At 44.8% G+C, this 72,089-nt stretch overlaps 1 protein-coding gene, 2 long non-coding RNA genes and 1 pseudogene across 12 annotated transcripts; 3 read left to right on the top strand and 1 right to left on the bottom strand.

The window, feature by feature from the left end:
* The first annotated feature begins 13,231 nt into the window (after positions 1-13,231).
* On the top strand, positions 13,232-13,530 carry LOC123780259 (U6 snRNA-associated Sm-like protein LSm3 pseudogene; annotated as a pseudogene).
* An 11,697-nt stretch (positions 13,531-25,227) lies between these two features.
* MGAT1 (alpha-1,3-mannosyl-glycoprotein 2-beta-N-acetylglucosaminyltransferase) lies at positions 25,228-44,272 on the bottom strand. 7 transcript variants are annotated; one of them, XM_045779009.2, is made up of 3 exons: positions 44,160-44,272; positions 42,668-43,099; positions 25,228-27,915 (listed from the first exon to the last, which is right to left on the bottom strand). In XM_045779009.2, the coding sequence occupies exon 3, from the start codon at positions 27,790-27,792 to the stop codon at positions 26,449-26,451; it is 1,344 nt and encodes a 447-aa protein (XP_045634965.1). In that variant the 5' UTR covers positions 27,793-27,915; positions 42,668-43,099; positions 44,160-44,272; the 3' UTR covers positions 25,228-26,448. The 7 variants fall into 7 exon arrangements, with proteins under 7 accessions (XP_045634965.1, XP_045634962.1, XP_045634964.1 ...); XM_045779006.2 differs by having other exon boundaries at positions 44,154-44,249; XM_045779008.2 differs by having other exon boundaries at positions 44,141-44,245.
* On the top strand, positions 36,759-40,208 carry LOC123780220 (uncharacterized). The gene is made up of 4 exons (XR_006776364.2): positions 36,759-36,873; positions 37,662-37,895; positions 38,173-38,231; positions 39,359-40,208. It is a non-coding gene; the product is annotated as an uncharacterized LOC123780220 (long non-coding RNA).
* An 82-nt stretch (positions 44,273-44,354) lies between the features above and the next one.
* On the top strand, positions 44,355-55,770 carry LOC148110166 (uncharacterized). 4 transcript variants are annotated; one of them, XR_015724634.1, is made up of 2 exons: positions 44,355-44,687; positions 53,421-55,770. It is a non-coding gene; the product is annotated as an uncharacterized LOC148110166 (long non-coding RNA). The 4 variants fall into 4 exon arrangements; XR_015724636.1 differs by having other exon boundaries at positions 44,366-44,687; positions 47,892-55,770; XR_015724633.1 differs by having other exon boundaries at positions 44,366-44,687; positions 47,372-55,770.
* The last annotated feature ends 16,319 nt before the right edge of the window (positions 55,771-72,089 follow it).

Genomic DNA, 72,089 nt, shown 5'->3' with positions numbered 1-72,089 from the left:
CCCCAATGCCCATTAGTGTCACGTCACCTGCAGAAGCAGGACAGCCCTAGCTTTGGGATTTGTAGGAAGGAGACAACCACAGGGAAAACTGAAATTACCTGATTCCTAGATAACAACAGATGAGGGACACCTGGATGCCAAACTTTTCTATGTGAATGATCATTTTCCTAGATAACGTTTCTGGTGAGTTGTATGGTCTCAGTACCCATCAATAAACCAAAAACTACCAAAAACCTTACCTTCAAATGAATAGTACACCATGTCAGATTGCCCAATGTATCTCCAAGGGTTCAGGAACTCATTGGCAGAGGGAGGCAAAGATGGCAGAGGAGTAGAGGACCCCATTTCAACTCGCCCCCTGAATTTAGTTGGATATCTATCGAATCATTTTCAACACCCACTAAGTCAGCCTGAGATGTAAGAATATATATCTGGATCTCTACAAGCAGAAAAGCAACTGCTTTTTGCAAAGTAGGACATGTGGAGTCATGAATCTGAGGGGAGATATCAGAAGATAAACAGAAAGGGGAGGGAGCCTCCATAAGCTTGTTCCTGGAAAGTGATATAACACTGGAGCACAAATTTGGAACCCTTAGTAATCTGCTCTAGTGAGGGATATCCCTCTGAAAGGGGCTCCTGCAATGAAAAGGCAGAATTCTAGGTGGGGCATTGTGGAATCAGGATCCAAGGAGTCACAGAGCGAATGAGGGTGCCTGAACCTGTAGAGTGCCCAAGCAGTGGAGCCAGGAAGCAGGTTATGGTCACTGAGCCCAGGAAGGGACTCTCAGCTCAGGTCGCCATAAACTTCGAGCAGGGCCAGTTGTTAATCACTCTTTTCCTGAGCATCCTGAAAAAGACTGGAATGTGGGGGCCATTTACCATCCCCTGGGAGGGGTGAAACAGCTGTGCCCATGATTGGGCAAAAGCTCCCAGGGCAGTGACGGTCTGGAAAGGACATTAGGGAAACACCCAAACACTATCCAGGAGCTTTGGGTGTGCCTGCAAGCCCTCAGCCACTTACAGTTTTAGAGTCACAAAGGGCAGTGGCACTCCTGGGTCCCTGGGACTACCTCTGAGAGAGTTGCAGTGGGCATGCACCATGGGAGGCTATGCTTTTGGCAAATACAGAAGTGGAGACTTTTTGTCCCAGAGGGTTTATTAAGGAGGGAAGACTGTGATCTTTCTGCTCTGGGCCAGAGGTTTGGGGATGGCCATTTTTGTTCTGATCTTCTAAAGAGGCATGGAAAGCTTCCAGGGAACAAAAGCCACACAGAGGACAGTTTGCACTGAGCCCATCTCTCTGATCAGTTTGCACTGAGCCCATCCCCCTGGGACAACTCCGCCCAGGCAGGGATACCTGAGAAACAGTGCAACAGGCCCCTCCCCCAGAAGACAGACTGGAAGAACAGGTGGATGAGAAGCCTATGGATCCCACAAGACTGTAAAATTCCAACGCCAGGGGAAAATAGTATATTGAGTTCCAGGTGTTGCCTCATGACTCATTTCAGATAAAATTCCTTTTTTCTTTTTTCTTTTTCTTATGCTTTTTCTCTTTTTCTTTCTTTTACCTTTTTCCCATTCCAACTAGATGCTTATTATACCAACTTATATTTCATAGTCGCTTTTTAACTTATATTTTTTCACATCTACATTTTATAGATATATGCTTCATTTTACTCCTTTTTACACTCTATTCAATTATATATATGTTTTGCTTTCCTTGCAATTTTGGGATGTAGTGTCTTCTAACACACAGACCAAAATTCACTCAGGAACAAGTAGATCACTGTGCTTTGTCCACACTGCAAGATTACAGTCTCTCTTCCCCTCTCCTTCTTCTTTTCAGTTTTTTCCTGTGTATCTTTGGCTTTGTTTGTTTTTCTGTGGTGGCTTCCAACCACTCCAGATTTTTCTAGGGTGCATCTTGTTTGCGTCCTATTGATATTTTGGACTCTGTTCATTCATCCACCCATTGTCCTCTGGGCAGAAACACTAGGAGGAGGAACTCACACAAAAAAAGAACCAGAGGCAGTGTTCTCTGCCACAGAGTTAATCGATATGAATAGAAGATGTCAGAGAGAAAATTCAGGATAGCAATCATAAAGTTAATAGCTAGGCATGAAAAAAATGTAAGAGACAATATAGAATCTCTAAGGGCAGAAATAAGATCTAGTCAGGCCACTCTTAAAAATGCTATGAATGAGATGCAGTCTAAACTGAATACTCTAACATATAGGGTCAACAAGGCAGAAGAGAGAATAGTGATCTATAGGATAGGCTGATGGAAAGGAAGGACTTTGTGGAAAACAGAATTAGTCAACTAATAGCTCACTAAAAAGGCTTGGAGTGATTAACAATGCCATGAAAGGTTCCAGTGTCAGAATTATTGGAATCCCTGAGGAGGTGGAGAGAGAGAGAGGACTAGAAGGTATATTTGAGCAAATCATGGCTGACAACTTCCCTAATCTGGGGAAGGAAATAAGCATTCATGTCCAAGAGGCAGAGAGGACCCCTCCCAAAATCAATAAAAATAGGCTGACACCCCAGCATATAATAGTGACGCTTGCAAATCTTAGAGCCAAGGAAGCTATCCTGAGAGTGGCTGGGGAAGAGATTTCTTACGTACAGAGGGAGGAACATCAGAATAATATCAGACCTGTCCACAGAGATCTACAGGAAAACGCTGGCAAGACATATTCAGGGTACTAAATGAGAAGAACATGCAGACAAGAATACTTTATCCAGCAAGGCTGTCATTCTGAATTGATGGAGAGATAAAGAGCTTCCAGGACAGGCAGAAACTGAAAGAATATGTGACCACTAACCCAGCCATGCAAGGAATATTAAGGGGGATTCTGTAAGTGAAGAAAGACCTCAAGAGTAATATAGACCAGAAAGCAACAGAGACAATCTACAGAAACAGGGACTTTACAGGCAATAGAATGGTACTAAATTCATATCTTTCAATAGTTACTCTAAATGTAAATGGGCTGATGCTCCCAGGACCCATCCATATGCTGTCTAAAAGAGACTCATTTTGAGCCAGTTTTCCGAAAGAATTAATAAGATCAATAAACCTCTGGCAAGACGTATCCCAAAGAACAGAGAAAAGACCCAAATTAATATGCAAATGACACTACAGATAAAAGACTGGAAGGGGCGCCTGGGTGGCACAGCGGTTAAGCATCTGCCTTCGGCTCAGGGCGTGATCCTGGCGTTGTGGGATCGAGCCCCACATCAGGCTCCTCCGCTATGAGCCTGCTTCTTCCTCTCCCACTCCCCCTGCTTGTGTGTTCCCTCTCTCGCTGGCTGTCTCTATCTCTGTCAAATAAATAAATAAAATCTTTAAAAAAAAAAAAAAAAAAAAAAAAAAAAAAAAAAAGACTGGCATCCAAAATCTACAAAGAACTTCTCAAACTCATACACGAAAAACAAATAATCAAATCAAAAAATAGGCAGAAGATATGAACAGACACTTTTCCAATGAAGACATACAAATGGCTAACAGACACATGAAAAAATGTTCAAAATCGTTAGCCATCAGGGAAATTCAAATCGAAAACACATTGAGATACCACCTTATGCCAGTTAGAATGGCAAAAATGGACAAGGCAGGAAACAACAAATGTTGGAGAGGATGTGGAGAAAGGGGATCCCTCTTACTCTGTTGGTGGGAATGCAAGTTGGTACAGCCACTCTGGAAAACAGTGTGGAGGTCCCTTAGAAAGTTAAAAATTGGGAGGAGTTAAGATGGCGGAGGAGTAGGAGACACCTTTTTCAGGCAGTCCCCCGAGTCGAGCTGAAAAGGTACTAGACCAGCCTAAACAACCACGGAACCAGCCTGAGACGCAGGAAGATGCATCTGGATCTCTACAAATGAACATCTCCAGCGCTGAGTATTGAGGTACGAAGCGGGGAGCCATGAAACCGTGCACAGATATCGGAAGATAAACGGAAGGGGGAGGGAGCCGCCGCGTTTGGGCGCCGGGATGCGGTAGCCACTTACACGGGAGGGCGGGCGGGGCTCGCGGACGGCACCCGCAAAACAGCAGACTGAGACCATGAGCCGGGTGCGCGTGCCACCAGGCATCTCGCGGAACACCGGAATCCCGGTGCGCTCACTGGATCCAGACTGAGACTGGGAGCTTCCGGAGCTCACGCGGGGCGGCTGGTGGCTGGCGGCATTAGAAACACAAAGGACAGAGATGCACCGGCCCTGGAAGTGAGGGCTGGGACGCTGGGTGTGGGGCACACATCCCCCGGACACTGCAGGGTTGAGCAGCACCAACAGAAACAGAGTTAAAGTGCCCAGAACATTAGTAGAGAACAGGCCGCAATTCCTCTGTTCCGTGACAGAGGCTGAAATTCGGCCGCTGCTGCTCTAACTCTCAGAAGAGGCACAGCAGACCGCCAGGGAAAGCCACCAGAACAAAAGCCTGGAAATACCGGCTCAGAGAGTGCCCATCCCCATCCCCCCTCGCAGGGGACGCGGAGACTCTACCCAAACAGGGTTGCCTGAGTATTGGCGCGGCAGGCCCCGACCCCAGAACACAGAAGGCAGGCTGAAAAATCAAGAAGCCCACAACCCGGGCGCATGGGTGGCGCAGTCATTGAGCACCTGACTTCCGCTTAGGGTGTGATCCTGGCGTTCCAGAAGGGAGTCCCTCATCGGGCTCCTCCCTGGGAGCCTGCTTCTTCCTCTCCCACTCCTCTGCTTCTGTTCCCTCTCTCGCTGGTTGGCTGTCACATAAATTATTAAATAAAATCTTTAAAGAAGAAGCCCACATCCCTAAGATCCCTATAAAACAAGGGGCACGGCCTGGGACCCAGTCAATAATTTGGGCTCTGGACAACACCGCAACCTCTCCTCATCAGAATGACAAGAAGGAGAAGCCACCCCCGCCAGCAAAGAAAAGACATTGAGTCTGTGGCCTCTGCCACAGAAATAATGGATATGGATGTAACCAAAGTATCAGAAATGGAATTCAGAGTAACGATGGTCAAAATGATGAGTAGAATTGAAAAAAATATTAACGAAAAGGTTACTGAGAATATAGAATCCCTAAGGACAGAAATGAGAGCAAATCTGACAGAAATTAAAAATTCTAAGAGCCAAATGCAGGCAAAACTAGAGGCTCTGACGGCCAGGGTCACAGAAGCAGAGGAAAGGGTTAGTGAATTGGAGGATGGGTTAATAGAGGAAAAAACCAAAATAGAAGCTGCTCTTAAAAAAATCCAAGCCCACGAATGTAGGTTACGGGAGATTACTGACTCAATGAAACGATCCAATGTTAGAATCATCGGCATCCCCGAGGGGGTGGAGAAAAACACAGGTCTAGAAGAGATATTTGAACAAATTGTAGCTGAAAACTTCCCTAATCTAGCGAGGGAAACAAACATTCATGTCCAAGAAGCAGAGAGGACCCCTCCCAAGCTCAACCACGACAAACCTACGCCATGTCACGTCATAGTGCATTTCGCAAATATTAGATCCAAGGATACAGTATTGAAAGCGGCCAGGGCAAAGAAATTTCTCACGTACCAAGGCAAAAGCATCAGAATTACATCAGACCTGTCTACACAGACCTGGAATGAGAGAAAGGGTTGGGGGAGCATATTTAAAGCTCTTTCAGAGAAAAACATGCAGCCAAGGATCCTTTATCCAGCAAGGCTGTCATTCAGAATTGATGGAGAAATGAAGACATTTCAGAATCACCAGTCACTAACGAATTTCGTAACCACGAAACCAGCCCTACAGGAGATATTACGGGGGGTTCTATACAAGTAAAAAGGCTCCAAGAGTGATACAGAACAGAAAGTCACAGCCAATACAAACAAAGACTTTACTGGCAACATGGCATCATTAAAATCATATCTCTCAGTACTCAGTCTTAACATTAATGGTTTAAATTCTTGCTCAAAACGCCACAGGGTTGCAGATTGGATAAAAAGAAATGACCCATCCATTTGCTGTCTACAAGAGACTCATTTCGAACCCAAAGATGCATTCAGACTGAGAGTAAGGGGATGGAGTACCATCTTTCACGCAAATGGACCTCAAAAGAAAGCTGGGGTAGCAATTCTCATATCAGATAAATTGGATTTTAAACGACAGATTATAGTTAGAGACGCAGAAGGGCACTATATTATTCTTAAAGGAAGTATTCAACAAGTGGATATGACAATTATAAATATATATGCCCCCAACAGGGGAGCAGCAAGATACACAAGCCAACTCTTAACCAGAATAAAGAGACATATAAATAAAAATACATTAATAATAGGGGACCTCAACACTCCACTCTCAGAAATAGACAGAACATCCCGGCAAAAACTAAGCAAAGAATCAAAGGCTTTGAATGCCATACTCGACGAGTTGGACCTCATAGATATATATAGAACACTACACCCCAGAACCAAAGAATACTCATTCTATTCTAATGCCCATGGAACATTCTCAAGAATAGACCATGTTCTGGGAAACAAAACAGGTCTCAGCCGATACCAAAAGATTGAAATTATCCCCTGCATATTCTCAGACCAAAACGCTCTGAAATTGGAACTCAACCACAAGGAAAAATTTGGAAGAAACTCAAACACTTGGAGACTAAGAACCATCCTGCTCAGGAATGACTCAATAAACCAGGAAATCAAAAATCAAATTAAACAATTTATGGAGACCAATGAGAATGAAAATACAACAGTCCAAAACCTATGGGATACTGCAAAGGCAGTCCTAAGGGGGAAATACATAGCCATCCAAGCCTCACTCAAAACAATAGAAAAATCTAAAATGCAGTTTTTATATTCTCACCTCAAGAAGCTGGAACAGCAACAGAGGGACAGGCCTAATTCACTCACGAGGAAGCAGTTGACCAAAATTAGAGCTGAAATCAATCAAACAGAAACCAGAAGTACAGTAGAGCAGATCAACAGGACTAGAAGCTGGTTCTTTGAGAGAATCAATAAAATTGACAGACCACTGGCAAGACTTATCCAAAAGAAAAGAGAAAGGACCCAGATTATTAAAATTATGAATGAAAAAGGAGAGGTCACGACGAACACCATTGAAATTGGAAGGATTATTAGAAATTTTTATCAACAGCTATATGCCAATAAACTAAGCAATCTGGAAGAGATGGAATCCTTCCTGGAAACCTATAAACCACCAAGATTGAAACCAGAAGAAATTGATTTCTTAAACAGGCCAATTAATTATGAAGAAATTGAGTCAGTGATAAACAACCTTCCAAATAACAAAACTCCAGGCCCGGATGGTTTTCCTGGGGAATTCTACCAAACATTCAAAGAAGAAATAATACCTATTCTCCTAAAGCTATTTCAAAAAATAGAAACAGAAGGAAAGCTACCAAACTCATTCTATGAGGCCAATATTACCTTGATCCCCAAACCAGGCAAAGACCCCCTCAAAAAGGAGAATTACAGACCGATTTCCCTAATGAATATGGATGCCAAAATCCTCAAAAGATACTTGCTAATAGAATCCAACAGTACATTAAAAGGATTATCCATCACAATCAAGTGGGATTCATACCTGGGATGCAAGCGTGGTTCAATATTCGCAAATCAATCAGCATGATACATCATATCAACAAGAAAAGACTCAGGAACCATATGATCCTCTCAATTGATGCCGAAAAAGCATTTGACAAAATACAGCATCCTTTCCTGATTAAAACACTTCAGAGTGTAGGAATAGAGGGTACATTTCTCAATCTCATAAAAGCCATCTATGAAAAGCATACTGCAAATATTATTCTCAATGGGGAAAAGCTGGAAGCCTTTCCCTTAAGATCAGGAACACGACAAGGATGCCCACTCTCACCACTATTATTCAACATAGTACTAGAAGTCCTTGCAACAGCAATCAGACGACAAGAAGGGATCAAAGGTATTCAAATTGGCAAAGAAGAAGTCAAAATGTCTCTCTTCACAGATGACATGATACTCTATATGGAAAACCCAAGAGAATCCACTTCCAAACTATTAGAAGTTATAGAGCAATTCAGTAACGTGGCGGGATACTAAATCAATGCTCAGAAATCAGTTGCATTTCTATACACGAATAACGAGACCAAAGAAAGAGAAATTAGGGAATCCATCCCATTTACAATAGCACCAAAAACCATACGTTACCTTGGAATTAACTTAACCAGAGACATAAAGGGTCTATATTCTAGAAGCTATAAATCACTCTTGAAAGACATTGAGGAAGACATAAAAAGATGGAAAGATATTCCATGCTCATGGATCGGAAGAATTAACATAGTTAAAATGTCCATGCTACCCAGAGCAATCTACACTTTCAATGCTATCCCGATCAAAATACCGAGGACACTTTTCAAAGAACTGGAACAAATAGTCCTTAAATTTGTATGGAACCAGAAAAGGCCCCGAATCTCCAAGGAACTGTTGAAAAGGAAAAACAAAGCTGGGGGCATCACAATGCCGGATTTCGAGCTGTACTACAAAGCTGCGATCACAAAGACAGCATGGTACTGGCACAAAAACAGACACATAGACCAATAGAACAGAATAGAGAGCCCAGAAATGGACCCTCGGCTCTTTGGGCAACTAATATTTGATAAAGCAGGAAAAAACATCCAGTGGAAAAAAGACAGTCTCTTCAATATATGGTGCTGGGAAAATTGGACAGCTACATGCCAAAGAATGAAACTTGACCACTCTCTCACATCATACACAAAAATAAACTCCAAATGTATGAAAGACCTCGATGTGAGACAGGAATCCATCAAAATTCTAGAGGAGAACATAGGCAGCAACCTCTACGACATCGGCCAAAGCAGTCTTTTTCATGACATATCCCCAAAGGCAAGAGAAACAAAAGATAAAATGAATTTATGGGACTTCATCAAGATTAAAAGTTTCTGCACAGCCAAGGAAACAGTCAACAAAACTAAGAGGCAGCCCACGGAATGGGAGAAGATATTTGCAAATGACACTACAGATAAAGGACTGGTATCCAAGATCTACAAAGAACTTCTCAAACTCAATACACGAGAAACAAATAAACAAATCAAAAAATGGGCAGAAGATATGAAGACACTTTTCCAATGAAGACATACAAATGGCTAACAGACACATGAAAAAATGTTCAAAATTATTAACCATCAAGGAAATTCAAATCAAAACCACACTGAGATACCACCTTACGCCAGTTAGAATGGCAAAAATAGACAAGGCAAGAGACAACAATTGTTGGAGAGGATGTGGAGAAAGGGGATCCCTCCTCCATTGTTGGTGGGAATGCAAGTTGGTACAGCCACTCTGGAAAACAGTGTGGAGGTCCCTTTAAAAGTTAAAAATTGAGCCCCCCTATGATCCAGCCATTGCACTACTGGGTGTTTACCCCAAAGATACAGACGTAGTGAAGAGAAGGGCCATATGCACCCCAATGTTCATAGCAGCAATGTCCACAATAGCTAAATTGTGGAAGGAACCGAGATGCCCTTCAACAGATGACTGGATTAAGAAGTTGTGGTCCATATATACAATGGAATATTACTCAGCTATCAGAAAGAACGAGTTCTCAACACTTGCTGCAACATGGACGGCACCGGAGGAGATAATGCTAAGTGAAATAAGTCAAGCAGAGAAAGACAACTATCATATGATTTCTCTCATCTATGGAACATAAGAACTAGGATGATCAGTAGGGGAAGAAAGGGATAAAGAAAGGGGGGGTAATCAGAAGGGGGAATGAAACATGAGAGACTATGGACTATGAGAAACAAACTGAGGGCCTCAGAGGGGAGAGGGGTGGGGAAATGGGATAGGCTGGTGATGGGTAGTAAGGAGGGCACGTATTGCATGGTGCTCTGGGTGTTATACACAACTAATGAATCATCGAACCTTACATCCGAAACCAGGGATGTACTGTATGGTGACTAACATAATAAGAAATCATTAAAAAAAAAGTTAAAAATTGAGCTACCCTATGATCCAGCCATTGTACTACTGGGTATTTACTCCAAAGATACAGACATAGTGAAGAGAAGGGCCATATGCACCCCAATGTTCATAGCAGCATTGTCCACAATAGCTAAATCATGGAAGGAGCCGAGAAGCCCTTCAACAGATGACTGGATTAAGAAGATGTGGTCCATATATACAATGGAATATTACTCAGCCATCAGAAAGAACGATTACACAACATTTGCAGCAACATGGATGGGACTGGAGGAGATTATGCTAAACGAAATAAGTCAAGCAGAGAAAGACATTTATCATATGGTTTCACTCATTTATGGAACATAAGAAATAGCAGGAAGATCGGTAGGAGAAGGAAGGGAAGAATGAAAGGGGGGTGAACAGAAGGGAGAATGAACCATGAGAGACTGTGGACTCTGGGAACAAACTGAGGGCTTCAGAGGGAGGGGGGGATTGGGATAGGCTGGTGATGGGTATTAAGGAGGGCATATATTCGCAGTGCACTGGGTGGTACATGCAAATAATGACACATGGAACACTACATCAGAAACAAAGATATACTGTATGGTGACTAACATAACATAATAAAAAATTATTATTAAAAAATAAAAATAAAATCATGAATGAAAGGGGACAGATCATGACCAACACCAAGGAAATAGAGACAATTGTTAGAAATTATTACCAGCAGCTCTATGCCAACAAACTAAGAATTCTGGAAGACATGGATTCATTTCTGGAAACTTATAAACTACCATGACCAAAACAGGAAGAATAGACAATCTGAACAGATCAATAACCAGCAAGGAAATTGAAGCAGTCATCAAAAACCTTCCAAAAAACAAGAAGAGTCTGGGCCCAGATGGCTTCCCAGGGGAATTCTACCAAAGATTTAAAGAAGAAATCATACCTACTCTACTGAATCTGTTTCAAAAAATAGAAATGGAAAAAAAACTTCCAAACTCATTCTATGAGGCCAGAATTACCCTGATCCCAAAACCAGACAACGATCTCATCAAAAAGGAGAATTACAGACCAATATCTGATGAACATGGATGCCAAATATTCACCAAGATACTAACCAATAGGATTCAACAGTACATTAAAAGAATTATTCACCATGACCTGGTGGGATTTATTCCTGGGAGGCAAGGGTAGTTCAACATTCACAAATCAATCAACACGATAGAGCACATTAATGAAAGAAGAGACAAGAACCATATGATCCTCTCAATAGATGCAGAAAAAGCATTTGAGAAAATATAGCATTCTTTCCTGATTATAACTCTTCAAAACATACAGATAGAGGGAAAATACATCAAGATCATAAAAGTCATCTACAAAAAGCCCACAGCGAATAGCATTCTCAATGGAGAAAAGCTGAGATCTTTTCTCTTAAAGTCAGGAACACAACAGGGATGCCCACTCTCACCATTATTGTTCAACAAAGTACTAGATGTCCTAGCCTCAGCAATTGGACAATAAAAAGAAATAAAAGGCATTCAAATTGGCAAAGAAGAAGTCAAACTCTTTCTCTTTGCGATGACATGATACTTTATGTGAAAAATCCAAAAGACTCCACCCCCAAATTACTGGAACTCAAATAGCAATCCAGCAACACGGCAGGATAAAAAAAATCAATGCACAGGTATCAGTTGCATTTCTATACACTAGCAATGTGATGGAAGAAAGAGCAACTAAGGGATCAATTCCATTTACAATAGCACCAAAAACCATAAAATACATAGGAAGAAACCAAACCAAAGAGGAAAGTATCTGTATTCTAGAAACTACAGAACACTTATGAAAGAAATTGAGGAAGACAGAAAGAGATGGAAAAACATTCCATGCTCATGGACTGGAAGAACAAACATTGTTAAAATATCTATGCTGCCCAGGGCAATCTACACATTCAATGCAATCCATATCAAAATACCATCAACATTTTTCAAAGAGCTGGAACAAACAATCCTAATATTAGTATGGAACCATAGAAGACCCCAAATAGTCAAAGTAATGTGGAAAAAGAAAACCAAAGCTGGTGGCATCACAATGTCAGACTTCAAGCTCTATTACAAAGCTGTAATCATCAGGACAGTAGGATACTGGTACAAAAACAGACACATAGGTCAATGGAACAGAATAGAGAACCCAGAAATGGACCCTCAACTCTATGGTCAACTAATCTTCGACAATCAGGAAAGAATATTCAATGGAAAAAAGACAGCCCTTTCAATAAATGATGTTGGGAAAGTCGGACAGCCACATGCAGAAGAGTCAAACTGGACCATTCTCTTACACCATACACAAAGATAAACTCAAAATGGATGAAAGACCTCAATGTGAGACAGGAATCATCAAAATCCTAGAGGAGAACACAGACAGTAACATCTTTGATCTTGGCTACAGCAACTTCTTGCAAGACACAACTTTAAAGGCAAGAAAAACAAAAGCAAAAATGAATTATTGGGACATCATAAAGATAAAAAGCTTCTGCACAGGAAAGCAGTCAACAAAACTAAAAGGCAACCCACGGAATGGGAAAAGATATTTGCAAATGACATTACAGATAAAGGGCTGGTATCAAAGATCTATAAGGAACTTCTCAAACTCAACACCCAAAAAAACAAAGAATCCAGTTAAGAAATGGGCAGAAGACATGAACGGACACTTCTCCAAAGATGACATACAAATGGCCAACAGACACATGAAAAAATATTCCACATCACTTGGCATCAGGGAAATACAAATCAAAACTACAATGAGATACCACCTTACACCAGTTTGAATGGTTAAACTAACAAGACAGGAAATACCCAATGTTGGTGAGGATGTGGAGAAAGGGGAACCCTCTTCTACTGTTGGCGGGAATGCAAGCTGGTATAGCCACTCTGCAAAACATGACGGAGTTTCCTCAAGACATTAAACAAAGAGCTACACTACAACTCAGCAATTGCACTACTAGGTATTTACCCCCAAAGATACAGGTGGGTAACAACTTCTTTGACTTTCACTGGAGCAACTTCTTACTAGACACATCTCCAGAGGCAAGGGGAAGAAAAGCAAAAATATACTATTGGGACTTCATCAAGATAAAAAGCTTCTGCACAGTGAAGGAAACTATCAACAAAACTTAAAGGCAGATAATGGAATTGGAGAAAATATTTGCAAATGACATATCTGATAAAGGGTTAACAACCAAAATCTGTAAAGAACTTATCAAATTCAATACCAGGGGAAAGGACGCAGGGTTTGAAACATGGTGGATGACATGGACCAGCAACAAACTACTAACACTGCAGAAGAGTCCCTGGATCTCATCAGGCTCAGCATGGATGAGCGAATTTATGTGAAAATGAGAAATGACAGAGAGCTTCAAAGCAGATTACGTGTTTATGATCAGCATTTAAATATGATGTGGAGGAAACGGTGACCACTATAGAAATTGATGAGAAAACATGTGAAGCAATATATAAATCAACAAAATGCAATATTCTGATGCTTTTTGTCTGGGGAGATGGTGTTGTACTAGTTGTCCCAACATTAAGAGTTGACTGAAACAAGGAATTTATCATGTATGGAATATAGAAGACTTTGTATGACCGCCTCTTTAAAAGTAGAAGACATTCAAAATAGAAACCTGTGTAAATTTTGATATAAGAAATGACCAAGGATTCTTCCACTACTGAAATGCCTTAATTTGCAGATAACTCAAAAATTCTTAATCTGAAGGGCATTTCAATTTTTTTCCAACTGTTTAAATAAATGTGATCACCAAGACACAGAACTCTTTTTTCAAGAATTAATTGGCTCTGCTGTTTTCTCAGACAATTTCTTATTTTTTTCCTTTAAATTTGATGTTTCCTTTTTTGAAACAAAACAAAACAAAACTCAACACTCAGAAAACAAAGAATCCAGTTAAGAAATGGGCAGAAGACATGAATAGACATTTTTCAAAGAAGACATCCAGATGGCTAACAGACACAGGAAACGATGCTCAACATCACTCATCATCAGGGAAATACAAATTAAAAACCATGATGAGATACCATCTCACGCCTGTCAGAATGACTAAAATCAACAACATGGGAAGCAACAGGTGTTGGCGAGGATGCTGAGAAAGGGGAACCCTCTCGTACTGTTGGTGGGAATGTAAGCTGGTGTAGCTACTCCGGAAAACAGTATGGAGGTTCCTCAAAAAGTTAAAAATAGAGCTACCTACAACCCAGCAATTGCACTACTAAGTATTTATCTGAAGGATGCAAACAGTGATTTTAAGGGGCACATGCACCCCGATGTTTATAGCAGCATTATCAATAATAGCCAAATTATGGAAAGAGTTCAGATGTCCATCGATGGATGAATGGATAAAGAAAATGTGGTAGATATATGCAATGGAATATTACTCAGCCGTTAGAAGAAATGAAATCTTTCCATTTTCAATGACATGGATGGAGCTAGAGAGTTTTATGCTAAGTAAAATAAGTCAGTCAGAGAAAGACAAATACCACATGATTTCACTCATATGTGGAATTTAAGAAAGAAAACAGATGAATATATGGGAAAGGGGAAAAATAAAAAAAAAGAAAAAAGAGAGGAAAACAAACCATAAGTGACTCTCAACAATAGAGAACAATCTGAGGGTTGATGGACAAGGTGGGTGAGGGTTGGGCTAGATGGGCTAGGGGGGCACTTGTGATGAGCAATGGGTGTTGTATGTAAGTGAAGAATCACTGAATTCTACTCCTGAAACCAATATTATACTATATGTTACCTTCCTAGATTTTAAATAAAAACTCAAAGAGAAAAAAAAAAGAACATTTGTTTATCAAAAAACACCACTGAGAGAATAAAAAGGAAGGCACAGATTGAGAAAATATATGTGCAGTAGATATAAACAAAAAGATGTTATAACCAGAATTATGTTTTTTAAAGATTTACAAATCAAAAGACAAACACCCCATTTTTTAAAATGGGCAAATACTTGAGAACAATTTCCAAAAGAGGATATCCAAATGGCCAATCATTGTATGAGAAAGCTTGCCTTCATCCATGTCTGAGTTCCAAACGTTGCAACCACAACCCACCTCTCCTGGTTTTGACCTATAAATTTATTTTTCCATCCTAGACCTGTCCTCTGAGATCTTGACCCACAGATTAGACTGCTCACTGGATGTCATGCGGGCAACTCAGAATAAAATGCTCAAAGGTGAATTCATTATCCTCACACTCACAATTCATTTCTCAAATTTTTTCTGTAACTCTAAATGGTACCTCCTTCTGTTTAGTTACACCTGCAAGAAATCCAAGAGTCACCTGCTGGTTCACCTTCTATATCCATTCTCCTCTTCATCTTTAATAATAGAATCCCAAAACTGAGGGTTTTAGAGGGGTGGGGGGTGGGGGATGGGTTAGCCCATTGATGGGTAGTAAGGAGGGCACATATTGCATGGAGCACTGGGTGTTATACGCAAATAATGAATCATGGAACACTACATCAAAAACTAAGGATGTACTGTATGGTGACTAACATAATAAAAAATTAAATAAAAAATTAAATTATCAAAAAACACAATAGAATCCCACATCATGTTTTATTTATGTGTGAATTAGTTTATGTATTTATAATATAATGAACACTCTAACACAAGAACTACATATATCTAATAATTTATATCTCTCGACTGCACCCTGACCCTCTTTTCTGCATCATCCTGTCCCCACACGTCCCCACTGGTGGTAAGTGCTATTCTGCATTTTTATTTTTAATCCCCTTGCATCATGGATAAGTAGGGAGGGAGGTTCACAGAGATTATGCCTAACCAACATTGTTCAGTTTTGTTTGTATATAGTCCTTCTACAAATGGTATTATACTGTACATTTTTTTCTAGGACTTGTTTTTTTCACTCACCATTGTTACAAAGACTTAGCAAGGTTGCCACCATTAATTGTGGGGCACTTCCTTTCCCTGGCACTACCATTTCATGGTGTGGCTACACCATAATTTATGTTATCTGCTCCCACAAATGGGCATCTTAATGTTTTCAATTTTTTGCTACAATGAACAATGTTGATATGGACATCCTTGCACATGTCTCCTGAGGCTCGTGTGCAAGAATTTTCCAGGCTCTGTTCATAGGGGTTAAAGTGTGCAAATATTCAACCAACCAAAGTCATCTCAAGTTGTTTTCCCAGTAGTTGCTCTAAATTACACTCGCTTAACCCCCAACAATGGATCCACTTCTATGTTTGGTAATGTCAAATATCTTAATTTTGATCAATGAAGTGGCTATAAAATTCTCATAATGTGGTTTTCATTTTCCCGATTAATAGAAATTAGGGATTGCTTCATATATTTATTTATAGGCTAAAAGCTTTTCCTCTTTTCAGAATTGCATATCATGTCTTTTGTCCTTTTTCTACTGAATAAAAATGTTTATATTTTCTGGGTCTGTAAAAGTTCTTTATCCTTTGTTCTAATCCCTTGTCAATTATATATATATTACAATGATTATTTCACAGCTCGTGACTTTTTTCACTTTCTTAAAGGCATATTTGAATGACAACATTTAATTTTAATGACGGATCTGAGACCTGTCTAGATGGAGCTCATTTTCATTTCCACGTGTTTGGCCTGGGTCAGGGCAGTTGTCTGAGACCCACTGAAAATTGGTCTGACATCATGGGCAGTGGCAAAGGTCAGGTATTTAAGAAGGCTCGCCACCTGCTAGTGGGGGGAAGGTGAGAGCAGATCCCGGTTAGCTTAAGTGAAGAGCACTGTATGAGACATCTCTTCTAGATATTACATCAGTTCTCTGGATGGCTGATAGAGCAAAGGGTTTGGGACAGTTTCACATTCCATAGCATGGCTCTGGAGCCCCTTGGGAAGGAGCTGTCTGAAGAAGAAACAATGAGGCAAAGGGGGGAGTATGGGCCAAAATGTCTGAGAGTGATGTAGTCCTACCCCTCTGTTGGACTTCTGCCCACTCTATATTGACGCTTTCAGTTTTTGAGATCTTCAAATGCCTCTCCCTCCCTCCTTCACTCTACTCACCACACTCTTATCACAAAGCCAAACTAGCCCTTGAATTCCCCCTGGTGGAAAGAGTATGACAGTAAACCTTGAAATTTTTTAATTACTTTATTCGTTTACCTTAACTGTAAAATCACTTCAGTTCCTAACATGGGATGAAGGCAGACGAAAAGGTGATTAAATGTGAGCTCAATGTGATGGCTCTTTGGAACAATGTTTATAGCAGTAAAGTCCGCAATAGCCAAACTATGCAAAGAGCCCAGATGTTCATCGAGAGCTGAATGAATAAAAAATATGTGGTTTGCGTCCACAGTGGAATATTACTTAGCCATCAAAAAGAACGAAATCTTGCCATTTGCAACAACATGGATGGAGCTAGAGGGTATGATGCTAAGTGAAATATGTCAGTCAGAGAGAGACAAATACCATATGATTTCACTCATACGTGGAATTTAAGAACAAAACAGGAACATAGGGGAAGGGAAGGAAAAATACAGTAATATAATAACAGAGAAGGAGGCAAACCATAAGAGACTCTTAACTATAGGGAACAAACTGAGGGTAGCTGGAGGGGAGAGGGGTGAAGGGATGGGGCAACTGGGGGATGGGCATTAAGGAGGGCATTTGATGGAATGAGCACTGGGTGTTATATGCAACCGAGGAATCACTAAATTCTACCTCTGAAACCAACAACACACTAAATGTTAACTAAATTGAATTTAAATAATTTTTTTTAAAGAAGCAGGCAGAACACTAAGGGGCAGGGGTTAGATACGGAGAGGTGATATTCTTTTTATAAATCTTATAGAAACCTTGTTATATAAATGTGAATACTTGAATATGCTAATTGTCAATGAGGCATAAGTTGGTGGAAAAAAGAAGAAAAGTGAAATGAATTGACGCCAGTGGCCCCAGAAGGTGGGAAATGTAAACAAGACGTATTTGGAGAAAAAGGGATGAGGAGGATAAACCAAAGGAAGAAACAGAAAAAGAATCTAAGAAAAATCAGGGTCATTAGTTCCGTGGGGGAAGACAGGTGTTCGGAGCCACACATACGGGTCCTCCTGGGGTGGAGCACTGCCAGGCCCGGATTGGAGCCCGTGTCCACCATTCACAGGGGCAACATAGCCAGATCAGGAAGGTCAGACCAGCTGTTTGAGGTCAGGCCTCGCCCAAGACCCTGGGAAAATCCCCAGGCTGGGGTCCATAAGGATCTGCTCTGTGGTTTCAAAAACTCAACTTTTTTTTTTAATCAAAATTAACAATTTATTGCCTATTACTAATTTTTTAAAAATATTTTTATTATATTATGTTAGTCACCATATAGTACATCCCTGGTTTTTGATGTAAAGTTCGATGATTCATTAGTTGCGTATAACACCCAGTGCTCCATGCAATACGTGCCCTCCTTACTACCCATCACCAGCCTATCCCATTCCCCCACCCCCTTCCCTCTGAAGCCCTCAGTTTGTTTTTCAGAGTCCGTAGTCTCTCATGCTTCATTCCCCCTTCTGATTACTACCCCCTTCTTTATCAAAAATCACTTTCTTGATTCATCCCTGAATAAGGAATCTGGGGATTCAATTCAAGCAAAAACCCACACGAGACTAGGTAAATGAAAATCCCACTATTTGACAATTCACCCCGCTGTCAGTAGAGGGCACCCCGCCCAAGGAAGACGGAATTCAGATGCGCAACTTGTTCCCCAAACCAAGGAATCAAGTCAGTTGGGTTATGGGGTAAACTGTTTTCTTTCCTTTTTTCTTTCTCTTTTTCAGATCTAGAAGAGTTTATTTTGGAGAAGGACTGTTTTATTTTCTATTTATCTTTGTACATTTTACAAGAGCTGTACTATGAACATATATTACTTTGATCAGGAAAAAAAGGTTATTTGAAAATAAAATTCGTTCAACTTTCTAGTCAAATAGTACAGAAAATTATAGGTATTTGCCATATGGAAAATATTAATTGTTGTATCATCTCAGTAGAAGAAATATGAGTCTTCTTGGCACTAGTCTTTCAGCTTCTCTGTGCATTTGACACTGTGTAATAAAACTTGGGGGAGTATCTTGAATATAAAATTGAGAAAAGTTCTGGGAGGAAAAAAAGAAAAAATCTATAAATTCAAGGACCACATCTACCTAAATATTAGAACCAGTCTCTCAGATACCCTTACTCTTAGGTGTTGATGAGTAAATGTTGAAAAATTCTTATTCTTGAAGTATTTGTTCAAACATTCCCTTCTGATTACATAAAATCTTCTAACATTTCCATGACAGAACACAGAATACCAGGTACTATTGTCACTTACCAAATTACCCCAAAACGTAGCATCATACAACAACCGTTTCAGTTTGCTCACGGTTTGGGGGTCATAAATTCAGGAAGGGCTCACCTGGGCAGTTGTCACTTGGGATGTCCCATGCAGTTGCACTCAGATGTCGGCCGGCTCGATATGCAAGATGGCTCACTCACATGGCTGCAGCCTCTCCAGCAAGACGGTCTCAGGGTCGTTAGACTTCTCACATGGCAGCTCTGCACAGCTCCAGGCTCCCAGCTTGAGCAGCCCAGCAAACCAGGCAGAAGCTGGGTCCCTTTTCATGATCTAACCCCAGTCCCGCTGCATGGCTTCATGCAGGCTGAGCTGGCTGGTCCCACAGTGTGTTGCTCCAGTTGTCTTCGTCCGGGGGGGCATTGAGGACTCTGCTGAGGCCTGATCTCCACTCACCTACCCCATGTGGGGCTGAGGGGCTTCTCCCTTTCCCTAAACAGAAACTTTAAAAATAATAAGCAGACGCTATCTTCAAGGAGAGGTTTCTGACAGGTTCTGCCATATTGCCTGTACCCCGAGAAGGCTGACCCACAGGGTGGGAGAAGTTTTAGCTGAACACAGAGCTGCTGCTCCATTTCCTCAGTCTCCCCTGAAAGCTGGGGAGCAAGAACAAATTCTTGTGAGTGGAGGTGAGGGAAGGTCTTCTGTACAAATTCTGGGTTTCGTTCTAAAACAGAAGAGGCTTGTCCTCTCCTCTTTTCCTCCTTCCTGACTGGAGCCAGGACACCATCTTTGACTGGGGGCTGGGATCCGTGTGTTGAAGATATCAGGATGACACGTGAAAGACTGGGTCCCTGGTGGGTGTGGATGTGCTGGCCCAGAAACACCACCCACTTGGATCTTTGAGCAAGTGAGAAACAGACCATCTTATTTAGGCCAGGATCATGTTGGGTCTCTATTCCAGCTGCCAGACTGACACCCCGTTAGATAAAGGTCCTCTGCTTTTTAATACAGGTGTGCGGGGCATTTCCTGGGAAAAGGCAAACATATCCTTGGGTATGTGCCTTAGGCAATGGTCACAAGAATGAGTCCCTTCTCCTTCCCTTAGAAAGAAAGAACACTAGGAATAACATCAAAAAAAAAAAGAAGAAGAAGAAGGAAAAATAACATCAAATGGGTATCAGTCAGACGGTGCCAGGCCCTGACTTTTCCTGGAGGGTCTCCCACAACAATGCACCAGCAGGCAGAGAGTCTAGGAAGGACGTGGGGTAATCACTGTCAAAAACAGTGGGTGCCTGGGTGGCTCAGTTGGTCAGGCAGCTGACTCTTGGTTTCAGCTCAGGTCATGATCTCAGGGTCCTGGGATGGAGCCCTAACTAGGTCTCCGTGCTCAGTGGGGGGATATGCTTGTGGATTCTCTCACTCTGTCCCTCCCCGCCCCCCGCTGTTTGTGCTCTCCCTCTCTGTCTCTCTCTCAAATAAATAAATCTTTTCTTAAAAAAACACTTACAGAAAAATAATCTGCTCCCTTGTCAATAAGCATTTCTGGGGTTAAGTGGCCTTTAAGAATTTCAGTTGTTACGTGTGACTCTGGGAAAGCCTCGCCCCCGTAAGCACATTGGCCATGCTTCTCACAGGGTCCACTAGGATTAGGGCCAGAGGAGGCTTAAACTCTGCCCCTCTCCAGGTTAGGGTTCCTAATGCACTCCTCAAAATCTCCCCACCATCCTGCCCTCTCAAATCCTCTCCGTCACTGTCACAAGTTCAGTCTCCCCGGCCCAGAGTGGGCCAGAGGTCCTGGAACCTCCCACACAATCACTGCCTTCTTCCTTAGCCAGAGGAATCATGATCTGCTTCTGCGGAACGGTTACTTTTTCAGCAGACTGGTATGTCTGTGTGACCCGGTTCTGGCCAGGGAGCTATAATCAGGCTGTTTGCCGGCTTCCAGGAAGGGAGCAGTGGCAGCAGGAATTCACCTTTTGCCCTTCTTCCTTTCTCTTTGTTCCTGCCTCAAATGTAAGCAGTATGGCCAGAGCTCCCACAGCCAAACAGTAACATCTAGGACAGAAGCTTCCTGCTAAGGAGTTAGACAGAGAGACAGAAGACGCAGGAGTTGTCCTGGAGCCCTGTACCACCTAGCTCTCACTTACATAAGACACTGTGACGAGAGCTTTCTGCTGTATGCAGCTGAATCTAATTCAACATCCTGTCTTACCATTTTGGTATAAAGAGCCAGATTTCAAGTAAGCTGAAGGGACAGTGGGACAGAGAGTAACAGCCTCAGGACCACCCACCCAGGCCCCTTTCTCTCAACGGCTATGCTTGTACCCACTCTGCTTCCTCCCACCGTAAGGTGGGATCAAAAATGAAACCGGGACAAAGAGAGCACCAAAAACAGGGATTTCTCGAGGACTTGGATGGTTGCCTTCACAACCACCCCAAAGGGAGGCACTATTGTCCCTGCCTCACATGAAGAGGCTCTGGCAGGACAAATGGCAGGTCCAGTGTCCGACATAAAGGCAGTGAGAGAGCTGGGTCCAGAGTAGGTCCTTCACATGACAGGCCTGGTCTCTGTGCCTCAGAACAAAAGAGGTGGGGCTCCCCCCTCCCCTCCCCTCTGCTCCAAGTATAAACTCTGACTTGCCCAGGTTAGACAGAGGGTGGATGGGACAACGGATGGAGGTTCAAGGGCCCCACTGGATACAAACCACTGATCTCTACAGAAATCCTGTCAGGAAGCCTGAAACCCAGCATTTGTTGAAGATTATGAAGAAAGAGGGTAAATGAGGAAAATCAGGGTGAAGGTAAATATTTGACATGCTTATGAAACAATGTGTAGAGTTTTAAGTGTTCAACTCATATAAAGCCAAATAAATATTTCTGTAACTTCATGCATTTTATTGACGAATAAATGTTTTATTTATTTATGCAAGAAAGAAACCTGGTAGGTATAAACAGAGATGAGGGACATGTGGAAGTGTGAATGTTTTTATTATTATCTGCTTCCTGATTTTCTAAAGTGAACATGTATTGCTTTTGTAATAAGAAAAAAGTAAATTATACTTTTCATGGTTTTTTATTATTTTTTTAAGATTTTATTTACTTGACACAAAGAGAAAGGGAGGGAGAGAGCACAAGCAGGGGGAGCTGCAGGCAAGGGAGAAGCAGGCTCCCTGCTAAGCAAGGAGCCCAATGTGGGGCTCGATCCCAGGACCCTGGGATCATGACCTGAGCCAAAGGCAGCCACCCAACCGACTGAGCCACCCAGGTGCCCCTACTTTTCATTTTAAAAGGGCGTTGTATCTAACATTAAACACAGACCCCTCCAGCCCAGCCAAGGCCCCAGTCTCAGCCCCTGCTCCCACCCTCGGTCCCCTACTGTACCCTGGTCCCCATGTCCCCCTCCTAGCCCTTGCCCCTCAGCCCTGACAGGATTCCTAGCTCACCCAGGTGGGTCAGCTCGGGGAGAGCATGGTCAAGGACTCCACCCATTTGTCCACACCAAAGGTGACTCACCTCACAAGTGAGACTCCACCAGGGTGATCCAGAAAAGAGAGAAGACTGTGAAAAAGAAATAATAGATCCAAAATGGAGTCACTTGGGCTAAACCCATGGGACCAAACAGGGTTTCATACCTAACTGGATTGCAGTTTCAATCTCCCCCAGGAATGTAGTTTCAACCAGTTTGGAATTTCCTAGTCAGCACTGATGAGGTAATCCACCTAAGACCCCTTTGTTCCCCAAAGGGAGGTGACCTTATCCAAAATAACAATTTTTTTTTTTTCTGTTTATGACTTCCTTGTCCTGCCTTTAAAAACCTTCCCTTTCTGTAGCCCTTTAGAACTCCTTTCTACTTCTTAGACAGGATGCTGCCTGATCATGAACCGTTCAATAAGGCCAATTAGATCTTTAAAATTTACTTGAATATTTGTTATTTAACAACAGCAAAGGCCAAGAGACTGGTGGAGGGAAGACTCATGGAGGGAAGGCGGAAACAATGGTTCTCGGGAACCAGGAGCAGGAAGTGGAGGAAGGGCTGCAGGACAAGGCAGAGGCAGAAGTGCCAAGGCCAAGCCAGAGAAGTGGTGTCCTGGTGTGAGCAGCAGCTGTTCCCACAAGCACACTGCCTCCCTGCAGGGCCTGCATTCGGTATTTCTACAAGCTTTGCATCCCGGGAGGATCATGGCTCTTCAAGGAGAGCAGCCACGTACACATGAACCACAATAGCAGATGATTTGACCGGGCAAACCTGGCCTGAGGACCTACATCAGAAGGAGGAGAAACAGGACACAGAGACCCCTGAAAGTTCTCTTTGCTTCAGGAGAAACCGGAGAAATCAGCCAGTATCTTCGAAGAGCAGCACCTCCTCTGAAATCTCTCTGGGCGGGCGGCGGAGGGGGGGGGGGAGTTCTTCCCCCGCCCAGCCCACCACCTCAGGCAGACCTTGCTGCTGCTTGGCCAGGAAGTCCGGCCCCATCCACCACCCTGGGGCTTGATGGAGGGGAGACCAGAGTACAGAGGAGACTGAGGAGGCATCCCTGAGGAAGCAGTAAAGGATAGAAAGGGGACAGTCCAGGGGGCGCTTGGGTGGAGCAGTCGTTAAGCGTCTGCCTTCAGCTCAGGGCGTGATCCCAGCGTTCTGGAATCCCAGAACGCTGGGATCACGCCCCACATCAGGCTTCTCCGCTGGGAGCCTACTTCTTTCTCTCCCACTCCCCCTGCTTATGTTCCCTCTCTCGCTGTCTGTCTCTGTCAAATAAATAAATAAAAGCTTTAAAAAAAAAAAAAGAAAGAAAGGGGACAGTCCAGTGTTAGGTGGTAGTTAACAGCTTGGGCCCCGTTCGAATCCACCACTCCACGCCAACCAGGTGTGTGGCCTTGGGCAAAGGAACCTCTCTGCGCCCATCTCCTCACCTGTAAAACAGGAGTTCTTACCACTCACAACCGCTTTGAGGATTAAATGAGTTCATGTTAACCACAGAGCTCTCAGAACAATGTGCTTGGTGAGCAATTGTTGAATACATTTAGTGCTAAGAACATGGAGTTTGGCAGCCAAAGTACTCCTGGCCCAGTGTGTCACTGGGCCTTTCCCTGTCTGCAAATCATGGATAACGACCATCTCCCTCCCCCAAAACAGGGTTAAATGACCCATCTAGGAGCACATGGGAAGACAAAACTAGCTCTACAAAAATCTGGAAGATTAAAGTGAATGTCTGACCCCGGTTCCCTTAGCACACTCAGCATTCCCCACTCAGCCTAGGAGAAGGGAGGCCGGACCCGCTCCCTCCACAGTTCACATGTGAGAAGCTCCAGAATAGTATTGGTGAACAAAGTCACCTACCCAGGATTTCCAAACCCACTAATGCATCATCAAAAAAAGAAAGAACAGAGAACAGAAACTCTCAGCATGTGTTTCACATGATGTCAGTCTCAGGAACTGCTGGCCAGCTGTGTGTGTGTTCTAGGCGGCAGTACAAAAGGCATTCTCACTGGGATCACGGTCAGGACTGTGCGAGCCACTCACTGACAGTGCTCACCCTGGTATCAGCTCTGCATCCTGGAGCTCAGGGGCAGGCCCAGGAAATGTGGCACCCAGCACACAGCACCCACTTTGTCAGGGACGGCCTGGGTCCTCCCAGACCAGGCCTGCAGGCTGACAGCAAGCTCAAGTCCATCAAGGGCTCACAGCCCAACTCCAGAGATTAGCAGCAGGGACGCTAGCCATGGACCACCTCCCCCCACCTCCAGGCCTGGCCTTTCTCTCACACCCAGCCCCTCCCAGCTCCCGGCTTCCGGTCATCTGCTTTCCTCCCTTTAGCTGATCCACTTCCTCTTGCCATCCAGGCCTCTGCCTCAGCCCTTGTTCTCCCTTTTTCTTTCTTCCTCTACCCTTCACCGCCTTCTCCACCCTCTCCTCCTGTTCCAGGAGACATAAACACACACACACAGTTTTTCAGACAATTCAGCCTTTATTTTTGAAAATAATTCTGTAGCTTCAACTTTCTTCCATGAACTGAGGTCAGCCCAGAAGCAAAAACAAACACGCTGCTCTCCAACCTGCCATCCTCATCCTAATCTGAGCAGACAAGGGAATGCCCGGGGGGATAGGGGAGGAAGGCAGGAGCCATCCTGTCTCCACTGCTCCACCTCATCCTGAGAGGGCCGCTGGATGCCTCAACCTTCAGGGAGGAGCCTGTGCACCAAACCCCTGGGGAAAAAGGACAAGAGGAGCAATCTCTCTTCCACAAAGCCAGCGTGATACCTCCTACAACAAAAGGGAAGGGATCAATTTTTAGAAAGGCCAGGACCCAGGGACAGAGTCTGTTTCTTTGAGGCAGGATGAGGGAGGAGTGTCCCAGCACACCAAGGCTTTCTCCTTACCACGTTTCCCCCCCACTTCTGGAAATAAGCTGAGAAGTTTTGCTCTCCCCCTTCCACTTTCCATCCTAGAATCACAAACTGCTAAGCTGCAAGGAAGGAAGAGCAGAGAGGTGGTCAGGGATAAGGAAAGCGGTAGAAGAGAAATAGGGGTGGGTGGCGGTAAACCCTGAAAGCCCAATAGCTCCACCCAGATTCTGATGATGACACCCCTTTGGTTAGTCTCATTTTGGCCACAGATAAGTCCCCTTTTCAAATAACCCAACAACCCCTCAAACTGGGGGAAGGTGGGAATGGGGAGCAGATACAGGAGGTGAGCTCATACCTTGGCTGGAAGAGCCAGGACACGGGAAAGAGAGCAGGTCAAGAGAGCTAAAGCTGCAGATGCTCTGGGAGAAAACCTGGAACATGGAAGTCTGTGGCCCCAACATGCCCAAGTGTCCCCTTACCACACAGTGGTTTCCTGCTTAATACCGCCCAACATACCCCTGAAAGGTTCCCCTGATTTGACCCCCTTGAGAACAGGAGAATGGCCCTCACCTTACCCTCTGTGCTCTTGAATGCCATTCGAAAAAGAAAAAAAAGAAGAAAGAAGAAAGAAAGAAAGAAAGAAAGAAAGAAAGAAAGAAAGAAAGAAAGAAAAGAAAGAAAAAAGAAAGAAAGAAAAAAGAAAAAGAAAAGGTAAGTGTACCCAAGAGAGACACACAGAGAGGACGATGCAGCCCAGGGACACGGTCCCATCTCAGCCCGTGATACGGCAAGGAAGGAGCCTGGAGGGACAGGCAGGCGCAGCTAATTCCAGCTAGGATCATAGCCATCCCAGGTCTGCGGAGGGGCCAGGTGGACGCGGCGACCCCGGAACAGGAAGCTGACGATGCCCCGGTAGCCGGCCCTGGGGACTCCGGACTTGAGGTCGTCCATGACTCCCAGGGCTTTGGCAAAGGCCTTGAAGCTGTCCCTGCCGGTGTACTGCACCCGCACCTCCCCCAGCTCGTTCCGCTCACTGGTCCTCACTTTCTCCACCTGTAGCAGGGGAGCCCCATAGACGCGGGCGAGGAAATCTCTGTCATAGGTCTCCTGCCGCAGGTAGGACAGGTCCAGCTGGGTGAAGGGCACGAAGTGCTGGTTCAGCTTGATGAATTTGAGGTGCTGGTCAAAGAACTGCCCGTGGCTCACGCCCTTGCGGCCAAAGGTCATGGTTCTGGAGATCTCGGGCCGCACGCAGGCCCGGCCCTGCCGCTGCTCGGGCCTGCGCATCCAGTCGTCCCAGAAGGCCCTGGGCCACTTGGGCTCCAGCTCAGCCCAGAGCTCGGCCAGCAGCAGCCAACCCAGGCCCGGGAAGAAGTCCGTGCGGTAGAGCAGCTCGGGCTTGCTCGAGTCCACCATCTGCTCCTTGCCGTTGTCGTTCCAGGCGGACACACACCAGAGGGAGGGGTCGGCCCGCAGCAGCGGGTACGTGGCCTGAAAGTACTCGAAGAAGTCTGGTGCCACCTCCAGGTCGTCCTCCACCACCACGGCGGCCGGGAACTTGAAGCGGTGGAAGACCTGGCCCAGCGCCCAGCGGTAGTGGCGCGCGATCTTGTAGTAGCCCTGGAACTTGCGGTGGTCGGGGGGCACGGCGATGCTACTCAGGTCCGGCTGCCGAATGTGCGTGACGGCACTGCCGTACGACGCGATGACCTGCGCAGTCTCCTCGTGGCCGCAGTCCTGGCTGACGATGATGGGGAAGCGCTCGGCCGACGGCCGGTAGTGCAGCAGCTTGTCCAGGCAGCGCCGCACCGTGCTGCGGTCACACGCGATCACCAGGATGGGGATCACGACCGGCGCGGAGGACGCGGGCGCGCGTGGCGGGGCGGGCGCGGCGGCGGTGGGCGCCCTCCAGCGCTGGCTCCAGCGGGCATGATGCTCCCGGATCTGCTGCAGCAGCCCCCGCTGCCGCTCCAGCTCCACCTCCGCGTCCTCGGCCAGGCGGATCACCTCGCGGGTGAGGCCGGCAGGGTCGTCATCCAGGGCGCTGTCCGACGGCAGCCTGCCGGGCGACGGGCGCGTCCAGAAGAAGAGCAGCAGCAGGGCGTTCCAGGCCACGAAGAGGATGGCGCCCCACAGCACAAGCCCTGCAGACTGCTTCTTCAGCATCCTGGCCCCCGCGGGGCGGGCCGGCAGGGGTGGGGCGCGAGGCTGCCCTTGGCTGGCCTACTTCACGTCTTCAGCCCCAGGGACGCGCTCTCTGGCCTTCGGGATTAGGACGCAGCCATGCACCTGAGGACAGGACAGAGAAAACCGACCTTCATCACAAAGGCACGGGGCCATCCTGGGGGGGAGGTCTGGGGGCTGGAGGGGCTGCCAACAATAGGAGCAACAGTGGGGTAGGAAGGGCCAGGAGGTTGACCCCAGAGCTCTCTTAGAAAACAGCTGCCCATCTCCTAATCTGGGATACTTCCCCACTCCAGAATGAGTCCAGGAGTCCTCAGAAAAGCAATATGGTTTGAGGGCTTAGTAGAGAGGGATGCTATAAAGGAGGAAGCAAGGGAATTCTACTTTCCCTTCCATACCTGACAGACTTCAGTTCCATCTTCCATCCAGAGCTTAGGGGCAGGGCTGGAGGTGAGACCACCTGTCTCCCATTCCTCAAATCAAACTGCTCAAAGATTACTGACTTAAAAACTCTAATATCAGGGTGGCTCAGTCAGTGAAGCATCAACTCTTGGTATCAGCTCAGGTCAAGATCTCAGGGTCCTGAGATGGAGCAGGCAGGGGCTCTGGGCTCAGCGGGGAGCCTGCTAGAGTTTCCCTTCCTCTGCCTGTCCTGCCAGCTCACGAGCCAGTGTTCCCCTCTCTCTCAAATAAATAAATAAAATCTTTTAAAGAAATAAAAATAAAAACTCTAACATCACACCTCTAGGCTAAAGCCAGACCTTACCTAACAAGGAAGCCCTAGAGGAATTCCCACAAAGGTCAGGGGCAAAGCCAAGCTGCCCACCATTTATATGACTATTTAACATTCAGTTGAAGGAATCAACCGATGTGAATGGACTACAGAGGCAAAGGCAGAAGTGGAAAAAGCAGCATGACTATCTCTATTTGTTGATACTGTAAGAATATGCCTGAGAAACTCTAACAGAATTAATGATATAACAAACCCAAACAACTGAAGAATTGAGCAAAGTAGCAGGATATAAAAATTAACACGCACAAATCAATAACCTTCATATCCACAAATAATAACTCATTACAAGTCACAATAGATGAGAAAACCCTATTTATGACAGCCATAAAAATGGTAAACTATGTAAGAATACACTTATCAAGAAATATTCTAAACCTACAGGACAAGATTATGGTTCCTGAGAGACACAAAAGAGGACTTACATATCCTTGTTCTTGGTTAGGACATCTCAGCATCATCAGAAATCTCAATAAAAATACGTTTTTTGGGAGCTAGACAAACTGACAGTAATGTGATGGGCACTGGGTGTTACATGCAACGAATGAATCACTGAACATCACATCAAAAACTGATGCACTATATGCTGGCTAACTGAATTTAAATTTAAAAAAAAGAAAAAAAAGTACAAGATCATCTAGGAAAATAATGAAAACAAGGTGTGAAAGAGGGACTAGCCCTACCAGCCATTAAAATATTACACATTACAAAGCTTCTATAATTAAAACTATGTGATGCTAGTTGGTAAATACACAGATCATCCAAAGGAATACAATTTAAACTACAGAAAATAGACCCAAAACCATGTAGAAACCTAATATATGATACAGGTGAGACTTAAAATTACTAGGGCAAAAAAATGGTCTTATTAGTTGTTATAACAACTATATAGCTACTTGGAAAAACAAAATTAGATCTGTACAGAAGAAAAACTTCCAAGTGGATTAGAGATCTAAATATAAAAAATATAACTATACAAGTGCTAGAAGAAAATATGGGTCAATTCCTCTATAACCTGGGTGCAGAGAAAGGCTTTCTAAGTTGGATTCAAAATCAAGATGCAGTAATAAGTAAAACACTTTTGCATGATATAAACATCATTAGCCAAGTTAAAGACAAACTGGGAGAGAATAGTTGCTATATACATACAAATAAAAAGCCAATAGTCTAAGAGACAAAGAACTTTTAAACTGAGGGGGTAAAAAGCCAAAACTTGTCTTTAGACAAGGGCAACTCACAAAAAGATACTGAAATGGTCCTTAGACATATGAAAAGATACTCAATTTCACTTATAAGAAAAATGCAAATTAAAATATACTAAGATAAAATTTCTCATCCATCAGATGCAAAAATTCAAACAGTTGTCTTAACAGTGTCAAATGAAAAACAGAAGTTCTTAATTTTAATGATATTCTATTATCAAGGGTTTCATCTTTTACCGATCATGCTTTTCACATTGTATCTAAAGGGATCTTTGCCAAAATCAAACATATCCTTTCCTATGTTTTCTCTTTCAGGTTTTATAGTTCCAGGTTTATGGTTCATTTTGAGTTAATTTTTGTATATGGTGTGAGGTATGGAACTAATGTCCTTTTATACCAGTTTGGTAGTTTGTCAAAATACTAGACAGAGAGCGACCAAGTCCACTCTTAGATATAGACCCAAGGGAAATGAAAACATACGTTCACACAAAAACTATCTGGAATGTTTATAGCAGCTTCATTCATAATCACCAAAACCTGGGAAAACCCAATGACCATCAACAGAGGAGTACATATAAACAAACCGTGGCTTTCCTGTAAAATGGAGTAATATTCAAAGGAATAAACTATTGATACACACAACACATGGATGAATCTCAAATAATCATGTGATATGTGGATGACCGAAAGAAGAGCATATACACTGACTCCCCTTATATAAATCTCCAGAAAATACAAAATAATCTATAGTGACAGAACGCAGATCAGTGGTTGCCTAGGCATGGATGCAGTGAGGGAAGGTATTACAAAGGGACAGTAGGAAACTTTGCTATTATCTTGATTGGGGTAATAGTTTCATGGGTGTATACACACATACAAACTTATCAAACTGCACATTTTAAATATGTACACTTGACTCTATGTCAATTATACCTCAATTAAACTTTTTCTTTAAAAAAAGATATTACTGGGTCAAATGACAAAATTGGAATGTACACTCAATTAAAGTATCAATGTGGACTGACAAATAGCCATACTGTGGCTATGGAAAATAATATCCCAATTCTTAGCTAATTCAGACTGAAGTAATCAGGAGCAGACAGCCATGACAGATGCCACTTCTCAAATGGGTCAGAAAAAAAAATATCATGTATACATAGAGAGCAAGCAGATGTAGCAAAATGATAACAGAGTGAATCTGAGTAAAGGAATGAGTGTCCTTATACCATTTTAATTCTTGCATCTTTTTTATAAATTGAAATTATTTCCAAATAAACTTTCTTAAACTCAATATGGGGACGTGGCCCACAGCTCTGACTAGCTTTGTCCAATATGGCCCCAGTTAGGCAGATCAGTAGGGGCAACTGAAACAATCCATTTGTCCTGAACTCCTTAATCACTCAAATCCTTAATCACTCAACTCCTTAATCACTCATCACACACCTGCTCTCTGATAGGCTCTGGGAAGGGACCGGGACACACATCTTACTCCACCAGAACTCACTACTCGAAAGGATCTACCACATCCTCCAATTTCCAGACAGCTGACATTACCCACCATGCAACTCTCTCCCTGGCTTTCCTACTTCTAGTCTCCACTCTTCACACCTAAAGCTTCAGGTATGTGCCCTCTTGTGCCTGCTGCTCTGCCAGTTACCCTCTGCCTCACAAACGCCAAAATCTCAGGTTCCGGATCTCATCTCTGCACTTCTGGGCTCTTGAGAGCAGGCAGATCCAGTGTCAAAGGATCAAAGTGTTGATCCTGAAGGGTATCTAAAGGAACCTGGATTCTGTCTCCCTCCTGGGGAGACTCCCCCAGCCCCTGCCAGTACCAGTACCAGTACCAGTACCACCACCAACACCACCACCACCACCACCACCTGTCTTCCTCTGAGAAACCATCCACCCCCACAACTCCATAGTACCAATCTCCTCGAAAACTCAAGTCCATTTCCACTTTACTGTGTCATTAAATTCCCATGCTATATCAGTGCTCATATACAAATCAGAGTTTCCTAGAAGAGAGAGACAACAGATTTCTAGTTTCTTCCTCACTCCCCCTCAGGATATGGTCATTGTTGGATCTTTCCCTCCAATCTCCTGGCCAGGATTCCCCATGCCCTGAATTCCTGCCTCCTAACTGACTGGGCAGGAAAAGTCTTTAGATAAAGCGTTGGAGGAAGGAAAAAAGAGACTGAACTCCATCCTCTGAAATGCTATTCTCAAGGCTGGAGGAGCAGACCTGTCTCTGACTTATCAACAAGCCACCTCAGACCGGCAAGCTCTTAGACTGGTGGCAAAACCCAAGGAACCACATCCTCTCTACCCTGCAGATGACACGCCTTCACTGTTCTCCAGACATTAGGAACTAGTGGCCACATCCACTTCCGCCTAGAACCCTCCCCCCATCCTTCTAAGCCATGCAGATCAAAGCAATCTTCTCAATCTTTCAGAGGACTGGACTCTAAGCAAGTTTGTGAACATCAAGCGTGGCTGGATGGCCCACAGGAAACAGCTGTCCCAGTCCTGCCCAGGCCTCTACCTTAGGGCTCAGGCCCTCATTCTCCAGACCATGACCATTTTTTCTAAATTGTGAAACAGAATTTACTCCTCTTTCCATAGAGAACACAACATGTCTATTCCCAGGCCCCACTGCTTCTCTACACAGACTCAGAGTCCCAGTGCTGTTCCCTACTGCTTCTTCACATGCTCTCCAGGACGGATCCTCCTCTCTATATGGAAGTTAACGAATGGTGTGTGTGTGTACACAAGCACACGTGCTCTCCAGCAGCTGGCAGTGCCTGACGGATGATAAAGCCCCAAAGGCCAGCCCAGCCTTTGGCCAGCAAGCCAACACATTTATCGAGGAAGTACTGCTCTCCCCCCTACCATCAGGAGTAACAAGGGCAAGCCAAACAAATGCTTGGCACCACCCCACATTTTTTCACATCTCTGAAACTCAATCTTCTCACCTCTAAGATGGAAATCATAATAGAATACCTCACTGGACTGCTGTAAAGACTGGGTGAGATCATCTGTATCAGGTGTTTAGAATAGTGCCCAGCTGTGACATTAATGCTAGCCAGTCATTCCTCTGTCCCTTCTCTAGCTGGCTCTCTTTGTTCCACTCTACTAGATCCTTCTGGGCTACAAACACCTGAGCCTGCCTCAAGGCCTCTGCATGTGCCTGTACGACTGGTCTGTTCTTCCCTCCCCCCTTCACTTGGTGTGCTCTCACTCATGTCTCTGCCAGGGAAGATGTCAGACAATGTGAAGTCTACCTCTCCTTCACAATCATTGACCTCAGTGCAACTTCTTGCTCAAGATCTGTTAAATATCCTCAGCTACAAGCTATTCAAGGATGGGGACTAGCTCCCCCAGTGCAGTCAAGCTGTTGTGCTAGGATCTTTGACAATCAAGAGATTTGCCAATGACCTATAAAAAGTGATTTCTGTGTGGATGCCACTCACCCACAATCCCTAAACTGCAATTCCCAAGCCCCAATAGCACTGAAAAAGAGAAGTTTCCTACACTCATTTGGCAGTAAAACCTTTGGTGAAATCTGATGTGATCTAATGTAAGCCTATTTATAGTATTTATTATCCATTTAGTGTGACTATTTATACATTTGCCACAGAAATCAAGATGCTGGATTATGGTGTGCTGTTTCACACTTTACACTACATCATAAATGCACCAGATCATCTTTTTAAAATCCAAAAAATTATAAATTCTGAAACATATCCAGCCCCAAGCATTTCCGAATTATGAAAATCGAAGAGACAGTTACTCATTCACCGCCACAGTCCCATTTCAAGCCCTTGAACCTGAACTCTCTTTCCTTATGAGCTACTGTTTTAAGCCTGAACTCCTGATGTAGCTTCTCAGCTCGTCTACCTGTCACTAATCTTGCTTCCCCCTAAACAACCTTCCCAACAGCAACAGAGCATCCTTCTTTCTTGGAGTGCACAGCTGGTCAGACACTAACCTGCCTTAAAAACCATCTGGGCTACCACTGCCCACAGAATACAACTCAACTTCATTATGACACACGAGGCCTTCAGAACAAATTAACTCAAACATCCTTTTCCAAGCTCACCTCCAACCACTAATCTCTGAACCTCATTCTCTGGCTTCAGCAAGCTACTGATTTCCCCCAGTGAGTACACTTATATGCTGCAGTCTTTGCTCCAGCTGCTCCTTCACCCTGAAATACCACCTATGGACCCACTGTAGGCACTCGCACATCCTTTAGAGCCCAGTTTGGCAAATCCTTCCATAAGCTCCCAGGCAGAGCCAGGCCTTCCCACAACTACCCTCACACCACACTCTCTACACCTCCGGTTTCTCCCCTCCACACTGTAACAGAATCTGTGGCTGTGCTTATGTGGTTCTCACTTTACTCCTTAGGAAAAAAGCTCTATGACCTTTAACCCTATTACAGTGCTTGACACACATATGAAATTCAAGTGACTAGACGGCAGACTGCTTGCATTATTAGCTGAATCAGGGAGAAAGAAGACCAAACCAGCAGCATGAGAGTGAAGGATTATATTTTCCAAAGATGATCACCACATATCCCATCCCACAAGCTCTTCTTACAAAGATTTAATGCCATTCCTCCTACTAGAGGTGGGGGATGCAACGTCTATGTTCCCTCTCTTTGATCTGTGGCTACAGGGGAAGTGACCATGCACGATTTGCAAAACTAGTCCATGAAAGGCAATACAGTTTCCACCTGTTGCTCCTGAGATGCGTGGTCTTTGAATACGGCCACAGAGGTTGGAGGAAGCCCAAGCCACATGGACAGGACACCTAGAGGCATTCCGGCTCACAACCTAAGCTAGGGTTCTAGCCAAAAGCAAGCATCAACCACCAGACATGGGCAGAAGCCTTTCAGATGATCCCAGCCCTGGCCACATGGGGCTGCAACCTCATGAACAACCATGAGCAAGAACGACAGAGCTAAGAAAGGAATAAAATGATTCTGTTTTAAGCCATTAAGTTTTGAGGCGATGTGTAATATAACAATAAGTACCTCAAATAATGAGTAAAACAGAATCTAAGTACCCCTTGATAAGCACAAGGTCCTCTGTGCTCAAAGCCCCAAGTCCAAAATCTGAGGGTCTGCCTCTATTCATATTCCCTTCCTCACCAATAGCTATTATTGAACAATAAACATTAATGTTCAATAGCAGCCATTTATTCTCTCTCACAGTTTCAACAGGTCAGGAATTTGGAGAGTGGGGCAGAGCGCCTGACCTGTCTCTGCTTCATGATGTCTGGGATCTCAGCTGGAAGACTCAAAAGCCGAGAGCGGACTCTCCCTCAAAAGCTTATTCTGTCACATGTCTGCAGGCTGACGTTAGCACGATTAGATGAAGTGCTGGCTGCAGCACAGCCACGTAGCCTCTTCACGTGGCCTGGGTTTCCTCTGAACTTGATGGCTGGGTTCCAAAGATGAGTGTCCCAAGAAAGAGAATAAACCAGGTGAAACTGTATCTTTTTCATGATCCAGCCTTTTACTCATAGGTCAAAGGAATCGTGAACACCTGCCCACACTCAAAGGGAGAAAACCACAGATCCCACCACTGGTGGGTGGAGAACAATGTCCACTTGTAAAAACAAGTGGAATGGGGTATTTATGGGGTGACTGTTTGGGGAAAATATAATCTGCTACACCTTCCTTTTCTAAAATAGAACAATAGTCCTTAACACTGACCTGAGCTCCTGATGTTCTGTTATTAATGACATTTGCCCACAAGGCACAAATTCAAAACTAGTTCTGATTTGCTAGAGTTTCACACTCCTTTAGAGAAGTGACACAGCTGATCCACACCACCAAGTACAAGGACATCTGCACTGTGGTGAAAGGTGAGGAGTGAGCACTTTTAGTGTGTAAAACCCTCAGCCAAAACCCAGGAGGCTCTGAGCAGGTCCCACCAACTCCTGGGGGTCTCTGTTTCTTTCTCTGAAGGACTGCCTAGAAGCTGTAAGATCCCTTTCCAATACCCTGATTCCATGGTATTCTGCAGCCAGTCCCCCCTCTCTGGCAAAACTATTTCTTAAATGTCAAGAGAAGACCAGATAGTTAACTTCTCTTCATGAGCAAGAATGGAGAAGTCATACTTAGCTTCAAAAAAAGTATGGGAGTTAAAGTAATATTGACAGGCTTTCCCTTCTAGCTTTGTCTTGCTTACCATGTTAAAAAGCACTGCCTAAAAAATCCAAAGTACAGAATACACCTCAGATAATGGAGACCTAATTGAATTACTTTCTTGTTCATTATTAGACCTCTGCTAGACTCCTGCATCACGTATCAGGCTCCATACTTTCACAAGGACGGAAGAAATGAAAAGAAGTCAGAGAAGATACACTAAATAATTCAAGAGCTTAGAGAGTAAGACCTAGGAGGAAAGGGAGGCAGGTTATTCATCCTGAAAAAGAAAAGGCTGAAAGGAAGCATGAGGTTAGTGCAGCAAAAAGCCTGGGAAACCAGGTAACCTTGGGCTACCCGACCCACTTGGGCCTTGGTTCCCTTATTTGAACAGAAAAAGAATCGATTTGGATCTTCCCCAGGTTCCCTGGTTTCTGCTGATGAAAAGGATAGCGACAATTTCCCCAATGTCCCAAACAGGAAGTGAGTTTAAGGTGTCACATATGCCACTGAGGTTAAACATAACTACAGTGCTTTCTAACTCTGAGAAAAGGACACAGAAGTAGGAATCCAGAAGAGCTCAATGGTCTCCAGTAATGGGGTCAGACAGGGGTGATTCACCATGGGAGGCGGACTCAGGAGATGGAAGCATCTGAGAGAAAAGGCTCCATGGACTGAAAACTGTTACAAACGACAGAAAATAAAGCTGGATCTCTCAGCCAGTGAGGACCTAAAGCAAAGAGTAATTAAACAGGCCACAGGACAAGGGTTAACCAAGGTGGAGCCTCGCCCTGGAGGTCACTGTTCAGTACAGACGCAGATCAACTGGCCACACAGCCCTTCTGCTCCAGGTTATAAGATGGGAGGCCCTGTACGTCTCAGGAGCCCCCGACTCCACACACGTTAGCTAACAGGTAGGAAAGTTTTCTTCCCAATTGACATATTTTTCACATTGAGTCAATTCTTCCATGCGGCTGAGGAGAAAGAACCCTAGTAACTAGTGGAAAGGACGCCGGGGTGGGGTTTGGGGAAAGGCCACCGCCCCTTCCCGCTCCCCAAAACTTCTCCAGCAATCCCACCTCCTCTGGCCCCGCACCCACGTACGCCCTACCACCGAGTTTCACAACCGCCTCCCTCCCCGCGGAGCCCACCCTTCCTCCAACAGCTGGAGGCCCGGGATTCCGAGAACGGAACGCTGAGTTCGACTTCCCGGCTCGGGAGGGGTGCGCGGCCGAAACCCGGGGCGGGCCGGCCGAAGTCCTTCTCGCTGGGGCGGCCGGGCTCCAGGGCTGTCGGGGTATACGAAGCGCTCGGAAAGGAGCCGCTTCTCCAGCCGGGACCCGAGCTCCTGGAGCGCCCTCTGCGCTCCCGCGGGGCCTCCTTCAGCCGGACCTCCATCCCCTCCCCGGGACAAGCCTCAGAACTGACGGACGCCGGCCTTTCGGGCCCCTACTCACCAAGTCCTCCCTACTTCCCGGCCCTGAACTTGGGCCGCCCCGGGGCGCGGGGAACGAGCCCGGGGCCCCGGCGCGTTCCAGGCGCTCGCGCGGATGCCGGCGCCTTCCTCTCGGCCGGTCCTTCCTACATGCGCCGGGCCGGCCCGCCAGGCGAGCAACGTGGCCCTTCCCCGAGAAGGGCGGGGCCGGGAGGGCCGAGGGGCGGGACCGGCCGCCCGTACTCGCCGGGGGCCCCTTCTCCCCAGGACCGCCTCCTCCGCCCGACTCAGCAATTACCCGCCGTCTGGACATCCCAAGTTTTCCCGGGTTCTGAACTTCAGGAGGCGCTGTGTTGACAGCTGTTACACTGGGCCCTTCCCTGCTCACAATCCCGACCCCAGCCACACCCTCCACCCGGTCCAGCGGAGATTTCTGAAGTCTTGCCCTCCCCAGCCCCAGAGCCTGGAGCCTCAGAGTTGATGCGGAGAGCCCTGCCTGAGGTAGGCCGGGAAGCCAGATGGTGCGTTCACCAAATCCAGGGCCAAGGTTCTGGGGACAGCGCTCGTCAACCTGCTAAACTCTAGCTTACGGGAGGGAGGAGCTGGGGCAACAAAGGGGCCACAGGGTGCAGGGATGTGACAACAAGAACCAAGGTGCCAAAAAAGAAGCCAGAGAGGAAACACCTGCTGCCAAAAGCAGAAAAGGGCCAGCTGTTGTTCCTTTCTTTTTCTTTTTTAAATACCTTCTTTTTTTGTTTGTTTGTTTTTTTCTTTCGAGGTGGGGAATGAGAGCTGTTCACTCTGAGTACAGGAGCAGAGGACAGACTTGTCCTGGGGGTAAGAACCACGAGACCTAAGGAACAAAGGACTTAATCTCAGGATTTTGTGGTAGCCCTGTGAAAGGGGGTGAGGGGGCACCCTGGAAAAGCCTTGATGTCTTGTGTCTGATCCTGGGAAGTGAGGGTGGGGAACTGAGAACAACTGGCTACTCATGCACACCCAGTCTAGGGCCAGCCCTACCAAGTGATGAGGACGCATTCTACAGGCACCAGGCCCTCCCCCAATCCACTTCCCTCCTGTGTTCCAGGCAGGAACTTAACAGTGTGTGCTTACTGACTGATTTCACCTACTAACTTGTTGCTACATGAAACCAGGAATTATGAAGGGTTCTAGAGAAACAAAAGAGCAGGGCATGCCCTAAAGGCACCCCCTGCCTGGGGCTAAGGAAATAAACCAACAGCACAGAGGCCTCCACAGGCTGAACCCTCCCAGCAGCTCTGCAGAGCGCACATCATCATCCCATTCTACAGATCAGGAGTGTGAACCACAGAGTGCCAACAGGCTGAGGGTCGCAAGACCTAGTGAGGGCCGTGGCCAGGTTTTAGACCCAGGCATGCCTGCACTCACTCCTTCCTCTTACACACCCTTGAGTGCAGATGCTCTAAGATGGCTGTGTGTCCAGCATGACAGGTGCACAGTGGGGCAGCAGGGAGGTTCTGGTAGAAGCAGTTGGAGCCTAGCCCTGAAGGAGCAGAGTGAGAAAAGAGCTGACACCTCACTGAGGCTAGACTCGTGAGTGTGAGTGTGTGTGTGTGTGTGTCTCTCCAAGGTTTCCAGCTGAGCAGACTTCATGGGCCATGGCAGGAAATGCAAGCCCACACTCACATGCCAGCCAGTAGCCACTGTCTCTGCACCTCTGCCCTCTTTTTATGCTTTCCTTATGAAGGGAGTTGGGGGATATGGGAAGCCTACACACTCACACTCCATGTCAAAGTAAGAAGGAAAATGATAATTCCTAAAAGTGTAAAAAGTTGGGAGATACTGGTTTGTAGATTCAAGATATCAGGAGCTAAAAATCACCCTCCAGGACAAAGGACATAGTAGGATGCTGAAAAGTGAGGCAGACCAACCAGCCCATGAGATGTCACATTCCCACCTCTAATAATAATCCTTCTCTATCGAAGGCAGTTCAATGGAGACAAGAATGGGGAATTGTTTGTGCACCAGAACTCACACCATAACGACTACAATCCTTTGCTGAAATTCCAAAGCTCACAGGAAGATCTAAGGGTAGAAATTATCCAGCTGCAAAAGGACCATCCCGAGCAGAGAGACCCTGGTTAGAGAACTGGTTTGGGCTGAATTCTTGGATGGAAACAAGAGAAAATATTTGGTCTGAGAGGCAAGAAGCCAGGGTGGTAAGTGCCACACTGGACTGGGAAAAGAGGCCCTAGGCTGTTGATGGAGATTTCATGAGGAGATGTTTAGGAGGGTGGGGGGAGAAGGGCAGAAACAAGGAGTTAAGTGCCTGAATTCTGGGAATGAAACGGAAATTGGAGTACATGAAAATGGAAGAAATAGGAAGATCTGATCACAAGATAAGAGAGAATTAGAAGTGAAAATACTGTATCCTGCCCACCACCACTACCTCCAAAAGAGGACTGGAGAGATAAGGAGAAGGAAGTGAAAACTGTTCCAACTGCCTTCCCATAAACCATACCTAAGATACCCTGAATTTTTTTATAATTTGGAAAGAATTCATGCTCTGAACTTGAGACAGATCTTGGCTGGAAACCATCAGAAGAAGTCAAATCAAAGTTCTAAATCAGTGCTGTGTCTATTTTTCCCTCTCCCATTCTCCTAACATCCCCACTCCCCATGGAGACCCAGAAACACAACTCATCAAGATCAAAGAAAAGAGAAAAGATTAATACAACGACCAGTGAGCAAAGTCTGTGAAATGAGACTTTTGGTTAGCCACATACAATTCCTTTTGTATGAGAGAATGGTATAAATAAATTCAGTTAAAACACATCCACAACTTTTGGTTAAATCTATCACTGGTCCTGGCTAAGTGGTCTGAGTTCCTGGTACCCCCTGTGAGAAGGCACCCCTGCGAGAAGGCCGATGACTGCCTTGAGAAGGCTATCTTGTGACAGGGTCAGGCAGAGCACAGGACTAGTACTTTCAGTGAAAATGACAGGGGAGAGGAATTCTGGTTCAGTCTAGGGAGGAAATGTCTTACCTGAGAGGCTGACAGGGCACTGAATTCCCTCCCTGAAGGTTTGCAGCAGAATCCAGATGGCCCTTATCAGGTCAGATACTGCAGAAGCAGCCCACCACTGGGCAGGCGATTACAGTGTCTGCCTCTCCACACTTGGGCAAGCCCTTTGTGCTTAGGGCTTCTGTAGCTTCCCCTTACAAATCAAACTGGGGAAATAATCCCTGCTCTCTCTTCCTTACAACAATGTGGTGACAGAAAAGTGACCCAACAGCCGAACACTTCACGTAACATAAGCGCCATATAAATAGAGCACAGCTCTATGGTACTTTAAGTGTTTCTAAGCACTCACAGGTCTTCCAGGTAAGATGAGGGCTGCAAACGCATCCTGAGACTGGATGTGCCTTGCAAGGACTGGCACCAGGAATCTGCTGGGCCAAGGTGGGGGAGGTGATGTGCCACCCTGAAATCTAGACCTTCTAAAGTAGAAGCCTGGCCTGAAAGGTACTGCCCCAAGTCAGCCTCAGACCAGAGAAGGAACAGCTCACCACTGGGGGAAGGCGAGCAAGAAAGGAAGGAGGAGGAAAAAAGAAAGTAAGTCACAAATACATGATTTTCAGCTTGCAAATGACCTTAGTTATTGCTGCCAGCCCCCCAGTGAATGTTAGGTCCAGGTGTTACACAGCTAGTAAAAGGCAAAAGGATGCTAGAAGCCTAGCTTCCTGCCCCGTGCCCCCAGGCACCATACCCCACTGTCTATCAAAATTTCCAACACATCTCCTTTCTGTTTGATGTCACTGAGAAAATCGGGTATCTTGGCACAGGTAAACCGGAGTTCAAGGAAGGAGCAGGAAGGAGGTGAGAAGGTAACTATGAATAGGTCTGTGGGAACAGAGCCTGCAAAAATATAAAGGGCTAAGAGATGGCAGTCCAAAAAAACTGTCATCTTAAAGAGCAGGAGAGAATACCAGGATATGGCACAGGAAGAAAAGGCCCAAAATTTACTCCAAGAAATGGAGCTCCATCTCCTAACTACACAGTTGGCCCTTGAGACTTACACTTTCCTCCACCACTCTTTAATCTGCTACCCCAAACAGGCACACTTATCACTAGGACCAGAATCCCTCAATCTAAGTTCTCCTAGGTTCACCTTTTCCACCACTTGATATCCCAGGAATTGTTTAACAGCAACAAGATGAGACAAATTCAGGGCAGGCTTTTAATTGAGGACATCCAAGGCTTTTGCCAATACACTAATTCAATAAAAGAGCAGTGGGGCGCCTGGGTGGCTCAGTCGTTAAGCGTCTGCCTTCGGCTCAGGGCGTGATCCCGGAGTTCTGGGATTGAGCCCCACATCAGGCTCTTCCGCTGGGAGCCTGCTTCTTCCTCTCTCACTCCCCCTGCTTGTGTTCCCTCTCTCGCTGGCTGTCTCTCTCTGTCAAATAAATAAAATCTTAAAAAATAAAAAAAATAAAAAATAAAAAAATAAAAGAGCAGAACTCCTAATGCGGAGTTTTTCTGTATGTACCAATTATACAAGCATTATCAAACAATGTCAATGATACTGTTTTCCATGTACACGGCCCTGGATACTTTTCAAAATCTATCATTTCATTTGCTCCCTGTAACAACCTGTGAGGTACCTGTAAAGTTAGTTATCCCCGTCTTACAGGTGAACAGAACATGGCAGAGCTTAACCGACATATCTAGGGTTGCACACTAAGAATGTCAAAGCTAGAACAAAAATTCAACTGATCTCAAACCTGTATTCTGTTCCTCTGCTATCTGCATAAGGTTTCATGGCCCCTTTAGAGAGGGAGGAAGAAGACAGACAATTTAGGAAGTTATCTAGACCATCTTCTACCCTCCCCCCAAGGCAGTTCTATTCAGTTAGTTCCCCAAAGCACAGCAGCCTGTCTCTGCCTAGGTAATCTATCCTAGAGTCTTATTTAGCCCAAAATGTGTTGACTCAGTGTTGGCCCTTCCTCTCCTCAGAAGCCTAAATTCTTTTCATGTTCTCCTAGGCCTAACTTCACAATTGCCATTGCACACAACCCCTTACAAGGTACTCCTCCTGCCTGGGTAAAGAGAGGCTGCAAACAAGTCTGCACTCGAAGACAGTGACACAGAGGGGAAGCTTCCGGTGCACCCATCAGGGTAAGGGTTCTCATCAGGCTCCTCCTAAATGGCAGCGTCCCCAGATTTGCCCCACTCAACATACTCTGCACAGGAGCAGCAAGACACCAAGTGGGAAGTGAGACAGGCACCTTACCTTTCTTCTCTTCTCTCAGTTGCTCCCCTGGAGATCATCAAACCCCCTTCCAGCACTCCATTTCCAAAACTTAGTCTCCCAAATTAGATACACCAAACAAAGTGCAGCTTCTCTCCTCTTATCCAGGTCCAAAGTCCATGGCTGAGTGGACTCTGAGGGGGAGGAGTCTGGGGGGGAAGGGGGATGTCCAGGCCCCTCCCCCCCCACTGCAGGGTTCAGTGTCCCTCCCAGGGGCCTGTTACATTCCTTCATTCAGCTGGCTTATTAAGCCCAGAGTCTGGTGTTGGGCAGATCCCAGGTTCTATCCCATCGCTTGCTCAGGGAAGGGAAGTCATCCACTGCGAGGACTGGCCAGTCTGTCTTCTGCTGGGGTTCATGAGAAGAAACAGGCCATAGAGCCGGCATGGCCAGAAGGCTGATTTCAGTGTTAACCTGTGGAATATTTAAACATTATGACACTTTCTAATCTACTATATACCCAAATGGATTCCTAAGACCCCTTACCTAAATTAGATTCCTTTACCCTGCTCTATCATCAATGGAGACTGTCTTCTAAGAAACATAGAAAAGAACATCCTTCTTCCTTCTCCCTCTTGTCTTGTTATTGCCACACACTAATCTCCTACATCTCCCAAGCTTCTTAAGAGTGTTCAGTGTTTTAATCGCCCGGTCAGCTCTCCCAGAATGAACTAAATCCATTCCAGACCTAGATGCTGGCACCTTCCACATACATTCTTTGCTCTTTTCGCTTTACCCTCACCTCCCCCTCTGCTTCCAAAACTGTGCCAGGGATGTAATTCCTAATCTCAGTCAAACTCCTTCCCAGGGCCACTGAGAGCACTCTCCTGTAATAGAGGCCTGAGTCCTGCCAGCAATAGCTGCACAGTGTTCCAATTTCTCAGTTGGGAAGCCCACCCCGGTCGCCCCCTCTCTTCTAAGTTTATTCACACACACACCGTCGCCCCCTCCCTTCTAAATTTATTCCTAAACACACACACACACACACACACACACACCCTTCCTTCCTGTAGGGGCGTGGCGTTCACATGACCCCCCCCCCCCCCGCCATGAGTTTAACTCCTCCCACCCTTCTCCTCCGAACCCCGTGCTCCGTGTTCACGGGGAAAGGGAGTGACACTGCGACCCTCCCTAGACTCTGACCCCCACCCCCCTACCGCCGGACGACCCTCGCCCCGTCTGCGTGGGGTCGTTACCTGGATCCCGCCCGCCCGGTCTCAGCTGGAAGCCGTGGCCCTCCCGGGTCGGAGTCCAGGCCCCAGGCTGGGTCCCGACAGGCGGCCCAGGCCCCACCCCCTCGACCCCCGGCGGCCGGGCCCTCCCCTCGCGCTCCTTTCCCCCCTCCCACCATCCACCGCAGCCACTTCCGCCCGTGCTCCGGAAGTGAGTCCGCGACACTGCCACTTCCCTTCATCCCGCCTCATTCTTCCACCACACCCCGCTCCCCCTCCCCACCGCCCATCACCACCGCCACCACGGGAGCGAGGGACGAAGGTCTGCACTGTTCATAGGACTGAAGACGAGGTGCGGGCACGACCGGGTCTGGAAGAGAACTGAACGTGGGGCCAGAGCACAAGAAGGGGCGGGGCAGGGAGTACAGCGGCGAATGAGAGCGCGCGTCACTTCGCGCCGCGCCGTAGGAAGAGCGCATGCGTCGCGGCGCCTCGGCCGGTCGCGGGTGTCGACGCTTGGCCGGCCTGGCGGGGTGGGACTTGGGCAGGAAAGGGGTAGGGTAGCTTGGCCCCTGGCCCGCCTTAGGTCGCCTAGCAACCGCCGGCGGAAGGGTTGCTGCCAAAAGCCCAGGCAGCTCCGCTCTCCGGTTGTGGGTCGTCTCGGCGAGAAACAATTCAGGAAGCCCCGAGGCCCGTGTTAACCGTTCCTGTGCTGACAGCTCTGTAGCAGGACCAAAGGGAAGTTTTATTTTGTTCATCGCTTCCTTTTTCTCGCTGCTTGTCTCGCCCAGGCAGGACGTTTCCTTGAGTCCGAAAAGAGAAAGAAAAGGGTAAGAGTGCTCTAAAATGAATGCCCCCCGTCCCGCACCTTCAGTACACGTTGTACACGCTGTGCGAAGCACTTTACAAGTATTAATACCCGGAGTATTAATACTTGGTTATCACCCCCTGAACAGCAGAGAGGCAGCCTGCGGTTACAGAACTAGAAAGTGCTACGTAGAGACGGCCTCCCACCTCCCAGTCTGTAACACTACCCAGTACTGCCGCTATCGCGTTCCACCTGAGCCCTGTCTCTGAAGAAACCTTTCCACTCCTGCAGTGGACTTCCAAGTCCCAAGATGGCCCTGGTTGCTTTTTTTTCTAAATACATTGGCCTGACTTGCTCTTGAGTTCAGCTTGAATGCAAGAGGAGCTACTATTAATTTTTGGAGTTCATATGTCATCCCCTTGATGACATGTAGTAGAATCTTGCCAGGACTATGAACGGATTGGCAGCCTCTGCTTTTTCCTCCTTTCTGAAAACGTTAACCTAGGCTTCAGTCTTCTGGCCTACCTTAGGAGATGTTATGATTTCTAAAAAGGGATATGTATATCTGGTCTTCATTTCATTCCTGGCTCAAAGTTCATAAAACCCTTGGAATCTCCTGAGTGATAAGAGCACTAGGAGCATCTTTTGTTCTAATATAGGGTCATTGACCGTGGTTCCATGGGTCCTTGGCACCCTCCCACACCCCACCCTATGTTTCTCTTCATCTGGCTATTCATCCGTATCCTTTATTATGTCCTTTACTAAATTGGTGAGTGTAAATGAGTGTTTTCCTGAGTTCTGTGAGCTGCTGTAGCCAACAGTCAAATCCAAGGGGAGGAGGTCCTGGGAACTGCCAGTTTGTAGCCAAGTCAGACAGAAGTTGTGGGTAACTTGGGGACCTGCTACTTGTGATTGGTATCTGAAGTGTGGTCAGTCTCATGGGACTCTGGATCTGATGCTAGCTATCTCCAGGTACGTGTCAGAATTGAGTTAAACGGTAGGACAACCAGCCGGTGTCTCAGAAAATTGCTAGGTGGGGTTAAAAAACCACATATATTTGGTGTCAGAAGTTATCAGAAGTGAAGAGTTCTATTGAATAGGAAAGAAGATGTACGGAAGAAAAGTCTGGGTTTTTCTAGTACATATATTGGTCTGACTTGCTCGACTCCAAGCTGAATCCAAAAGGAGCTATAACTAATTTTTGGAGTTCATATGTTCTAAAATATTGCCAGGACTGTGGATGGATTTGCAGCCCTCGGTTTCTTCCCCGTTTTTGAAAACTGGAACCTAGGCTCCGGTCTTCTGGCATATCTTCTGTTCCCATGATTTCTCCAGATGACTAGCAGTGACTAATGCATATTTTCAGTACTGGGAATGTAATAATTGCTGAGTCAGGAGTCTTGAAATGATTTATTTGGAGAGATGTCATAATATTAGAAACATTCTTAAAACAGAATTTATATTGCTATTACACTCAAACCTAACAAGTCCACAAATAAGTTCTTTCCCCAACTTAAACTTACTCCATCCAGCTGTCTTTCTCATCTGAATTAATGGCAACTCCGTTTCATTGCCAGGTCCAAAACCTTAAAAGCCATCCTCATACATTTCTCTCAGTCCTCTACCCAATTGGGAAATTTTGTTGACTCTACATTCAAACTATATCTAGTATCCAACACCTCAGCATCCCCACAGCAACCTCCATCTCTCACCCAACCGGGTCTCTGCTACACTACCGCCCCCAGAAAAGCCTAATCTCCATACAACAGCGAAAGGGATCCTGACATTTCTCCACTCAAAACCACACAGTGGTGTCCCAGTTCACTTGGAGTCAAAAGCCAAAGTCCTTGCGGAGCCCAGCACTGACTAACTGCCCTATTTATCTCTGGCCTGCTCTCCCTCTTGCTTACTCTGACTCAGCCACACTGCCTTCGTTGGTTTTCCTTGAGCCCATTTCAGGACCTTGGCACTGGCTGTCTCTTCTCCTTATCCAGATATTTGCCTAATTCACTGCCTCACTGCTTTCAAACCTTTTCTCAAATGTCGCCTCAATGAGGCCTTCCCTGACCAACCCATGTAACCCTCCCCCCACTCACTGCAGTGCCAGTCTATCTTAATCAGCTCCAGTTTTTCCATAGCACTCACTTCTCAACTAACCTATTTATTATGCTTACTACTTATTGTCTGTCTATCCCTGTAGAGTATAAATTCCATGAGGGGAGTCATATTTCGCTATTTGATTCCTTGCTATATCCCAAGTACCTAGCTGTCAGTAGGTGCTCAACAAATATTTGTGGAATAAATGAACTAATAAATGAACTGGGACAACTATTTTCATGATAGAGTATTCCCATCCAGGCCTTTCTCACATGTAGATACATGACATAGTATATTTTACATTATAGTTTTTTTCACACTATACCATAGATACTGTTCACATTTCTAAATATTCATAATATGCTTTTTAAAGATACTTAGATTTTTACATGCTTGTTCCAATAAGTCAAACAATACAGAGTAGGGTCAAGAAAAAATTATCCTTTCTCCTCTAATCCCACCCCGCTGAAGGGGACCACTTTTAAATTTAGTGGATCTTTTCTAGACACACATACAAACACATAACGGGTATAGATTTCACAGTTCAAAGACAGGTAATACCTGAATTGTAACTTTATTTTCTATAACTCAAGTCACTTTTTATTCTAGGCCTTATTACCTCTGATGGCAGAAAAACTAAATCTAGTTAATTCAAGGTAAATGCTAGCACTTTATGATTTGTTTATTTATTAATGATCAGTTACAGTTTAATTCCAGTGAATTCAGAATTTATTAATGCCTTTTCTTCTGTCCTTTTATTTCCATATAATTGCCTGGTTTTTAAAAATTATTATAAAATAAATGGACATTCATTACAGAAAAACAGTAAACCATAAATAAGCAAAATGAAAAAATTAAAGCATCCAGAAATAAAGTGTGTGTGTGTATATATATATACGTATGTGTATATATATGTATAGGATCATATTATAATTAGCTTAATCTATTATGAACATTTTTCCATGTCAAAAAATATACTTCTGTGTCATTTTTAGTGACTGCTTGGTATCCCATTACACAAATGTACCATAATTATAGTCCCTGTCTTTTGTACATTTGGGTTGTTTCCAACTTTTCACAAAATTACTTGTAGCTAAATCTCTGTGCACATCCCTCATTATTTCCTCAGGATAAAATCCTGGAACTGTTGTCAAAAGCTGCACTTATTATTGAAGGCTTTGATGCATGTTCGCAAGATACCTGCAGAAAGGTGGCACTGCTTTGACACCAGCAGGCGGGAGGGTCCTCTGCATCCTACCAGCACCGTGTTACCATTCTTTGTCATCTCTGCCAATCTGACAGAAGAATGGTTTTGTATTGTTTTTAAGTTGTATTTTCTTTACTAGTAAAGTGGAACCTGTTTTTTGTTTTTTGGTGTTTTTTTTTTTTAAGATTTTATTTATGGGGCACCTGGTGGCTCAGTCCATTAAGCGTCTGCCTTCTGCTCAGGTCATGATCCCAGGGTCCTGGGATGCCGTCCCACATTGGGTTCCCTGCTCAGTGGGGAGCCTGCTTCTCCCTCTGCCTGCCGCCCCCCTCCCCCGCTTGTGTTTCTCTCACACTCTCTCGCTCTCTCTCAAATAAATATATAAAATCTTTTAAAAAAAAGATTTTATTTACTTATTTGTCAGAGAGAGAGAGGGAGAGAGAGCATAAGCAGGGGAAGCTGCAGAATAAATTAATACTTAGGAGTAGACTCTAGACTTTTGTATCTGTTTTTGCCAATGTGGTATAAGGAGTGAATAAAGAGGGGCGCCTGGGTGCCTCAGTCGTTAAGCCTCTCTCTCTCTGTCAAGTGAATAAATAAAATCTTAAAAAAAAAAAAAGGAGTGAATAAGGAGACAGGACCGTCGTCTCCACATAAAAGGCCACAGAATCCCCAGATGAGGGAGGAGGCGTTTGGGGATAATTTGTGTTTTCTGGAGAGCAGTGATAGCCAGTGCCATCCTAGATTTTTGGAAATCTCAATTTTAAATGATCTGTTATCCCTATTAGTTATCCCTATCCATGCACACATAATTATCACACAATGATGCTTCTGTGTCAGGAGAAGGTAGTCCTGACCATGGGCATGTTCTGTCTTTTGTCTTTTCTCACTCTCTCTTTGGCCTGGTCGGTGTTCTTTCCTAAAACACCCTCCTTCTAATGTCTTCCTTAGTGTCTGATTCATTAGTCACCACACTGTTTTCTAAACTCTACTCCCTTCAGCAAATCCAGGAGGAGAGGGTGGACTTTTCTGGAACACTGAAGACAGATATCCCCCACTCCCTTTTTCATTTTCCTTGTGGCAAAAAAAAAAAAAAAAAAAGCAAGAGGGTGGGGAGGGCCAGAGTTGCACTGCGAATACAGGACTTAAGAGGATGTGACAAGCTCAGACATCACCGTAGCTAAGTGTAAAGCTAGACTTCTTACAGACACGTAAGGAATCCTGATGAAACCCAGACTATTAAGCAGAGACTTGAGATGAAGGTTGGGTGGCAGGTGGAGGACACCGGGGATTTCAGTTCAGTCATGGGATGAAAGCTACTTAAGTACACATAGAATCATAGTGCTTCCTTCATCCATTTCACAGTGAAGGATGCACTGACCATCTTGTATCTGGTCTTTCCTTATTAAATTGCATTGTTTTTTTGTTTTTTTTTAATAATAATTTTTTATTATGTTAGTCACCATACAGTACATCCCAAGTTTTTGATGTAAAGTTCCATGACTCATTACTTGTGTATAACACCTAGTGCTCCATGCAATACGTGCCCTCCTTAATACCCATCACTGGCTTATCCCAATCTCCCACCCCCTCCCCTCTAAAGCATTGTTATTTTAATTATTTTTAATTTTGAGCATTTTTCCCCAAAGAGACTATGAGTTTCTTTAGGGCAGACACCTGTTTACCTTAAAATACTCATATATTTCTGTATTTGTTTAATTCAGTGAACATTTACCTGTCAGCTCAGATTCTGGCTCCTCTGATTTCTGTGGTGGAAGATTTGGTTTCCTTTCCCAAGGTGCGATAATGAAATGTATCCTTCACCCCTGGCAAGGTATTCATAAGGATCAAATGAAACCAAGGCTGTGGGAACTCTTTTAAAACTGCAAAGAGCAATGTAAATATCTATGGGGTTTAGGAGTTTACAGATAGCAATCGGAAAGTGCCAGGGTGGTGGGCACATTGAGATCACATGGGAGATCACTTAATGCCCTCTCCATCTGAGAACAGAGAAAGCCCTGAGGCCCACCTTCTCCCTCTCGCCCTTATTAGGAAGCTACTCCTGTTTCTCGCCTGGCCTGTCCCTTTTTCAGGGCTCTCAAAGTATGATTAGGCCATAGTGAAAGCTGGTCTGCTTTTAAATACCTTTCTTTAACAACTGTAAGTTCTAACTTTCACTGGGTTGTTTTGTTTTAAATCCGTGAATTTGCATTTAAACGAAGAGCAGCTCGGGTCAGCATTTCCATAGACCGGCTCCATTAGTGAGGGTTGTGCAGTTACCTAGCGAGTAAAAAACCTTGGATCCTGATGCCAGAGGCTGGTTTCCCCGGACTGAGCCTCCACAGGTGGTGGGGGTAGCTGGGAGAAAGGAGAAGGAGAAGGGAGAAGTCAAGGGAGCCCAGTCCAAATTAGAAGTGCCTTTTGCCTTCAGGATGTATCAGTCACAGGGAAAGAGAATTATTCTCAAGATAGAACAAAAAGTTACAGGTAAAAAACTGAAGACATTTCAGAAGTACTGAAAAAGTGTTTAGAGGGACAAAAAATTAATCCAGAGCATCTCCAGGGCTTAAGTGGGTCACCAGTGATGTCTTACAGGGAAGGAGAGAGTAACCCCTGGTTTGGGGTCACGAATGCTTTACTTCAAGCAGATCCAAGCTCAAACAGGAATATTCCTACTCCTTATAATCTAAGCTGGTTTTGGTGTCAGGGTGCTTGGATTCTAAAGGTTCTGACTGCAGTGACCAGCTCTCACATACCCCAACCGAATCCTTCAAAGCTTCTCCTTGTACGGGAGCAGTTCAAAGTACTTGGGAGAAAACGATTACAACTATTACCCCCAAACTATCATTGTACCTTATCATAATTCCCTTATCTCTTTTGAAATGCGTTTTAAACCAGAATAACCATTTCTAATTATTGGAAACATTTTAAATAACTTTTAGTAATAATCTTTATTAGTCATAAAAAAGGAAAGGTCATACATAAATCTTTCAAAGGACCATTTCTGCTCTTTTGCTAGGTGTGTGATTCACTGTTTTCCATCTTATTCTAGGACAAAGGTGTCCACGTGTCCCCTCATTCCCCCCCCCCACACACACACCACTCCACCCCCACAATAGGCTACTTCGGAATAATGGAAGAATGTAAGTTGAAGGCAACCCAACACACCAGCAAAGACTCACTAGGAATCATCTGGAAACTGTCTAAGGAGAAAAAAAAGCCACAGGCTTCTGGGGGTTAATAATCCTTTCCTGTGCCTGCTACTTCCCAACTCTCATTGTAGTGTGGCAGTCACCTCTGTGTTGTGTCACACACTGATTCATTCCTAGGACCTGTTAAAGGACTGATCTTTTCAGGTGATTGACCCTGCTAAATAATCAGGCCCACTTGAGGTATGTCTGTGGAAATATCAGGCTTGCATGCTTGCATTCTTTTTTTTTTTTTTTTTAAGATGTATTTGAGATACAGAGAGAGAATGCACAGGAGTAGGAGGGCCAGAGGGAGAGGGAGAGAGAATCTCAAGCCAACTCTGCACTGAGCATAGAGCCTTATACAGAGCTTGATGCGGGGCTGGATCCCACGACCCTGAGATCATGACCTGAGCTGAAACCAGGAGTCAGACGCCTAACCTACTGAGCCATCCAGGCACCCCACATTCTTGCATTTAACATGCTTTCTTGAGTGGGCAAAAAACAATTGGAATTTCAGGAGAGAATTGGGCATGTGTGTGTTTATGTATATATATGAAATGGGTCAGATATACTCAGCTACAACCTAGAGTGAGGACAATATTCCAAGAAAAAATAACAGTTTACTTTTTTTCTGGACTTCGGCACTTCATTCCAGGCAAGAGACCAGGGATCTTTGGTCTGAGGGATGCGGAGACTCTGAATTCATCTCCCCTCCCTCAGCCTGGGCTCTACTCTGTCCTTCTCTATCCCCACAAAATCTTTGGAAGTCTCTTATTACCAGCTCAAATGCCACTCTCTCCTTGAAACCACAGTAGTTGTCAGCACTGGTTCTTTTTTGCTTGTATTGGAATTCATCATGGTGTACCTGTCCCTGGTCTTATTCCTCTCCATATTCTTCAGCTCCACCCAACCCCCAGCTGTACCTTGAGAGACTGGAGTGGACTGTGAACAGCTGTAAGATGTAGCTAGATGTGAGCAGCCACAGAGGAAACCAAAGTTTTAGTGAAGCACTATACGCAAATCCTGCTTGGGAAGGTGTGGAATCAAAACTAAGAAAGAAGGGCAGGAGAGAGAGACAGAATGTTGAAGATTTAACCCGATCCATTTTGAGATAATGAGGAAAGAAACATGACATAGTGAATGAGGCAGGACTTTGGGGTAAAATCTGAATGAAATTTACAGATTCCAGTAAACCAAATCCCTAAAAAGAGATAAAGCCATAGTTTCACAGACGCATAGTTTCTAAAATGTTAGAAACTGGGTTGCAAATTGTACAAGTTCGAACCCAGAGGACCAAGTTTGTAGGGTAGTGGAAAATAGCTTTGGCATTCCAAGAACAATATATTGTTTCTGCATTTAAAATGTAAGGAAGTGCAAGCTGAAAAGTAAGTGTGGGAAAGCCAGAGCGAAGGCCTGCCGAGACACAGGATGGCACATCTGTGTCTTGTACACTTGGGAGCCTGTTGCCTTGGGTTTGTCTGCCAGCTCTACTGTAGAGCTCTGTGCCGTGGGCAAATTCCTAACCTCAATGCCTAAATTTCCCCACCTGCCAAGTGGGAAATGAATAATGGCCACCTCATGGTATTCTTATGAAGACTGGAAGAGTCAGTCTTCATAAGCAACAGTGCCTGGCATGTAGTGAATACAGTATCTGGTTATTTTGTTATATAAAATTTGGACAATCTAATTTTTTTTGGAACGAGTAAGGAAACTTTAGGGAAAATCTGATCGAATCCTTGGATTCCACAAATGATGAAACACAGTGTCATTAGATGACCTTTGTAAGTCATGTCAAATGCATTTTATTACCTACTACTCTTTTAGGGTCATCCTGAAATGCCTTTTTAAAAGTATTCAAATCTTGGCTTCTATGATGATTTTTTTTTTTTTAGATTTTATTTATTTGACAGAGATAGAGACAGCCAGCGAGAGAGGGAACACAAGCAGGGGGAGTGGGAGAGGAAGAAGCAGGCTCATAGCGGAGGAGCCTGATGTGGGGCTCGATCCCAGATCACCAGGATCACGCCCTGAGCCGAAGGCAGACGCTTAACCGCTGTGCCACCCAGGTGCCCCAATGATGATTCTTGAATGCAGGAACTTGTGTCTTAACCTCATGTGACCCCAACAGTGTTAGGCACAAATAGCAGCACTTAATAAATATCTATGAGGGTTGTTTTTTTTTTTTTAATACAGAATATCAAACCTATCCCAGTGGCAGCCATTTAGACATTAGTTTTGTTGCATTGGGTTTTTTTCATAGCACTTGGGAAGACCCAGATGGCCCTGGCAGAAAGGTCTGGATAATAAGTGTTAACAAGGGGAGAGAAGGACCCAGAAGAAATTGTGGCGCCTGGACAACAAGTCCTGATGGATCTTGGCAATCAGAGGGAGGAAGGCCAGTGTCGTGAAAAGGTCTGATGACAGCAAGGATCATGGCCTATACTTTCCAGCTGCCCCTGTCTGTCCACCTACAGCAGACTCTACTTCATGTGCTAATTCCACAAATGTGAGCCCCTGTCCTTTTGCTGCTCACCACCCACTGAAGAAACACAGTAACTACCTTACAACCCAACCCAAGCCGTGGAGGGCCCCCAAGCTCGCAACTCAGACTCAAAGCCTTAACCAGGAGGTGAGCTTTACTCTTGCCATTAACCAAATGTGAAGGGCACAGCCGGAAACCTGACCAGCACGGAGGCAGAGAAGATCCCAGCACTTCCCTAAACCAGCCCTTTGTGAGCAGTTTCAGACAATGACCAAATTTTTTGGGGTGGTGGTGGTGGGGGTGTTGGTAATGAGAAGAAAAACCAAGTTCAAAGGTTCTGATTCTGAGGGGATGAAGAGGCTTGGCCTGTGTGGAGAGTTAGTGTGCTTTGATGGAAAGGCAAAGCTTTTCTTTGAGATACATAGAATTGGAAGCGGAAGGAGGCTGGTGATGTCAGCTCAGGAGGAGTGGAGTAGGACGCAATTCTCAGTCCTCCCTGTAGGCTCTCCCTCATGGAGAGGATCGCTTATAGAGACTGCAGGAAGGAGAGACTGTGATTCTGTGAAACGGCTAGATTGGGCTGGTGACTGTCCTTTGTCTCTGAGCTAGAGATGGCATCTCTGAGGTTCGGATGCCAAGGTCAAGTGGACACAGCAGGAGCAGGGTTTGTGCCACCTTGCCTATCCAATGCCATGTCTAAGAGGGTGACCCCAGGATGGGAGAACCCTCAAGGGGGCGGTGGGGCGTGTAGCCAGCAATTAAAACGAAGGAGAGCAGAAGGAGGCTAAGCCAAAATGTCCCCCCTCCCAAGAGCAATGCCCACATCCTGTCTGGCCTAGATCTATCCTTAAGATTCAAGATGTTCAAAGTAAAGGAGAACAGGGTGTGTGGCCAGTTGGGTTGTCAGATACAATATGAAACACCCAGTTAAATTTGAACTTCAGATAAACAAGGAATTATTGTTCTTGCATAAGACATACACTAAAAATTATTGTTTATCTGAAATTCAAATGTAACTGGGCAACTTGGTTTTGTTTGTTTGCTTTGCTAAATCTGGCAATGCTAGCCATGCGTCAATGTGCTAAGCGAGCCTGAACATTTTTTAAGATAGACTTAAAGGAAGTAGCGACTTCTATAAACAGCACTGAGTCCTCCAGGCTCCAGGGTTTGGTTACTGATTCTGAGGTGACAGTACCTTCTCCAAGCACAGAGCCTGTCTTCCTTCTGGGAGCTGTGGAACAAGAAGAGAAAATAACTGTTCGACACAGGCTGGTTTGATTGGCCAGCCAAAGCAAAGAGCAGTAATAGCTTAAGGATTTCACACAGCTGGTCTTAGAGGTTGTGAATGCAGGGATGCCTGCATTTGGGGGAAAAGAGAGTAGAGAGTAGAGTAGGTTGAGGGGAGAGGATCAGGGTGTTTTGCCCTTATTATGTCTCATGAATGGCTGTGTGTGTACGTGGCTAACAATATTTCTTACTGTAGTTAGGGTCCAAAATGGAAACCACTGACAAGAGGTTGATACTTGCAGGGCATTATCGTGAAAACTGTGTTGGATCAACAGCCGGGATGAGTTTGCTTGACACTCACAGGTGAGGGTGAGCTTTGCCTTGTTCTAGAAAAATCACCTTCTGGAACCAGCTGAACTTTTCATGGAATCTGCAGTCCCTTGCATATGTGGATGGCCGATGGTTCATTTAAAGTGGAGTTCCTAGTTTTGTCATTTTGTTCACTTTGCTGCAATCACTCACTAAAAACATACACTGGGATCCAGTATTGTTGCACCCAATCTCAGGCAATAAATATAATACTATAAAAATACTATATAAATATAACAAATAATGTGGGACTAAACACACTGTCCAAATGGCCTTTGAATTTTATTCATTTCCTCCTCTAAAACAAAGGTTTTTCAACTTTAAAATCCTTGGCGCTTACTTGGCTTAATTCCTCAGAACTATCCCAACTGGTTTTAAAAGAGTCATTATTTCTCTCATGCAGTGAACATATGATGCTTTTACTTAGGAAGAGGAAGAAAAAATGTTTACAGTCTCACTTTGCACTTTAAAAAATGTCTATAACATTAGCTCTTGATTCAGAAATTATAAATAAAGCGGTTTTATCATCCAATGATACTGAAATACTATGTGTGTTTTACACTTTATTGTTTCAGGGATTTCATTTTTATTTTGTACTTTTTTGTAAGAAATAGCTTCTTAATCCTAAGCCTAAATATTTATTGTCCTACACCAATCGCCCTGAGCTCCAACGTTTCTGCGAATTTTGCTGTTATGCATGGATGGAATGGGTTTGCTGTGGGGTTTTTTTAGTGGAAAACACCAGATACACCTGGATCTGAAATTAATCCTGACACACAGGAATGCTCAAGGTCCTTTGCTGTAAAATACACATAATAAAAGTACCTACCTTGTAGAACTGTGGTGGGATTTCTATGAGAGAATGAATGTGAAGTCTGGTGTGGCAGAGACAATGCTACGTAATTCACCAAATTCCATTTCTGTTTCCTCTTCTTGAGGAATGAGACACATTTTCAACCTCCCTCATATTGGTTTGGGGCCAGGTGACTGGGCCATGTCCTGGGCTGTTTCCAGGCCTGACTACTCAGCCTGGCGACCAAGGGGCACATCTGTTCCAAGTCACATGGCTAGAAGACATAGAGGGGTGTCCTACCCCACGTAGGACTTTATGTGAGCAAGAAACCAATTTGTAATGGTTTGGGGGTTGGTTTGTTACTACAACATTGCCTCGCCTACCCTAATACACTTGACATATGTAGGTAGTAAACAGTTAATGAATTTTAGCATTTAACTTAAATCTATGAACAAGTATGGAATAATTCCTCGCATATATGTTATTATAAGAAAAAAGCCTAGTCAAAGATCAGAGTATACAGTGTTGTGCATTTTGTGTAAGAAAGAAGGGGAAATTAAAATGTATACTGGACCCTAGAACAGCAGAGTTTGAACTGCATGGGTCCACTTACACAGTACTGTACTGTAAGTGTGTTTTCCTTATGATTTACTTAATAACCTCTAGCTTACTTTCTTATAAGAATACAGTATATAATACTTATTACAGTAAGGTATTAGTAATTAAGTTTTAAGGGCGTCAAAAGTTGCACATGGATTTTCGGCTGCATGGGAAGTCGGTATCCCTAACCCTCGTGTTCTTCAAGGGTCAACTATATCTCTGTATTTGCTGATTTTTGCAAAAGGAAATGCAGTAAAGGAGAAACCAGAAACTAATGAAAATGAAACAGAGTGGAGAGGATGTACATGGGAGTGAGGCTTCTCTGGCTAAATGTGTTGATATAATGTTGATTTTTGAACCATGTGTTTTATATACTCAAAAACAAAAGCTAATCATAAAGAAAATCCATTAAATCTAGACCTTAAAAGAAACAAATGATCTAACTTTATATAAAATTAGTTACTAAACCAACAATGAAAAAGAAAGTTACTTTGGGTAACCTGGACACACTACTCTGACTATACCTACATTAATATTATTGGGAACCAAGAATTTCCAATATCAAAGGAAAAAGATAAAATGTAAACAGTATTTGAAGAAAAATACTGTTTAACAATGCCAATAACAATATGAACTCATGCTACTTCATACATATATACATAAATATAATCCTAGTTGTGTTCCTGAAGCACCCAGAAGAAATGACACCCTAGTATAGTGGCAGTGGGTACCACTAGCCCCCATACCTTGCAACTCCCGATGTATTAGTGGTTCAGGCAAGAATAATCAATGGGTTCTAGGGGCGCCTGGGTGGCTCAGTCGTTAAGCGTCTGCCTTCGGCTCAGGGCGTGATCCCGGCGTTCTGGGATCGAGCCCCACATCAGGCTCCTCCACTAGAAGCCTGCTTCTTCCTCTCCCACTCCCCCTGCTTGTGTTCCATCTCTCGCTGGCTATCTCTCTCTCTGTCAAATGAATAAATAAAATCTTTAAAAAAAAAAGAATAATCAATGGGTTCTAAAACCATTACATAAAAAGTAATTGGGCAATAGGTTATTCCTACAGGAGCAAATTATCACTCCACAGATCATTACCAGTTTCAAAGAGAAAGATGTTCCTTTTGGTATTGGATCCAATGTATGCCCATTCCCACAGATGCGTTTGGCCCTGCCTGCCTGCCTCTCAGGACTCACTTGCCCTGATGAGGTCCCAGTGATGGTGGTAAAGCTCCAGCCTCCATCTCGTCACCTCACCTCCTACAATGACAGACATCTCTCTCTGCCTTCGGCAAGGCTGTCATTACACCAGAAAGGTGTACAGAAGCTCCCATACCCAAGTCCAACACGGTGGGACCCACAGAAGCCCTACTTTCCCGGTGGCTGCCCGGAGGCACTGGTAACACAATCCAGACATACAGGGATATTTACACGCTGTGGGCTTTGTGTCAGAGAACAACTCCACTCATATGAGACAGTGCATAGAGCACGTCCAAGGATGTCCCACATGACCAAGTGGGGCTGCTTACGAAACCAGGGCCAGCTTGGCAAGAAACCACATTGCATTCATTCTCCCTCTTTCTCTTCCTTCCACCTTTTTTGCTTCGATTCTTTCCTTCCAACTTTTTTGCACCTGTCATAAAACATTAGCCTGTGAACGTTGCCTCAGTCTCCATTTCCAGGCAGACACTTCTCCATGGAGGGTTGGCAGTCACTTTGTCACCCAAGTTATCACCTCAGCATCACTACTCGTGGAAAAACCCGATACATGAACACTCTTCTGAGATGTCTGTGAAGTATTCCTGCAAAAAAATGTTTAACCTAAGCCTAATGGAGTCTTCAGAACTAACTTCCATTTTAAGGACAATACAGTCTTAAAAGCAAATGTTAAAGAACACCACCCACGCTGTATGATGACTAAGATAACACAATAAAAAAAAATAACACCATCCAGGTACAATCAGACAAATGAAGAATGTGTGCCTTTCTCTCAGTTGCTTGGCCTGGATTCTTGAAAAATCAACATCATAGGTCAAAACCAAACAGAAATTAAAGTGGGGGAGAGTTTCCAGATTAACCTCCAGATGGAATCCACAAACATTGATTAGATCATGGGGGAATTGCATAGGAATCTGTAGGAGACAACTGGGAAAATTTAAATATGGCTTGGCTATTAGTTGTGATTGTAGATTGTTAATTTTCTAAGGTGTGGTTATATAGGAGATTGCCCTTGTTTTTAGGAGATTCGTGCTGAAGTATTTAGAGATCATGAGGTCATTTTAATAACTTATTTTCGAAACTGGTTTATTTTGGTATGTCGGGGGTGGAGGAGAGAAGGAGAAAAAGCAAACAGGGTAAAACATTAACAACCACTGAATCTAGATGGAAGGCATTTGTGGTTCTAGTCTTTCAACATTTTTAAGTGATAAAGTAGGAAGATAAATACCAAAAAGCCAAAATAAACAAACAACAAACAAAGACAACCTAGGTAAAATTTAGGATATATTTGTGTTTGAAGAAATGTTTTAAGCTATGTTTTATTTTCTTCTGTTTCAAGTAAGCAGCCAATACTTTATCAGGGATGAATTCATCTACCTCAGAATGGATATTCACCCCTAAATCGCTGTGCTTTCAAAAGTTTTTACCTCTTGCATATTTCTAGCAGTTTCCCAGGTAGAAAAAATTCGATGCCAAGTCTGTACACCCGAATTCTTGGCAGAACAGTCAGCAAGTAATATGGAGAGCTGCTTCCTTTAAATTCTGCATTTATCACACGAACTGTGAGCGCTGAGGTGCCGAGGCACTATGGAGAAATGCTCCTTAAAGTCTGATTGATCTGGTAGACGCATCAGCTATCTTTCCCTGCATTCCTAATCTTGTATGGGATGCCGACCGGAATGGCAGCTTTCTCTACAGCCACAGTGGCAACAGACAGACACCGATGAACCATTTAATATGGTGAAACACATGTATTTCAGGCTTCTATTATTAGAACGACCTCTTGACTCACAGAGAAAACTCTTGCAAAACTTCGTTTAGTTAATGTGACCATTTTATTTGTTAAGACACAGTTTTCCATTATCATCATTCTCCCACGCAGAACCTGCCCTTCATTTCCAAGACGCCTCCAGACAGAGGGGCTCCCAGTCTGCTCTCACCATTCCAGTTGGCCCAGGGCAGCCCATCTCCAGGGCTTCCACCCACAATACAGTCCCAGGAATGTGCTCCCCCTTATGTTACATTTGGCTCGGCCATGCCCCGGACCCCTAAAGGAGCCCTCCACAGGTTGGGTGTGGTCTCTGCTCTGTCCAGGAAGAACCCTCCCCGGTACACTAATGTGTGTTCTTCCCTTCTTCTTCTTCTTTCTTTTAAGATTTTATTTATTTATTTGAGAGAGACAGAGAGAACCCAGAGGGAGAGGGAGAAGCAGGTTCCCTGCTGAGCAGGGAGCCCAGGATCCTGGGATCATGACCTGAGCCGAAGGCAGACGCTTAACCACCGAGCCGCCCAGGCGGCCGTGATGGCCCCTTCAGCAGTAGAGCTCCTCAGTGAAGGCTGAACTCACGGCCACCGCATGAAGTTTCTGCCTCATCGGTGCTGCCTAACAAGCAAGCCCAAATCTCCATGGCTTCTCCTCCTCCCCTCCCCCCCACCAAAGCTGTTTATTTTTATTTTTCTTGCATTTGAGCAGAGGCAGCTCTGCTTCAGGCCATGGTCAGATATAGGGCAGCTCCACTTGTCCTATCGTCTGGACCCCCAGCTTCCTGGCGCAGGTGCTGCTCATGAAGGCTGAGTGGCATGGAGAAGAACACGAGAGGCCACTTAAGGCCTCAGCTCAGAACTGACACCTTGTCACTCCCGCCCACATTCCCCTGGCCAGAGCCGGACATCAGTGGGGTAGGGAAGTACTCCCTGCCTTGGGGAACCTCGGCAAGGGCAGGGAGGGTAGGAACAATGGCAGGCCCATAACACCATCAACCTCAGCCTCCCTCCTAGCTTGATGTGGGCTTAGAACTCAATTCTTAGAACTCAACACACAAAGGGATGTGAGGGGAAGCAATGTGTGCAACCTCTGGGCCTTGCCCTTGGAAGGACTGGGCATGCCCTGACTTTCCCCTGCCCATCCCGGAGGAGAGGGTGGGCTGCAGCAATCACGTGGCCCAGCGGCAGATGGCACAGCCGTCCCCAGGCCTACCTCTGCACTGTGGTATGGACGTCATTTACGTGGGAGGATTTTTGCATCTCCTTCCTGGCTTCTGAGAACCCTAGCTAGTCACTCATTCGCTCAACAAGCATTTACCAAGTGTCTTCTTTGAGGCAGGCACTGCTCTAGGCCTGGGAGGAAGGGAGTGTGAATAGAAACAAAGTTGGCCTTTCTGCACCTTGCCTGTGGCGTTGGTCACAAAAAATCTACACATGTGATAAAATTGCATAGAACTAAATAACACACACACGAGTACAAGTAAAACTGAGGAAATCTGTACAAGGTCTTGGCCTTGTACCAATACTGACATCCTAGTTGTGGCAGTATATTAGAGTTTTGCAAGATGTTACTATTAGGAGAAACTAGGTCAAAGGATCTCTGTGTTCTTGCAACTGCTTGGGAATCTATAATGATCTCAAAATAAGAAGTGAGAAACAAAAAGACCGGGAGTCTGGTCTCCTTGTGCTTACGTCTAGAATGGTGTCAGGAGAAAATCCAGAGAGACTTACTTGATATGAATATTTGAGCAGACACAAACTATCGGTGAACAGGAAGACTTCAAAGTGCTTACAGCTGGCTCTCAGCTGTCACAGAGCAGCTTACAGAGCATGAGAAAGTACACGGTTTTCTCTTGTGACTGGTTACTAGAAACTGATGTTCCTTTTAGGGTAGAAGCACAGCGTAAGCTTAAGCGTATGGGGGGCAGTAGGAAGCTATAGGTTATGCTGACGTGAAGAAAGCTTAATTTTGGCTAAGGTCAGAATCAGCGTTACTGAACTATCAGGACAGTGTCATGTTTCAATTACATGACAAAGCGTGTTTGGGCTAGGGGTACATTCACACTGTGGCCTCCACTGTGGTCTTTCTTTAGCCACGGGAATCAGAAGACTAAAGAATAAAAAAGTCGGGGCACCTGGGCTCCGTTGGTTCAGCATACGACTCTTTTTTTTTTTTTTAAGATTTTACTTACTTATTTGACAGAGAGAGAGAGACAGCCAGCGAGAGAGGGAACACAAGCAGGGGGAGGGGGAGAGGAAGAAGCAGGCTTCCCACTGAGCATGGAGCCCGATGTGGGGCTCGATCCAAGAACCCTGGGATCAGCCCCTGAGCTGAAGGCAGACGCTTAACGACTGAGCCACCCAGGCACGCTCAGCATCTGACTCTTAATTTCGGCTTGGGTCATGATCTCAGGGATGAGATCAAGCCCCACGGCAGGCTCCACACTGGGTGTGAAGTCTGCTTGAGAATTCTCTCTCCCTCTGCCCTCCCCCCACTTGTGCACACTCACTCTCTCTCACTCTCTCAAAAAATAAGATCAAAAAGTCACCAATGACAACCTCTGTGTGGCCACAGCCCAGCTGCCACCATCCAGATGACCCCAGTGCCCTGAAGTCTGCAGAGCAATTACATGAAAGGGACTCAGGACAGAGCTATCAGGCAGCAGTTGCTCCCTTTGGACTGGGAAGCGAGAGAGATTTAAAGTTCTTTGTTCCTTAAGCAGGGCGTCCATATAATTTATCATCCAAGCTGAGACACCTGTGAAAATAATCACACTGACACAACTTGTGTCAACACATCAGTCGGTTGCCCTCTTTTAAAAACACTGTATCGTTGACTCTCTTTGTTGGAGAGGCCTAGCTTCCTCCAGCCAACAGAGGCTAACGGATGCTGCCTTTGTCAGCACAGACCCGCCTAGGGACAGGGAACCAGTAAACCCCAAATCTCAGTGAGCTGATGTGCTTAAAGGTTTATTTCTTGCTCATACAAAGTCTAATATGGTGCTGGTGGCCCTCATCCATCTTCTACCCAAATCATTCTGAATATGAACCTCCCCGGTGGCGGGAACAGTGGAACCGAGAGCTGAAGGATTACAGAAATTTTTTGGGCCAAGCCAGGAAGCAGTTTACATCAGACCACCCACCTTTCATTGGCCAGAACCCAATCACATCATCACCCCTAACTGCAAAGGAGACTGGGAAAACCCATCCTCCTACGAGCCCAGGAAGAGGAACTCTGCCACAGATGCACGATTACACACTGGGAGAGGACACCAGTCTGGCTCAGTGTCTTTACGTAGCTCACTGACCCCTGTGCCATGCACAGAGAAACCCCTGAAGATGCAAAGCAGTTTAGTACAGCCCAGAGCAGAGAAGCACCTTCCTTCACTTCCCCTCTGGTTCTGTTGGTTTGTAATCTACCGGCATTCATCTCCGAGCACACTGTTTTCTCCAAAATATGCAGGCTGGAGACCCAGGGAATAGCCCTGATGCTGTGCTTGAAGTCTGAATGCCCGAAGCTGGCAGAATTCCTCCTGGATCAGGGGATGTCAGTGGGTCTGGTCTACGCATGCCTTCAGTTAATTGGATGAGGACCACCCACATTATGGAGGGCAATCTGCTTTCCTCCATCAACTGAAATGTTAATCTCCCATCCAGAAACACCCTCACAGAAACATCCAGAAGGATGTTTGACTACATATTTGGGCACCACGGCCAGCTAAAATGACACATAAAATTAATCACATCCTCCAAGGCCAGATTTTAATGCTTTATATTTCTTGTCTAAAGTGGAAGGGGCGGGGGGAAGGGTCAAGGCCAGGTTCAAATCCCTAATCTTACTCTGAATTCCAGTCTCATTTGTAAAGCGTGAATAAGAACGTTTGCCCTGAGTGATTCTGTAAAGATGAGATGTTGTGTCTGTGAGACACCTAGACCTATGGCTGACTCATAAAGGATGGCAATTATTAAGACTGCAATTTGAAAAGAAAGTTCGAGAAACACTTTACATTTCTTTTTACAGCTGCTTCTTACTAGTAGGTGACTCTTGACCTTTTTTGTTTTCCTTCTGAGGTTTTTCAGTGTCTCAGCAGGAAGTTCCCTCCTCTCCTGTGGGGTCACCATCTCCCGGTACTCAAGTCGCCATCAGTCAGCTGTGCCCTACTTTTCCATGAGCCATTCCTGAGGACCCATGTAATGCCACATGTTTGAACAACTTATGTAGGCACTCCAGAGAAAATCCAAGGGAAAAGAGGAGTGAGGAAGAATTCCCTTATAAATAAATTAAAAAGGTGGGAGTTGGCAGGAAATGATGCAAGAAAAGGAAATAGAAATCAGATTTTCTACTAATTTCCTTTGTGTTCTTATACCATTTCAGAAATTAGCATCTATATTTATGACTGACTGGATGACCCAACTCTTCTGATCCTCTCATTCAACAAACCTGCAGATTTCTTTATTGGGGTGGAGTTGAGGAAGTTTTAAAAGTGGGCCAAAGCCACATGGGAACACGGGTCATAAGTGCAAGGGTCTTCCATAAGTTGAGCACGGCTGAAAGCTTAGAGGAGGTAATGTAGAAGTTACCAAACTCCTCCTTTGAGCCCTGCTCTCCTAGTTACAAAACTGGCTGAGCCACTTTCCAAAAAGACCCAAACAAACTGGCTTTAACAAGACAGGCCTCTGTTTCCCTTTCAGGTGATAGTATAGTGGGGGGGGGGGTTCCCGAGCAACAGTTGCGCTGCTCCACAAGGTCACTGGGCAATGACGCTGACATACCAGCTTTACACCGTCCACACCTGGAATCTACCTGTGGGTTCAAGATGCCACTCCAGCTGTTCTCTTTCCCAGCCAGGCGGAAGAAGGCAAAGCAAGCAGGGGACTAAGAGCTTTCTTTTCAGGGAATCCCCTGAGAGCTGCCCTTTTACTTGTGCTCACATCCCATTGGCCAGAAGCTTGAGGGAAGCCTGAAAATGAGCCGCCCAAACTCTGCTGGGGCAGGGATCTGACTGCAAAGTGGAAGAAGGTGAGACTTGTGCCTTGGCGTAGCCAGTGGTCTCTGACTTCCCTGGTTCTGTGCAGGTGATTCAGCCCCCTCTGGAGAGTCTGTTAGACCCCGTGGGCAACCCCCCCTTCCCCACCCTACTAAAGAAGCTCTACTTTCATCTGTTTGAAAGTACGATCTAAATTTCTATCTGAAAAAAACGAGTTTCTACACACTAGCAAGTCTGAAGACCATTTTAGAGATTAGCGTGCCAACGCGGAAGGGGAAGCTCCAATCAGTGGGGCACTTGCTACACCTTGGAGCTGGTCGTCACCATCTGATGAGCAGAACCTGAGCTAAGGGGGCCGGAGGCAGGCCGCACCGCCTCACACATGAAGCTCATTTGCTTTCCCACCCGATCCGCCTTCCACACTCAGACCAAACAGTTCCCAATCTCAGGAGAAAATAAGAATCCCAACATTGAAAAATCCCATCTTGCTTTGAGTGCGGTCATGGAGGGTGGTGAGCAGAACCAGGGACGTGGAAAGGTACACGTGCAGGATTAGGCCATCTGAATTTGCTCACTGGTGCTGATGGGAGCTAGGCTCCCACCCTCCTACAGAGACTGGGAGACAGGAGCCTTTTCCTCATGTGTTGGCTGGAATAAACGAAATTCTTCTGGCAGCTTGAAGCTTTCCCACACAGGAACTTCAGGGGGCTGGAGCAGACAGCCCAGGGACATGCCATGACCTGTTAGACACTATACTAGTGTTTGTTTCCGTCTCTTAAGGCAGGGTTTGGACGAAGTGGTTATGTGCCAAGAGTTCTTCTGCAGGGCTCACAGCCCACCGCACTTCCGTATCTGGGATCTTTGTGGGTCTGCCCCAGAACAGCACGGCCCTTAGAACAGGGAGACGGAATCAGACCCAGGGCTTCGCATCCCTGCCTTCTCCTAAGCGCCTCTGCTGGGATGGAAATCTTTCCCCGCACAAGCTGGGAGAAGAGGAGCCTTGGTTGCCATCACCCATCTTCTTGGTCATCCTCACAGATTTACAAATTAGAATAGGCCTGTAGTCACAACCCAGGTCCCCAAGCTTCCTGGAGCAGCTGAGCAGGGCGCAGGACCCCAGGTCACACTTTCTGAGGTGCCTGACTGCTTCGGCTGGGTTGTGGGTTTGAGCTCCGACTGCAGAGCACGGCCAGTGGGGCCTGGCCAGCTACAGAGCTTTGCAAAGGCCACAATCCAGGCTGTCTTCGGAGCTCTAGCCCCCTGCCTAGTACACCGTGCTCCCCAACTCTTCTCCATACCCCTCCTCCAACCCCTGCCCTGTCCCCAGAGCACTTTCCTTCTCCCTTTTACACAGGTCCTTGACCCACCCCAGTTACCACGTGTATTTACTGGCGCCTTATAAGTTCAGCCTTTCTTTCTTTTCTTTCTTTCTTTCTCTTTCTTTTCTTTCTTTTTCTTTCTTTCTTTCTTTCTTTCTTTCTTTCTTTCTTTCTTTCTCGTATTGCCTTTTTTTTTTTAGTTACAAGCAATTAGTTACAGGCTCTCTATTTTCTAGCAGTGTGTCTGCCTGTAACTTTCTTCTTCTTCCTTTGCTCAGCTCATGCCTTCTCAGCCTCAGCCATCAGCTGGAACACTGTGCCTCTTCATTGTACCTTTCCCTGAGCCCCCAGGCCAGGTCAATCTCTGTTCCCTCCCATCTCCAGACGTGTATCAAAGTGAGGCCCCAGCTCCTGAAGTCTGATAGTGGAAAGAGGCAGAGGAACAGAGAAGCAGTTTGCTGGCGCAGCAGAGTGAAGGCAAGGCTGACTCAACCCTGGGAGCAAGGCCAACATGTTTGAAAGCAGAAGCTAAAGTGCCAGTGGAGAGGAGAAATTTGAGGAAGGTGGCGAGGGCAGTAGAGCTGGAGAAGGAGCCCTGGTTTAAAAAAGGCAACAAGAGAGAAAGGAAAGTATGCCCATCAAGAAAAAAGAAGCAAGCATCGCAGGCATTCCTAGTGCACCTGCCCTGTACCTGTTGTTCAATAAATGTTTGAAGGGAGGAGGTAAAAAACCGTGGTTGCCTATTTCAGAGGACCTCAGTCTTCTTAGGGAAGTAGGAGGTTTAGGTCTTATGAAATGTGGGCATTAGGAGTCAAGGGCCTCTGAAGAAATATTCTCATTTGTTGATGTATTAGTTAGGATTGACTGACCACTGAAGGGTCAACTACTATAACAAGTAGAGCCAAAATGCAAGGCTCTACAATGTAGTCTCTGTGCTATAGAATTTTAATTTTTGCTCTCTTGATAGTCCAGGATGGGTGTTCAGGTCAGTGACTACCCAGGCTCCACATCCTCAAGGGCCTGAGAAAGCAGAAAGAACAGGAGAAGCATGCAAAGGAGGTTCTCGCAGGCCTGGTATGGAAAGAACACACACTCCCACTCACATTCCTTTTGAGAGACCTCACCCGTTTGCAAAAACAACTGGAAAATGTGGTGTAGCTCTGGCCCCTAGAAGGGAAGAACAGAGTTTGGTAGCCGGCTAGAGGTCTTCACTATGGTAGGCAGGGTGACGGACCCCAAAGATGTCCTCGTCCTCGGAATCTGTGAATATATTGCCTCACGGGGCAAAAGGGATTTGCAGACGTTTGGGATCCTGAAATGAGGATGTTATTCTGGATTATCCCAGAATTGATGCAGCATGAGAAAGACTTGTCTGGCCATTGTTGGCTTTGAAGATGGAAGGGGCCATAGGAGCAGGTTGCAGACGTCCTGTAGAAGCTGGGAAAGACAAGGAATGGACTCTCCTCACAGCTTCCAGAAAGAATGCAGCTTCTGCCGACATCTTGATTTTAGGCCAAAGATACCCATTTTGGACTTCTGGTCTCCAGAATGTTAAGATAATAAATTTGTGTTGTTTTAAGCCACCAAATTGTGGCAATGGGAAACTAATAAACCACACTTAGTAATTCCTTTGTAAAAATACAACCTATTGGTAGTATGAAGCATTATTTTAAATACTAAGAAGATTGGACTACGTCTTCACCTTCCACCTTGTGCACAAGCCTGCCGACGGCCTCATGAGCAATCGGGGACCCGTCAGGCTGGTGGACTTCAATGTGGACAGGTCCCTGGACCAACAGAATCAGCCTCACCTGAGCATTTTCTGCAACTTCGTAGCCACTCCCTAAATCAGGAGCTCTGGGGCCCAGTCATCTGTGTATCAACGAGCCCACCACATAATTCTGACACTTGGGCAAGCTTGAGAACCACTGTTCTAGGACGGGAGCACTGTTCTCGATTGAAGGAGACCAAAAAGATGCAGAAACTATATTAGCAATGCACGAGTCTGAACTGAATAGTTTTATTCCAAAGGACATTCCTGGGACAATTAAAGAAACCTGGATGGGGTCAGAACATTGGATGGTAGTACTGAGTCAATGTTAAGTTTCTGATTTTGATGATTTTATGGTGGTGAGGTAAAAGATCCTTGCTCGTAGGAAATAGACACTAAAAGTATTCAAAGGTGATGGGGTGCCTTGTCAGCAACTTAGTTTTCAAATGGTTTGGGAAGAATAGAAGTTTTATACTGTACTTTCCATTTTCCTTTGAGACAGTTTCGAGATTAAAAAAAAAAAACAGTAGATACCATTTTTCAAATATCAGCTTGTCAAAGGTGAAAAATGCCGACAATGCCTAGTGTTAGTGAAGGTGTGGGGAAATAGAAAGTTCTATGCACTACTGTTGGAAGTAGAAGTTGTTGCAGGATTTTTAGATAGCAAGTTTACACTATCAAAAATGTAAGGCAAATTTTGACTCAACAATTCTGTCTTTAGAAACGTAACCTTTAAATATAACCAATGATGTTGTAATAGTGTTGTATGGTGATACTGGTGGTAAGCATATCATAAGGTATAAACTTGTCAAATCATTATGTGGTACTCCTCAAACTAATGTAACATTGTGTGTCAACTATACTCAATAAAAAAACATTTTGAAAGCCCCCCAAAATTAATTTTTATGATTCTAAAAAAAGAAAAAAAACGTATCCTTCAGATAAATTTCTGTAAGGGAGAGCAAATATATTTTATTGCAAAACTGCTTATACTAGCAAAAAAACTGGAAACAACTCAAATGTTTATCAGTAGGGACTGGTTAAGTTATGGTATAACTATATAGTAAGTTATGAGGAAGCCCTTAGAAAGAATGCAAAAGATGTCAATGTCCTTTCACAGAGAGGAGAACAACCACATAAATGCATGTACGGTAAGCTTCCTTTCTTTTTTTTTTTTTTAAAGATTTTATTTATTTATTCGACAGAGAGAGAGACAGCCAGAGAGAGAGGGAACACAAGCAGGGGGAGTGGGAGAGGAAGAAGCAGGCTCATAGCAGACAAGCCCGATGTGGGGCTCGATCCCACAACACCGGGATCACGCCCTGAGCCGAAGGCAGACACCCAACCGCTGTGCCACCCAGGTGCCCCAGTAAGCTTCCTTTCTGTGAAAAATCTAAAGCAAATGTTTGGAAGCAGAAGTGTCCCCTTTGAACAGTGCAAAGTGTTGCCTCAAGTACACTTCTCCTCCTTATGGGCTCCCTGGTGCTGCTGGCTCTGGTTCCACCCGTGAGAGCCTCTTGTCTGTACAAATTCTTGAAAGTATAAATGCACAGATTATTGGTTTGGATTCCAAAAGTTATGTTATCCTAGAGTTTAAAATGGTTGTGTCCTGACAAGAAAAAAATGCTCCAGATCCAGTCAATCCTAGCCGCTTAGGGACCCTGGGCACCAAGGTGAACATCACTGTGATGCTCTGAATCCTGCCCAGATGCCATCTTGCTTCTGATAAGATTTTGAAGCTGGTTAACTAAACCAGGAGCTTACTCTAACCCTACAATGGGTGTATTTTTGTGGTACCTTTATGCCAGTCTGCAGCCCACCCGAAATACTGCAGTTTGCGACTGGCTAAAAGAGGTGAGTGGGGAACCCCAGATGGAGGCCCCACAGCAAATGGCATGGGGCCATTTAGTCATCAAGACTGTGTTCTGTGCAGAAGTTCGAGTACGGTGTTGGTCTGCTGTCCCCTACCCCCGACGGACTAGGCGCTGAGGCACTGTTAGTCTTGGAGGGTGGTCTAGGTCAAGGGCTGGTGTGCCCAAGGGCAGATCTCTGCATGGGCCACGAGAGGGTCAGTCAGCTCCAGAGAGAGCTAAGGGGCTGGGGGCTGAGGAAGGCCCTGAGATTGCTCTTCAGAGCCCCACTAGTCAGCATTTCCCCAGACAAAATAAACTAGGTTAACACCCAAGATTCTAGACGTGGGGGGAAGTGAGAGCAGAACTGGGAAATGATGTAACTCTTCCCATAAAAGTAGCTAAAAAAACATTTTTTGATGGGGAGGAGGGTAGTAACATCACAGGAAGAAGAAAAATGTTAGAGTATTGCTATTATAGTATTTGTTGTAACATGCTTTAACTTTATTTTTCAAGGGAAAAACCCCTCCTGAGAAAGAAGCTGGGACCTAGGAGCACCAAGGTTTGTGCCCACTGTTTGTGCCTTGTTTTGTTTTAATTATATCTTCAGAGGACAGGCTCTAAGAACTTTTTTTTTTTTTTAGTAAGTGACTACTGATTGAAAACTTTTAAATATGTTATTGAAATAGCTTCAAGAAGACTTAACTTTCGGTAAATAACTAACATATGTATCTCAGATATTTTTTTGTGGAAGGAGAAAATGAATTTGCTTGATTGCAGGCCAACTGAAACAAAATTGGGAGGATGGCAGTGTGGCCACCCCAGAAAAATGTTATCCAAAAATTATTTACTAAGGCTAGGAGTCTTTGAGAAGGGATTATTTTTTCCAGTTTGTGTTCACTTTAGACTCCTGGCTTCAGACCACAAATTCTGTAGCTCCTGAATCAAGCTCCCTTTTGCTGAAAGTTAACGAAATATAAAGGAGAGCTGTAGGCAGTGAAAAAAATCTGTAGAAAGTTGTAAGGTGCAGGATTGAGAGCTTGGCAGATAGCAGTGTATCAGTCGGATTCCAACCAGGAAAACAGAAACCTCTCTAAGTATTTGGGCAGAGGGAATCTAATGCAGGGAATTTGTGACACTCTCAGAGATCAGCATCAGAGAAAGCCCCTGCTGGATGTCATCAGATACAGCTTTTAAAATAAAGTTTAAACAAAATAGAGACAAATTTGAGTATTTGGCATACTCTAAAAAAGGAAACAAATGGAAAGTCTCTAACTGAAAAATAGAGTATCTACTTAATGGCAGATTACACAGCTAATGAGAGACGAATGACATATAAGTTATTTCCAGAATGAAGCCTGGGCAGGGAGCGGGGACAAAGGGGCAGAAATGAGAGGTTCAGGTTACTACTTCACCACAGGGGTTATGGTGATAAGGTCTAATATATGTTTACTGTAGTCCCAGAAGGAAAGAGAAAGAATATGAGGGCACCCAACGGCTGAGAATTTACCAAAACTGAAGATACAAATCCACAAATTTAAAAGCCCAAACAATCTGAAGCAGCATTACTAGAAAAAAAAACCCCAAACACCTAAAAATATCATAGTAAAACTGGAATAAACCAAAAACACAGGAAAAAAAAAAACCTTAAAAGAATGCATTAAACGGGAGAATGAACAGTTGACCACTCACCAACCAGTATGGAAGTCAGAAATTGGTGGCTCGATGCCTCCACTGTGACAAAAGACCCTCAACCTAGAATTCTATTCCTAGGAAAAAATATCTTTTAAGAATGAGGTGGAATAAAGCTATTTTTAGGCAAACAAAAAATGGAAGGTGTTACCTCTAACAGGACAGAATGTCCTATAGGATGTTTTTCAGACAGAAGGAAGGAAAATGACCCCACATGGGAAGCTGAGGAGGCAGAAAGTAAGCAGTAAATAGGAAGATAAATCTCAATAAACATTTGGTATAGAAAACAGTCATACTGTATTCCAGTACATACCCATATACCTTTATATGTACGTAATTAAAGTTCACAAAAACGATAGCATATAAAATGACAGGTAAATGAAGTTAAAGTATTCTAAGATCCTTTCATTGTCTAGTATGAAAGTAAAAGTGCCAATTAACATTAGGCTTTGATAAATCAAGAATGGATCTTTTAAGTCTTTGGCCAGTGAAGAAGAGAAAAAGTATATAACTTCCAAACCAACAGAGGGAAAAGTAGAATAATAGACTCATTGTAATAGAATCCTAACAGAAGAAATCTAACCCAATCTGAAAGAAGTCAAGAAAAGAGATAACATAACTTAGGTCAGGTAGGGTAAATAGAAAGCAGTGAGTAAGATTTAAGCCCAAACGTACTGGAAATTATACATGGAAGGCCTAATGTTCCTGTTAAAAGAAATTATCAGACTAGATTAAAAGCACAACATGCTATTTCCAAGAGATACATCTAAACACATCTTTGGGCTTTGAAATCTAGTAAAAGGATGAAAAGAGATATGCCATGTAACATAATTAAAAAGAAGCAAATGTTATTAATATCAGGA

This window comes from Ursus americanus, chromosome 5 (assembly GCF_024610735.1).
Source record: "Ursus americanus isolate L20-20 chromosome 5, mUrsAme1.1.p, whole genome shotgun sequence".
NCBI lineage: Eukaryota > Metazoa > Chordata > Mammalia > Carnivora > Ursidae > Ursus > Ursus americanus.
The sequence above is the reverse complement of the archived record's forward strand: the minus strand, read 5'-3'. Positions and strand labels throughout refer to the sequence as shown.

What these genes read in the sequence shown, in the direction of transcription:
- MGAT1 (XM_045779009.2), bottom strand. Translation starts at nt 27,792, where the DNA reads ATGCTGAAGAAGCAGTCTGCAGGGCTTGTGCTGTGGGGCGCCATCCTC.